Source organism: Alligator mississippiensis, chromosome 4 (genome assembly GCF_030867095.1).
Source record: "Alligator mississippiensis isolate rAllMis1 chromosome 4, rAllMis1, whole genome shotgun sequence".
NCBI classification, from domain to species: Eukaryota; Metazoa; Chordata; order Crocodylia; family Alligatoridae; genus Alligator; species Alligator mississippiensis.
In genome coordinates this window covers 161,280,360-161,350,163 of record NC_081827.1, presented here as the reverse complement: position 1 = coordinate 161,350,163, position 69,804 = coordinate 161,280,360, and the positions used below count along the sequence as shown (strand labels likewise).

General features: G+C 52.1%; 2 protein-coding genes across 2 annotated transcripts; one reads left to right on the top strand and one right to left on the bottom strand.

The window, feature by feature from the left end:
- Positions 1-28,734: 28,734 nt before the first annotated feature.
- Positions 28,735-37,287, bottom strand: LOC109286283 (cilia- and flagella-associated protein 45). The gene is made up of 11 exons (XM_059726899.1): positions 37,130-37,287; positions 36,202-36,340; positions 35,608-35,769; positions 34,648-34,826; positions 34,218-34,401; positions 33,339-33,425; positions 32,485-32,589; positions 31,707-31,885; positions 31,259-31,460; positions 30,702-30,815; positions 28,735-30,280 (listed from the first exon to the last, which is right to left on the bottom strand). Exons 1-11 carry the CDS (start codon positions 37,249-37,251, stop codon positions 30,080-30,082), a joined length of 1,674 nt encoding a protein of 557 aa, XP_059582882.1. The 5' UTR covers positions 37,252-37,287; the 3' UTR covers positions 28,735-30,079.
- Positions 37,288-47,411: 10,124 nt separating this feature from the next.
- LOC102557905 (myosin light chain kinase, smooth muscle) lies at positions 47,412-66,585 on the top strand. Its single transcript, XM_014596266.3, has 13 exons — positions 47,412-47,588; positions 49,358-49,404; positions 51,862-51,929; positions 52,046-52,340; positions 53,329-53,425; positions 53,995-54,198; positions 54,599-54,816; positions 55,552-55,675; positions 55,762-55,914; positions 56,555-56,675; positions 57,286-57,382; positions 64,260-64,400; positions 65,815-66,585. Exons 4-13 carry the CDS (start codon positions 52,325-52,327, stop codon positions 66,039-66,041), a joined length of 1,398 nt encoding a protein of 465 aa, XP_014451752.1. The 5' UTR covers positions 47,412-47,588; positions 49,358-49,404; positions 51,862-51,929; positions 52,046-52,324; the 3' UTR covers positions 66,042-66,585.
- The last annotated feature ends 3,219 nt before the right edge of the window (positions 66,586-69,804 follow it).

Below are 69,804 nucleotides of genomic sequence, written 5' to 3'. Positions count from 1 at the left end.
CAGGGCACGTCTGCCTTCAGTGTGAACCCAGAGAGGGCTGGATCCTGCAGTGGGATGTGCTGGCATAAATCCAGAGAAACATCTTTGAAAGCAGAGGGTTTGCACTGTTGGCAAAGCTAGACCTTAATGAATCTCAGAGGTTTTTGTGTCTGTACTGCACGCTTATGACACTGCACCGAGGAACATGTTGTGTTGATTGATTTATTTATTTTACCTGCTCTTTTTCATGATCTGGACTGGAAGAGCCAGAGCCCCAGGGCTTGCCTGATCTAGTGAGCGACAGAGTGAGATTTCCTTTGGATGGGAATGGGAATGGGCTAAAGTGTCAGTCAGGAATACCCCCTGGAGCTTGCAGCAAAAACATGAGCTGTCTGCATGGAAATTATTTGCCATCTTGGTATTAATTGAAGAGGTTCAGGAAAACGCTGCCCAAGTAAAACGGGGATCTGAACACAGCAACTGATCCAGGACTTCAACATCCCCTTGGCCTTTCAGGCTGGGGCAGAGGAAGCTCATTTTCCTGAACACATTCCTTAGCATAGAGACGGTCTTGATAGAGGGTGGGGAGGGGAGGTGGGGAGAGCCTGTGCAGACAGCATTACACAGAGGGAACTGTGCTTGCTGTTTGCAAGGCCTGTTGGGGGCTGGGAAGGCTGAACAAGCCCAGCCTGTCTGTTTACACAGAGGACGATATGTTTTCAAAAGAGTGAGCTGCAGATCTGGTTGGAAAAAAAGTGTGAGAAGTGGGGATCACTGCTCTTGGCAGCGCTGGCACAAGCCACTCCAGGAGAGAGAAGGGTGGTGGGGAGGGAGAGGGGGAGACACTCAGAGGGGAAGAATTTAACCCCACTTCTTGCCCAGTCTGCTGGCTTGCTTGGCTACCAAAGCTCTGCAGGCTGGTGCCAGCAGTTGTCTTTCACTTAGACCTGATGGATCATTAAAGCCCTGCCCACTAGAGGGATCTTGCTCTCAGCATTACAATTTTTTCAAGGCTGCCTAAGGACACCAGTTCCTATTGCAATCAAGTAAATATTGTGCTGGGACAAAGCTTCCTCCTCTTTGATCCCTCCCATGGGGGAAGTAGGGCTTGCAGCCCAAAAATGAGGAGGAGTTCATAAAGACATTGGGATCAACCGAGTTCAGGAAGTAGTAGAGAGAGCAGGGGTGGAACAGGTGAGAGGGAAGCTACCAGGAGGAGCCCTGAGCTAAGGACTGAAATCCTTGGTAGAGCCCCTGTCCACGGGTACAGCAAGAAGCAGGCCCAGCTGGTAGGGCATTGCATTAGTGACATGCTTTAGTCCTGGCTTGGAATGGGGAGCTGTCTCTGGCAGTCCACTCTCTGTGGTCCATTCAGTTCAGAGCCTCTCTGCTGGTCTGTTTTGTGCTGTGGACCTGTGTCTACCAGCCCCTGGAATGAGAATCACCATTGCCTCCCAAAGCTTTTGGATTTATGTCGTACTGGGGTACTAGTAACTCCCTTTGATCAGATTCATCACAGTCCCTTGGACAGGGGGATAGCTCCTTTTCCTGTCACTAGTTCCTGAGTCCACCCAAGAGGACTTCACCAGTCAGTCCCAGAAGTGAAGTAAAGGTGAGGATGACCTGGTGCCATGCTTAAGACCTGGGATCCCAGCATGCTCAGACCTGGTGGCTTGGAGAGCCCCCAAGACATCTGCACCTCTTCATTTCTGGGGTTGATGTGGGGAGCTCATTTTCTCCCTAGCATGACCAAGCATGCTGCTGCTGTGATATAGACATGCCCACTGGCTACTGGGTACTAGGTTCATTTCTTGACATGACTCTTAGAAGCAGGGCATTCTGGGATATTTCAGAAAAAACATTCTGGGCTATCTCTGGATTTCCAGGGAAGCCTGGAGAGAGAAAGCCCAGCTCCCATAATGTTCTGGGGAGCAGCTGTAGTGCTCATGGTGCCAGCATTGCATTAACAAGGCATTTAATCTGAACCTGGTGTGAGCCGTTAGCAAGACAGGCTGTGCTGGAGCTCCGAGAAGCCGTGGCAAGTCATCCAGTATAAGGTGACAGGCCAGAGATAAAAACATGGGCCAGCGCTCTAAGTTTTTTATATGTGCACATGGACAACTGGTGCGCTGCAGAAAGGACCCCCTCCACCAGGTGGGGATCTCGTGGTGGTTAGTGCATCAAATTTCCCTAGGCTGTTTCCAGCTTGCTTGGCTATTTGTCTCCCTGGGCTTCAGCCCTGGATTCTGATGTCCCTGGCTGGGTCCTAGCAGAGGCAGGCAAAACTGCCCTAAGTCATGATTAGCATTAGTGCAGCACTCCCTATTGCAAGTTAGCAGCTTTGTGCGCCCATGCTCAACATCTACCCCACTTTAGTTGAAATCAGGGTAAATCCACAGTGGGTTCTACATGAGACGCAACTGCACAGTAGCCTAATAATAATTCTGCACAGTAGTGTGTCAAAGCATGGACAGTGCTAATATGCTACTGCGCAGTATTATTAGGCTACTGTGCAGTAGTGTCACTAAAAATGTGTTTGCCGGTGCTCCTGCACAGTAATTCTGGTTACTGTGCATTTATTTAGTACTTGATTATACAAGTACTAAATTAAACACATAGAAACTACTGCGCATTAATGAACGTGTAGATGCGGCCACTGTGGAGCAGGCCTTTGAATCTCAGGGTAATGAGGGCAAAGCAGAGCTTCTGTGTTCAAATCCTTCAGTCTTCATCACTGACTGAGGCCTACAAAACACATTATTTTGTTATTGTCCCCTTTTTGAATACTAATATTTCCTCTCTTACTGGGAGCAGCAGGAACCTGTGGCCTTGCAGATCAGCTTTCCAGTGGCAGAGAAGCCTGTGACATAGCATCTCAATATGTTCTTGCTTATTTATCCATGTACTCAAGTCCTGCGAAAGAGATGGCCATAAACAGCATTCAGGTAATCCTCTCCTCCAGAAATCACAGCCCAACACCCCTGGAGTTGCCCTTTCCCAAAAATTGCTTCTAATATAGAGAATAAAGTGGAGAGTACTCTGCCGTCTACCAGAGCTTCTCTCAAAGGACAGAGGAATGTTCTTTGAAAATTATCCAGCATGGTAACTTGGGCAGACCCACTGGAACACCCTGCACTACTACATTTATGTTTAAATCACAATGCTGCCAAATACTCAATATTACTAAATGTTTGGGGTTCCCATTATAGAAGATTTTTTTTATTATTTTTTTTTTGGATTTCAGCTCCAGAAAGTACCTCTTGACAGGGTCAGTTGCCTCTGAATCAGTCTTGCCTCTGACAGCCATTTCCTATGGGCGCTGATAGATGGCTTAGGCAGGCCACGGGGCTGTAAGGATGAAATAAGGAGCAATTTCTTTCATTCTTATCCTGTTCTCAAAAGCAGGGAAGAATGTCACCTGCCTGTGAGTGTTACTTATATGTCACAGTTGCAGGGCTGGTTAGACCCAATTATAACCTGACTAACTTGACGTGAATTGGCACATTTCGGAGACCTCACTTTGTCCTTGTTCCTGTGAATGTGTTTGGCCTCTTGATGGCATCATTTGGAATAATAACCAGGGCCCAGGTCCTCCATTGGTGGAAGTCTGTGGCAGTCAGTGGAGCCCCAGTGATCAAAGGCAGCTGAAGGCTTATGCCCCTGTTTATAACTTTATATTACTGCTCATTTTATTCCTGAGCACCAAGCACACTAAGGGGCAAATAGAACTGCGCTGATCTCATATATGGAATTCATGCTTCCCATTAGTGAAACAAAGCCACCTTGGAGGTGAAACCCAGCTGTTCATTCGTTGCTGGCAACAACGCAAACACTTTCAGACTTTAAGCAAGGACTGCTCACAAGCAGGGAAGATTGCTTTGTTAGCTGAAAAGGATGGAGCCAGCAGAGTTTAAGAAAAGAGGCTTGTTCTGCATAGCATGGCATGGGGGTCACAATTACATCATCGTGCTACAGACCCCTCTGTTAGTTTCTCAGGGCCTTTCTAAAGTTGACTCAAAGTCAGCTGGGTCACAATTGAGCCAGGACCAGGCACACAGTTTGGTCTAGTGTTAACTCAGGTGAGCCTCTCTTTTTGGAGGTCTCCCAGACAAGTGTTAGGCACAATCAGCACTGCTTGCAAGCTGTGACAGTATCACACCTGAGGCTGATCTGCTGAAGCTGGGAATGCAAACCAGTGCCAAGGTCACCTATAGCAGGGAATTTCCTGATGGACAGACACCTGCTCAGACTGGCAATCGCTATTAGTTTGGATAGCTTACTGGGTGAGTGGCAATTGCCTCATTCTGCCCTACAACCCCAGCTGGGTGCAGGTAGCTTGGGGAGGAGACTCCCATCTTGGTTTGTCCTGAGGTATGGGCTTTATGAACAAGTTACCATTAAGCTAGGGTGTGATTTTATAGCTTATCGGTTACTCTGTGATAATTGCTCAGGTACCTGCTCTTCTCCACTTATACCTGAATGAACGTGAAATAAGCTGTTTTGATAACTTGTTCCTATGCCCGTACCTGTAAAGGGCTGTCCCCTCAATGGATGCTAGCCTCACTGAAAAGCAGCTGGAGTTACAGAGCTTAGGGATGAAGCTATAGATGCAGTCCTGTTGTCCTTCTGGTATCTGTTAGTGCCAGACTGAGGGAGCCTGGGATACTGTACCTTATCTACACTGCTGCATGCTTCCCCACCGCTCCCTGACCTGGAGGAACCTGTCTAGAAGGGAAGGGGGTGATGAAATCTCTTTGGCTCACTTAAACTTATTCCTCTGCTAACTCTCCTAATGCCAGAGTTGCCTGTCTCTGAGGAGTGGGAGAGAAGCTCTCACATAGCCCCCACTGGATACCAGCCTGCCTATCTCTAGATTGGGTGCCCTTACAATGGCAGGCTGCTTCCCTGAGCCATTCAAGCCAGCTGCTTTGATGCTGCTGCCTTCCCTACTCCAGTCCCAGGGCCCAGAGAAGGTTTTGTCTGGACTGCAGCCTCTCCATTTCTCTGAGGAACAAGGTGCCTCTGCCCCCACAACTGCCCTCGCTTTCTGCAGGCTTTTGAGTTGATAACGCAGCAAAGTTACTCAGTAACTGGCTAGTCCTTGAGGTGGAGGTTCCAGAGCCAAAGGAAAAGGACTGGCTTTCACACTTGAGCTCTCTCTCCTTTGTATAGAAATCCTGGGCCTGGTGCCCAGTTGCCTGGCACCTTGCATTGTCATTTACACCACTACACAGTTCCTGTGAGGTGCTGCCAGATGGGAGTGATTCTGATGGGAGTGCTACCCTTTAGACTATGCAAGGTGTGGGGACTGCACAGTGCCTGGCCGTCAGGGTCCAGACAGTCCAACCTTTGCCAGCTCTGCCTTAAGTCTTTGCCTGGAGCGTGGGGTAGTTACATCATTTTGCCCCCAGTGAAAGTCCACCCAGCACTTGGACCAAATGCTTTCCTGTCCTTCAGGAGAAGTTGGCAAATGTTTTTGGTTTGTTTTTTTTCCCCCCAGTCATCATTCTTTAATGCAGCTGCTGCCTCTGCCCTTCCAAGCTCTCTTGTCTAACCAGGGGCAGGAAGAACCAGCTCCATCTCACGTGATTTCCAGCCTCATTCTCTAGTCTCTGGAATTTCAGCTAAGCCCTCAGACCTTTTGGTGCTTTGGGAAGCCCCAGACCTTGGTGGGGTGAGGGGACTCCAGTCAGGAAAAATGGGCCCAGGTTCTGTTAAAACAGCTACTAGGCTTCCTTTTAGACTTCAGCTAGGAACTTGCTAGTCTTGAGGGGTGGGAGGGGAGATATGAGGAGGAGGTTTTCAGCCCAGGAGGTTTTACTTACCTGGCAGGGGAGATACCCTTCTTCTTGACCTTGAATGGCTTGGTGTAGTTAGAGTGTGACGGTCTGTCTCTTGCGCTGCAGGCAAGCAGACCCCTGCAAGGATCTACAAATGCCTCCAAATGCAAGAATCTCAGCTATACAGTTTACAGTGATGGGGTATTGCTCTTGGGCTTTCCCTCTAGCTTGCTTCTTTAGCCTTTTGGTTAAGGGCAAATGAGACTAGGGGGCATATGAACTCCAAGGCTTCTGGGTTTTGGGCTTGCACGCAGGATGCCTGCTGTGGATTTGGGAGTATCTGAAGCCCCAGGCTGAAGAGTCTGGGAGGGAGGATACTTGCCAGTGGTAGCACCACACAGACTTGAACAATTGAGCTATGCTCAGTCAATAGAATTTGGAACTGATTGAGCTGATTTGGCCTGAGACATGAAATAAAAAAAAAGAAAAAATTAAGAAAAAGCGTCATGTATCCTGGGGATCTGAATTCATGCCGAGACTGAGCCAGTTATTCTAACCCAACAAACAGAGAAGCCAGAGTGAGCTAAAGCAAAGCTAAAATTATGCTGCTTCTGCACCTCTGTCCTCCCAGGCTGTCCCAAGCTCTGCCAAGCACACTGTGTAAGTTAGTCTCCTTGTGGCTGCTCTAACGTATCCTGTATCTCCCAGCCCTCTGGGCTCTAGAAAGCAGGAAACACCTGCAGGACACTTGCACTAGTTCTGGTCCTCTGGGCAAGGAGGATACTCAGGGGGCTGGTTTGGGTCCTCTGGGCTCTAGAAAGCAGGAAACACCTGCAGGGCACTTGCACTAGTTCTGGTCCTCTAGGCAAGGAGGATACTCAGGGGGCTGGTTTGGGTCCCTTTTAGGGCCCTTTTCTTCAAGAGAAAACTAGAGGACATAAAGGCATCTGGTTTTATATCAATAAAGGACAGAGGACAACTGGACTGTCCTCTATGATGGCCACCCTACTGAGTGGGGAGGAAGGCACTGAAGCTCAGCTGAGCTGGTTATTCCAAGGCCAGCACCAGAGCTGACTCAGAAGCAGGGCTTGACTGAATTGCCAAGGTGCTCCCTTCCAGGGGCTGTATCTCTGCAAGGCGGAGGTGGGGGGGAGATCAGCTCCTCCCCACAAGCTTAGCTTTCCCACAGCTGGAGCCTTATGTCCCAGGATGGAAGTCCTGGAGCTGCTGGTGATATGTCTGCCTGGTCCCTGTGTTAGAAAGGCAAGGGCAGGCTTTGGGGAATCTGAAGGAGGGCCTGTAATGCCTAGGGTTTCTGAGATCTGACTTCATAGGCCTCCCTTGTGGCCTATCCTCAGGTCAGAGACACTTTGCCAGTGGGCAGAAGATGGGAGTTGAGGATACTCTCGAGCCCTTCAGCTTCCTACTGATGGAGGGGACTTGAGTCAGGGAAGAAGCAGAACTGCAGTCTTATGCCCGTGAACGCCGTGTGCCCCCGCCAACTGGGGGGGGGGGGCACAGCGAGCTCCTGCAGGTGGCCGCAGCACTGGCGGCAGTGGGGGGGGGAGCGGCGACTGCCCGCAGGTGCTGCTGGCAGTGTGGGCAGTGCCTTTTCGCAGGGGGTGCACCGCCACGCTCTGGATGCACATGCATCCACGTGCACCCCCTATGCGTCGCCAGTCCTTATGCCCTTTGGTCCTTCCCCCAGCAGGTCCAGGTGCTGGCCTGTTTCAGAGGTGCCTTGTCAATTGGCAGAGGCCCTGCCCTTCTTGTCCTCAGAACCATCACCCATTAGCAGCCCAGTCCCCAGGGAAAGGTCACCACTGCAGTATTTTGACAGTCCTAGAGGGGGCAGGAGCATTGGAAGTAGGGTGAGTCTCTGCAGGGTGTGTGTTACCACCCCAGCCCCAGCACAACTGGCTGTGAGGAAGGGCAGGTATATAGAGGGATGGGCTCCTGACATGTGGTGAGAAGGAATGAGAAGAATGAATGGCCCCTTCCCTTGGCAGGCCTTTGAGTCATCTCAGTTGACTTTATTGACCCAAGTAAATGGCTCCTCCTCTCAGCCTTGGCAGAGCCTACTCAGGCCTGGGACAGTGAGCTGGCACGATGCTGTCAGAAGCATCAGCCACATTTCTGTGGCCACAAGGAGCAGAAAGATCCAGGTGAACTCAGATTTGTTTGTCCCCCTGAAACTAATCCCTTTTCTTCCTGGCTTCTCCTGATACAAGGACCCAAGAGCAAGAGCTGGGATTTCAAAGGCAGCACAGGCATGATAGAACATCCTTGTGACAGAGTGCAACACATGGGTGGGACTCCTCTCTGCAGCACAGGGTCCAGGAACATCCACAGCTCCTCACAGAAAAGTAGCATGTGCTGGTTGTTAATCCTGTTTCAGGGTGCACAAGGATCTGCGGGGGCTGGAGTCTTCCTTCTTCCACAGACAAAACGTTGCTGGACTTGTCAGCTGGATCTTGAATGGTGAGAAAAAACTCCGATCCCATCCACAACCCTGGGACAGACCCATTCCAGAGCCAGGCAAGCCCAAATCGTTGGGCTGGTCAGCAGTTGGGGATATCAGTTGAGCATAGATGGTCACAGGGTTGCTAGCCCCTTTCTTGTCTCAGCTGAAGTCTACGATTTCAACAACAATTAATGCTGAAATTGCCTTTGAAAACTTCAAGCCAAGTCTCCCCTCTCCATGCACTGGCAGGGGCAGGCTTTGCCCTGCCTCAGGGGGGCACCCTGCCACTCATCCTTTTGTCCTGACGAGGAGGGGTCACTGCAGCCAATGGGAGGCAGAGTAGGGCCTGGCAGGTCATGGATCAATGCATTACTGAACAGCCTTTGGTTATAAATATCCCAGCAAAGCAGTGACTAACGCTCTCTTCCTTTCCTCCATCCTCTTCTTACTCTCTCTCACTTTCTTTCTTTTATTCCTCTCCCCCCCCCGTTCACTTTCCCCTCTCTGCACTGGAGTGGAAGTTGCTGTTTCTCCCTCCATGCAGTTCCTAGATGAAAGCAGCTCCTTGGAAGCAGCCTTGTTTTGCCTCCATTCCCCTCTGCTGGCTGGTTTCAGATCCCACACTCTGCAGAGATCCCCAGAGGGCTCATTACTCATCTCATTACACTGGCTCTGCTCCTTTCTCCCCACACCCCCTACCTTCCTTCTTCCCTCCTTTCCTAGTCTGCAAAGGCATCAGGATCCATTGAAAACAGACTGCCAAGCAGAGGTGTCACCCCAAGGGCCAGCCTCACCATCCCCACCTCTGGGAGGGCCAGGCCACTGTTGATCCTCTGCCCACTGTGAGTCTCCATTCCTCACAAATCAACAACACAACCAGGGAAATACAAGGTGGTGCTCAAGGCCCCTGATGATGGATGATGGAGACAATAGAGCCTTGCTCCTGGAGGCTGCCACTTCCAACCCAGCCAAGGGTGGTGAGGGGTGATGATGTTCCTATTCAATGGCCCCTACCCCAGCTCAAGTTCATGCTGACAATATGCACTGCAAGGCCAGCATTTCCAAGTGCTTGTCCCCTGGAGGCAGGGACAGGCTTCCCAAAGGGTTCTGTCCACTGGGAACATGTTTCATGCTGAACCCTTCAGCAAATCTAGGCCCTGTTGTGGGTTCTCAGTGGCCCCTCTAGGCACCTGCTCCCAGCACCTGCACTAGATCACAGGGCCTTGGGCCATAGACTGGTGGTGAAAGGAGCTGCCACTGGCTCCTTGGTAGTCTGAGCACCGTGAGCTAGTGACTACAGTCAGGAGTTGAACCATGGTGGTGCTGGGAGACTTAGAGGGGCCGGCGGGCCAGGCATCGGTGTGGGGGCAAGTTGCTGTGTTGGCCGTTGTGGGGTGCTATGTCAGAAACAGGCAAAAGAACAAATTTAGAAAATTCCTGGATTTTCAAAACTACAAAGGTGGGGACATTTTTTCTTGCTGTAAAGATGGGGGAGGGGAATGGGGGGGATGAGAAAGTGTTGATGTTTTCAACATCTGCAACCAAATCAACATTGCAAAATGGGAAAGGCAGGTTCCTTTGCCCTGCACCTCCCAACTGCCTTACACAGTGCCCTGCCTGTGAGAAGAGAGGGGCAGGGCAGAGACTCCCCTTTTGGAAGGGAGGGAGGCAGCTAGAAATTCTCCTGGGAATCCTAGCCCTTCCCTCCAGTAGGAAACATGGTGGCATTTGACCCATGGGGTGTGAGTACAGGTAACGTGGTGAATATCCTGTTCACTCCCAGCAATGGATGAGGCCCTGTTGCACAGAGTACAGAAGATTAGACTCTAATCTTGTTTGTACAAGCAGATCTGTGGTGTCACTGTGCAGGCCCAGTGTCATTTCGTGAGTAGTCACCAGGCTGATGGATCAGCGTCTGTCCTGTGCAGGGGGGAATTGTAGGGAGATCTCTCGCTCTCAGGACAGGGTGGGCAGGTCTGGAGGCAGGCTGGCTGTGGAAGGCAAGGGGCTTTCTGCTTTTCCTCCTCCCTCTTACTCTGATAAAGGCAGTTGCTGCATGGCAGCTTCCTCAGGGGGAGGGTGGGCAGGACTGATCAGCTGTCTGCTCTGCAAACACTTAAGTGGAGGCAGCAGCAGGTGAGTCCTGAAGGCTGCTGCTGCTGCTGCTGCTGCCGCCAAGGGGCTGAGCAGGGAGCCTGGGGCTCTGGGTTCACCTGCCTTGTCTGACTGCCAACAAGTCAGTCACTCCCTTCTCCCTGTGCCAGTTCCTGTCCTGCAAAATAAAATAGGGTGGCCACCCCCTGCCTTTGTCAGCTCGGACTCAGGCAGGGCCTGTCTCTCACCCTAGGCACGTGCAGCACCAGGTCCAAAGGTAGCCTGGGAGCCCAGGGCCTTGCTGTGGTGGTGTTATGGGTGACGGGCTGGCAGAGGCGAGAACTGGGGCTTGTTAAATGGAAGTAGATTTGCACCACAAAGATGAGTGGGTGTGTACACACATATATGCCGGCATACATACACACATACTCTACCTATAAGGTGCAAATCTGTCCTCCCTACTCCCTGAACCCAAAGGAGCCAAACCCCCCAGGGAGAGCACGTGACTCTATGCCCAGCTACGAGCGTGGGGCTGGAGCAGTGGACCGGTGCGCCTCGGGGGAGGGGCTTGGGCGGAGTGGGCGTGTCTGGGGCCGGCCTTGCTAGTGAGCCAGCACGCATGCGCATGTGAACAGGGACCAGGGAGAGGCTCAGCGGCGCTGGCCCTTTAAGGGCCGGGGCTCTGTGGGCTCAGGGGTTGTCTCGCCGCTATTACGTGTGTGCCTGCGTAACAGGGATGGGGTCGCCCTTAAGGTGGCCCGGAGCCCAGTTAAGGTGGACTGGCTGTGCGAGCATGCGCAGACTTGGGGGTGGTGCTGGGCTCTGCACCGGGGGTGCTGCCCCTTGGCAGGGGCGGGGCGGGGCGGGGCGGGCTGGTGCACGGGGCAGGGGGAGCCGCCCACGTGAGGGTGAAGGGGCTGGTGGTCCTGGTAGCTCCGTGCCTGCCCTAGCCCGCTGGGAGCTGCCCCAGAGGGCACCCTTGCCTCCTTCCTGACAGCCTGGGCTCGGGTCTGAACTGGGCAGCTTCCAGGGCAACGATCACTTCCCTTGTATGTCTGTACCTCTGCTCCATTATGCTTCAGGGGTAGGGCCCTGATTTCAGTTCATTAACAGTAATGCCCCCCCACCCTGTTAACCTTCAGTAAACTGTTTAAACATGAAGAAGCACTTAGGAATTAAGTACTTAAGCTGAAACTCGTTTGATTTCCTGTTTGTGTTTGGGTGCTTAATAAATATATCAAAGGAACACAATGGGGTGCAGCCACTAGGGCTCTAGCAGCCACAGGCTTGATGCACGGAGCCAGAAGGGCCCGCCACATGCCATGACAAGAGTGTGTGAGGTGTAACAGGGTGCCTTGGGCCCAGGTAGGGAGCTCCAGGGGCCAGTGTTGCTCTCCTTGGCTCCTGAGAGTGCCGTCCTGGGAGCTGGCACCACACTGCCACGTTTCATCAGGTCCCTTTGTGCTCCCTCAGCCCGTTTGGTTTCCCAAGCCTGCCACCAAACCTCAGCACCCTCCCAGAACTTCCCCAGCCCCGGGGCTACCAGAGAGAGTGGGGAACCCAGTCTACAGAAGAGGAGAGCGATGCTTTCCTAGCCCCTTGGAAGGGTCAGGATGGAGAGCATCAGCCCCCTGCTCAACAGGGGAGGAGGAAGTGGAGTCATTTGTGACTGGGGACGGATTGGGATTTTGAGCCAGCTCCCCAGAGGCAGGAGGCCAGCTTCTCTTCTGGCCTAGAGCCAAATCAGAATCAGCTCACTTGGATGTGGGACTCTGCCTCCCCTGTGCTATTTGGGGCAGAGGTGGGTGTGTTTGCACATCATCTTCCATGACAGGGTGTTACAGCTGAGTAAAGGCCCCTGGGTTCACTGGAGGGGCACAGGCTCTGCACTCTGCTGCCCTGTGGCCAATGTCAGGGGCATTGGGAACACCTGGCTGCACTCCCCGTTGCCAGCCCAGCATGTGGGCGGTGCACAGTGTCAGGGAAACTTCTGCTGGCCCAGGGGATGGCAGAGCTCCCTGGGGGACTGTGCCGTGATAGCTGGGCCACCTGGCAGCACCTGGCCACAAATAAAAGCTCTCCTAGGGAAGGAGCAAAGCCCCTCCTAGGATCTGCTTTAAAACCAGAAGCTGGTGCCCAATGCCTGTGATCCTGCAGCTGATGGTCTGTTTTTGCGCCACCTGCAGGCCCCGGGGGGAGATGCTGGGGAGATGGCCAGCCCCAGGAAAAATAACCTGACCCAACCCCCCAACCCGTTTGTTGACAAGATTGTCCCCAAGTCAGCTCAAGGGGGGGCTATACTCAAATAAAGGAAACGGAGATGCACAAACACATGCTTGGGCCCTGCTTATTTAACAACCGTGAGCTGGAGGGTTTGGGTGCACGGTGCTGACAGGAGCTCTGCTGCACAACGAGAGTGGCTGTGCACCCGCAAGGCATCCGCTGGAGCTGCTTGCGGGGAGAGTCTTTTCCTGAGCATAAGCCCCAGGAAATGGTACTGCTGCCTGGTGATTAGCGCAGGCCTGGACTTTCCCTGCTCTGTATAAAGGCAGGCAAGGGGTCAGGGGATAGGCAAGGCAGAGAAGGAAAGCTGCTTTCATAAGGATTGTAAGAAGGCACCGCCTATCGTTTTGTTCTGTGCTTGTCCAGCACCTAGCACGGTGGGATTTTCCTAACTGCTATGGTAATCTAATAGGCACAAGAATAATGATGCTCCCTAGGTAGGGTACTATTTGGCCAGCCCAAGACCTCAGCTAAGCAGTACTATTGGATGTGGCGTGTTGCTCAGAGCAGGAGTCAAGATTCCTGAGTTCTGTATCCAGCTCTGGGAAGGGAGTGTGGCCTGGTGGGTAGGCCAGCCTCTGGGGACCATGACTCTTGCGTTCTGTTCGCGGCCCTGTAAATGGCTTGCAGCTATCTTTTGTTCAGCTGGGACTGCTCCAATCTTGTGAGCTGGTTCCAAGCTCCAGTTTTGCCCCAGGTTCAGGACAGGTTATAGGTGCACAGCCCATGGAGAAGTTTTCACTAGGGTCCAGCCCAGAACTTTGTGATTGAAATAAGATTCCAGTGAGTCTGGAGAGTCTCTCAGGAGCTTCTCTACATAGGAAAGCTTATGGTATTTCAGATACAACTGTGAAGCTAATATGCATAAGTTAAAATGCATAAAACCCTGAAGTGGACACTCCTTCAGAAATAAAGGGGCCTTAGCACTATCTAGTGATCTATACCAGTGGTTTTAAATCTTTTTGGACTCAAGCACCCCTCCGTAACTTCTGTGAACTGAGTGGTACCCAATTTCAAAAACTAATTGATATATTTATTGCCGTGCTGATCTCCTTATTTATCTCCTTACTTAACTTATCTGCTTATCTCCTCACACATCGTAGCACCCTTCAGGTCAGAACTGGTGGTACCCCAGGTGCCCTGGCACCCTGGTTGAGAATCACTGAATTATACTGTGGACAGCAGCTGCTACGCAGGGTCAGCCATGGACTGCATGCTGGCACTCAGAAATTACAGACCAAACCCCAGTACCTGGTTCCCAGAAAGCAAGTGGGCCAAGAACTGATTCCAGCAGACAGGATCAAGGAAAAGTGAACTAGTTTGCAGATTTCAACCCCCCCCCCCCCCAAAAAAAAAAAAAAAAAAAAAGGAAAAAGGAAAAAAAGGCTGCATTTCAAACTAGTACCAGTACAGCATTACAGTAGAATATATGCTAAATATAAACCAGCACTGTGCTCTTGTTGCAAAAAAGGCCAACAGCCTACTGGGTTGTATTAACAGGAGTATCACTTGCAAATCAAGGGAACTGATTCTTCTGCTTTTTCAGCACTGGTGAGGCCTCACCTGGAGTAGTGTGTCCAGTTTTGGGCCCCACACTTCAAGAAGGATGTGGACAGATTGGAAAGAGTCCAGTACAAAGTGACAAAAATGATTAGGAAAGCATGACTTATAAGGAAAGGCTGAAAGAACTAGGGTTATTTAGTCTGGAGAAGAGAAGACTGAGGGAAGATTTGATGACAGTCTTCAAATTCCTGAAGGGCAATTACAGAGAGGATGGAGATGGGGTTTTCTCTGTGGCCATGGGAGACAGGATTAGGAGCAATGGCCTAAGATTCCAGTATAAAAAATTCAGGTTGGAGATTAGGAGGAACTTTCTTACTAGGATGGTGGTCAAGCATTGGAACAGGCTACTTAGAGAAATTGTGAAGTCTCCATCCTTGGAAATTTTCAAGAACAGGTTGAACAGACACTTGGCTGGTATGATTTAGTCAGAGACAGTCCTGCCTTGAGCAGGAGGCTTGTGAAGTCCCTTGCAGCCCTACTGTCCTATGACTCTATTTCTGTAAATGAGAAAAAACAACCTGGCTGACTGTGCCCTAATGCACCTCATCACTCCTACCATGGTGGGCAGCACTTTGACTGATAAATCACACCATGAACTAGAGGGCTGCTAGTGTCTAATATAGCCCCCAAAGATACATCTATGCTGCAAGGGAAGGTATGCTAGTAACATGGGTAGGCCCAGTCTTGTTAGGTTTAATTTAGCTAACACATAACACCAAAGACTTCAGTGTACAGACTCTGTTGGGCACCCTGACTTGTACTTGGCTACTGATTTTTGCAGAAGTCTATGCTATCACTGCAGCTGTTACTTGAGTTGTGTCAATACCGGTATATCTCAGACAAGAGCCAGTACGGGTAGACCTGTTTCATTCTGCTCTGTTGGCTTATCCCAAATCCGAGCAGAAGAGAGGCTGGACTACTCTTTGTGCAGTGATCAGTAATGTATAGCAAGAGAAACTGTGTTTTCCTGGGGGATCCCAATCTGGGAAGTGCTGGCTGGAGGTTTCATGTCGCCACAAACAAAACATTCTTGGAGTTTCCAAAATTAGACGATAGTTTTCTCAAGCACAAAAATATATAGTTCCTTATGTGGGACAGTTCAACGTTAGATCTCATCCTGGCAGATGAAGATGAATTGACCATTGACTAAAAATTAATGGTTGCCTAGGCATTGGTGATAATGATCTAATCATTTTGTAAAGCACAAACACAATATAAGTTTAACCAGCAAATACACTACTTGACATTTTAAAAGGGCCAATTTCCCAAAGCTGAAAACAATTATGAGGAAAACTGACTGAGAGAAGAAAGTTAAGCAAAACAATATGAATGACATTTGGAAGTTGCTTTAAAAAACCAAACTTTCCTGGATGCCAAAAATCCCCACTAGTCCACAATTACAAAAGAATGTGTTCTTGGTTAAGAAACTGATTCTGGTTAAGAAGAGAAGGGAAAGCAGCAACAAAAAAAATAGAAAAGGAGAAATGAGATAGTAGTGATGATAAATTAACAATCATCAGTTGTTGATAATTTATAATGGAAGCTAAAGCTGTCAATGAAAAATCTGAAATAGTAAGAAGGGACAATAAAAGGGATTTTTTACAGATGTTTGGACAATGATACAGCAATAGCACAGTTCTATTATTAATTAGGGATGTTCCACTTATTAATAATGAAGCAAAAAAGGCTAAAGCATTCAAGGGATATTTCTGTTATGTATTTGGAAAGATTTGGAAAGATACTGTTGTATCTACGGTACTAAGGAAATGCTGTCTATTCCAACAGTAACTTGGCAGGATTTTAAATGGCAGTTACTAAAAATTGCAGAACTGGGTGGACTTATGCCCAGGAGTTTTCAAGAGTTGGCCAAGGAGTTCCCTTAGCCAATTAGGTTGATATGTAGCAAATTTTGTAATGCCAGGGGAAGTATTAGAAAAAGGTCGTATTGTGCCAAAATGTAAAGAGTAAATTGTAGCTATGGGTTGGATCGATGCCCAGCTGGGCATTAATTCTAGGTAAAATCATGGAAAGGGTGACACAAGATGAGGCAATAAAGAACTGAAAAATAAGAGTATAATTAATACCAGATGGTATGGTTTCATGTCAAACAAATATGATATTTTCTGATGATAGCACAAGTTTGGTGGATACAGATAAGTGTTGAAATGATATATTCCAAATTCTGCAAGATATTTGATTTAGTCCAGCATATTACTCTGATTAAAAATTAGCATTAACAAAATAAATGGATTGCTGATAAAGTTAAACAGATTAAAAACTGACAAATCTCAAGCAAATAATTGTAAATGAAGAGTTATCATGCTTTGGGGACATTTTCCTGTAAGTGGAACAGCCCATTGCTGTCCAACATCTTTATCAATGATCTAGAAGAAAATATAAAGTCATTGCTGGTAACATTTCTAGATGACAGGAGCAGGCAATGTGGAGAAGGATGATAGAGAGATGTCATTTTTACAGAGCAGTCAGGATAACATGGTAAGCTGGAATCTCTTGAATAGCATGCCTTTTAAACAAGACCCTGCCTCTAAAAATGAAGACGGGAGGTCACACTGCAGGACCTGGTTTTGAGAAGGGACTTTACAGCCATTGTGGAAATCAATTGAACTTGAGCTCTCAGTGCGATTCTGTGGCTAAAAGAACCACTATGACTCACATGTATCACCAGAACTGATTATAAAGGGTGATGGTGACTACCACTGAATTTATTGCATTGGGGGCACATCTACACATGCAGTTATGGCACCTGAATAAACTGTGGAGCTTATTGCTGCAGAGTTAATTGCTCCCAGGTGCACCATTTGAACGTGGGCCCAGAAGCAATTAATTCCATAGCAATAAGCTCCACAGTTTTTTCAGGCATAGCAGGTGGAGCAGTACCTTCTGGTACAGGGATTTAGGAGCCAGACTGGGGCTGTTCCCTCTGTCTTAGTGTGCCATGGAGTGGCTGGCTGGAGCACAAGAGAGCTTCAGCATGGGGCTAGCCAGCAGGTAGCCTCCACAATGAAGCAGTCCAGTGCCCAGACAGTCAAATCAGTGGCTTCATGTGCTTTACTGTGGAGTTTTTTACTCTACAGCAAGATGGTACTTGTATTTACAAATACTATCCTGCTAAGGAATAAATTAGTTTACTCCAGCCTAATAGGGGCTCATGCTAGATGCTGAGACATTACTGTGCAGCTAATTAGTCAACTGCATAGTAAATGTCTCCTGTAGATGCCCCGGGGAGATCATTCCTAGATCCTGGTGCTGCTGCTAAAACACGGGGACGAACTGGAAGCAGGGCAGCTCCAGGCTCCAAGTCTAACTGGAGGTCTGGAAATTCCCCCATCCATCCATCCATTTGCTGTCTCTTGTCTTGTTTTTAAACTGTGAGCTTTTGGGGGGCAGGAACCACCTTTTTGTTCTGGGTTGGTGGAAGACCTGACACCACAGGCTGCTGGTCTAGAGCAGGCTCCATGCTACAGTAAGATTACACTAATGAATCATTAATAAGCAATAACAGCAAACCAGACCTACAGTAGTACTGAATAGAAATACTACTGGCACAGTCAGCAGTTGGTTTTAAATTTTGGGTGGATCAGGAATCAAAGCAGGGTGCAACCGCACCACTGCAATGCCCTCACCGCCCATCCACCAGTGCTACAAGCTAATCACCACTTTGCTTTCTGCTGGATGAACTAAATACATGGCACCTCTCCAGTCTTCCCCTGTAGGTCTGGTTTGCTGAATATTCAGGCAGTGCTGAGGGACTCAGTTGACTTCAGGGCTCATTGTAATCCTTCTAAACTCTTCATTCCATAGATGTTAATGATCCGTTCTCCTTTTTAATGCTGTTGATGTTCCACCAATCAACTTATCCTTCTCCTGCAATTTTGCTTTCTGTTAGCTACTCCTGGTAATACAGATCCTATTTCACAGCTCTGCAGGCTGTTTTTAATTCTAGCTAAAAACATTAGCTCAGGTGTGGGAATAACTTTCAGTGAAATATTGAGTGCACTATCAAGAGATACACTTTACTTCTAATGACTACAGGACTAATGAAACAACAACTTTTGATTATTTTTGCCTAGTTTGTTGTGTTTTTAATACATGATAAAAATAAAGTAAATTAATTCACATCCCAATAAAGATATACTTGTTTTTGCTTTGATCTTAAACTGAATAACATAGCCATAAGCCCCTAGCATATTAGTAAAGCTTCTAGTTTCTCTAGTAGAGCTTCTGGAGAAAAATATGTGTTGTATTATATGTGATGATGCAGGTCACCCTCTACACTCCCCATTTCAAAATCCTAGATCTGCCATGGCCCCTAGTACCTACAGGGGGGAAAGATTTCTTGTCGAAGAAGGTTCTTCAGTTCAGCAGATGAAGTCACAGCAAGTTCTAGCCTCTGGAAGCAGAAGTTAAGCAACTTCACGCCACAGATAAGGCATGCGTTCCTAGTAGCGAGAATGACTAAGCATGGCAAGAGCTCACCTAAGATGCTGGATATGTCAGTTAAGGTCAAATGTTTTCTAACAAATGCTCTGTAGTCTCTCCAGATCATCTGTCAGTGATAGGTTTGACCCAGGAAGTGCCAGCTGAAATTCAGCTTGTTTTGCAGAAGATCAGACTGCAGGATTGTAACAGTCCTTATTGGCTTTAAACTCTATGACTCCATGAATAAATTATAAATATTATAAACTGTGAGTGCAAAGCAGAATATCACCACTGCAGCTACAGACATTGGAATTCACCTGGATCATCTGTGTGTCATGAGCCCTATACTGCCTGCAGCTAAAGGAGTGTTCTCGTAGCTCAAGGGCTGGGTGCCTGGGGGTGTGCAGAAGTAGGGGCTCCATCTCTAGGCTGTGGTGTGTAGAACTGTGGTGCTATAAAAGCCACCAGGGATTTGTTACAATACCAGTAGGTAAGCATTTTCCAGAGGGTGTGTGATGCCTCCCTGCATTTGAGGAACACTCAGGAGCTGCCTGCATTGCCAGTGTAACTGTAAGAAGCACCTAAGTTTATGGTCTAAAAATTGCTTCCTAGGCCTTTCCACTGGGATTGTCCCTTGCATGCTGCAGGCAGGAATTCCAGGCTCTGAGAGCTGACCTGAAATGTTTTGGGGAGGCTGTCTCGTGATGCTGAAGCACAGCAGTGTAGCTGTTGTGCCACAGTGATATAGATCTTTGGAGGAGGTTTTGGAGGGGAGGACTACAAGGTATCCTCCTGATGGTCATAAGCGTACTACAAACTAGCTGGGAAGAAATCTTCCTAAGCTGTAACACATAGGCAAAGTTATCCAGCAGTTAGAGCAGCAGCTGGGTGCCAGGATTCCTAAGTTCTCATCCCTAAATTCAGCTATGAGCATTGTCTGGTACAGTGGTTCTCAACCTTTTTCAGATACAAGGCACCCCTTACAAAGTGCCAGCTCTTAGCTTGTACTTGTTTTTTGACTACAGAAAAATAATAGAGCAATAGGCAGACAAGGTTCCTTGTCTGCCCATGTCCTTAGACCACATGGCTATAACCTATAGCCCTAGAGCAATAGTTGTTCTGTTGTAAAGAACTCAGAGAGCACAGTAGATCAGAATGTTTTACTACTTATTCCTGTTTGAAATCTCTGGGTTTATCTTATGAATCACATTGGCACTGGTAGGTGTGAAAACATTGCATAGCACCCTACAACACCCTTGAAAGGGTTTCAAGGCACCCCATGGTGCCATGGGACCCTGGTTGAGAATCACTGGTCTAGGGACTAAAGTCAGAGGAGAAGGAAGTCTGGACTCCTATCTTGGTGAATGTAGTTCCTGCCATGAAGTCAGGCCTGCTGGACTCTATTCCAAGCTCCTGAGGTGTGCCTTTGGCGTAAGAAGCTGCATTTTCTGTGCCTCAGTTTCCATGTCTGTAAAATGGGTGTATGTAATACCCATTTCACAGTGGGCCTTTGAAGCATAAGTGTGAAAGCACTTTGAGACTCAGAGGGAAGGCTCTGAAGAGGTGCAGAGTTTCAGGATGGAAGAACTAAGATCTTGGAGGTGGCATCAGCATCTGAGCAGGGAGTGTTTTGCATTTCCAAAGGGACTCTCTGGGCTTCAGGCATGAAAATTCCCTTCTACAATGGCCTCCTCCTCAGATGTTTTACCAGTTGGTTCATTGGTTTTAGCATTGAGACAATGGTGACATCTGGCGGCCACTTAACTTGACTACAAGCACATATCCACATTCCTCCTCTGGGTGGAGGGAACGGCAACTGACAGCTACTGGATTAAGAATTGGCTTTGACTTGAGCAGCTTCATACAGCTCCTCCCCCCTCCAGCACTGCTTCATCATGGTGACAGCTGCAAGAGCATTTGTCTTGCCCTGGCAAAGAAAAGCAGAGACTGGTGCTGTGATGTTTTCAGGGCACCTAAATAGTACCTAACATTTACATTTTCACCCACCACTGAAATAGAGCCCCCCCTGGCAAACAGGTGCTTAAAAGCCCAATGCCAATGTTACCCAGGAAAGCCCCTCCCCCACCTACCCCAGCCCTGAAATTCACCGCTCCCCTCCAGGGGATAGGGCAGCTGTTTAATAACCACAGGGCAAGAGTCATCCCTCCTGTACTGAAATGCTGCTGTCTGGGGTGGAGCACAGCAGTTGCTTAAGAGCACACTGCTAGGCTAGGGTAGGAGTCTTGTCCCAATATAAACCTACAAAGAAAACCTAGGGGAAGAAAACAGAATTGTCACATCAGGGTCTTGATTAGGGTGCTCTGTGAAATGTGCTTGCGGTTGTCTGATGACTGGGAAGGATGGAGGATCTTCATGCTGCTGCACAGTGTTGGGCCATTAGTGTCCCCTCCTGAACAACTCTTCCTGTGGCACCTTGCTTCTAGCCCAGCTCCTAGCCTGATGGTGTAACTCTGGGCTATCCAGCTTCTAAACATCTAGGGGCCACACTTTGCATGGGCTATGCCAGCAGGGACTTCATTAGGGTGAAGCATGGGCACTGCCCTGCCCTCTAGGTAGCAAAACCTGAGGGAGGGAGAGGCAGCCTTGACACCCCAGCTGCAGTAGCAGCTGGAGCAATAGGGGAGTAGTGGCCAGGTAGAAGCCCAGGAGCCACACACTAACTCCATGCAGGCCACACGCAGCCCGCGAGCTGCTAGTTGGACAGCCTTGGTGTACGATGTAGCCACTGAATGTAGATGGTTGTCACCCTAGCTGCTATCCTGAATAACAGGACAGAAGTCCACCCCAGTTGGCAGCGGGCTGGGTTCTTTTTCTTTAGCCCACACAGTAGAGTGCTGTGTGTGTGATTCAGGAGGAGTTTGGGGCTATTCTGCTTGTCCCTTTAGCAATAAATGTTTAGGAAAAACAACTTGTCTTATAAATGGGTTTCTGACGGGCTCATCTGGGATGGCAGCTCTGGCCTCAGTCCCTGCTGAATCTAGCAGCTTGTTAAGCAAGCTCCTTTCTGAGCTATTGGAAGGTTGGCTTTTAAAAGGGTACCTGCTGTTTAATGAAGGCAGTTCAAAATGTAGTGAGGCTTTGTTTCCATCAGCAAGGAGAGTCTGCAGTGAATATGAGTCTTCCAACCCCAGCAGGGCAGCCGAGAGCTCTTTACCTGCAGCTGCAGCAGCTTCTGCTTTTAGCTTTGGAAAACCCAGATTGTGAAGGAACATTTTAGCTGTGTGTGTGTGTGTCACACATGAGCTGCCAGGGCTCAGAGAAGACCAGCATAGATTCAGCACTGTGCTCAGCAGACTGTAGCTGGTGGAGCATGAAAAAACTCCTGCCCGGTCCATCATGCTCTTTATGGTGAGGTATGGCTACATTTAACACTTCCTAATGTTAGAAAGCAAGGGATCAAAGGGAGCAGCTCAGAGGCAGTGTGCTAGCTAGGAATAGGGGTGGGGGTGGGGATGGGAAGAGGTGATGATCTTTCAGCCTAGGACCTTTCTCCAGGCTGTGTCCCATAATTTGCTCATTCAATAGGTAGGTCTGATTCTGGACTTTGGCCCACTGTACTGTGATACTTTAGTTTTTGACCCTGTGTATGCAATTCACAGGCTGCAAGGCATAGACAAGCTTTCCCCAGCATTTGACTGATTAAAGCAAATGTTGGGCTCATGGGGCCACCCAGCACCCCATAAACCTATTGCCCAGTCAGGGCTTCAGTCTATCAGGCATGTGAGCTGAAACGGTGTTACAGCAGAAGGCCAGAACACCAACCTCCATTCAGTACAGGAAGGCCTCTGCATTGCCTTGGGAGTTTCATGCTGACATTGGTTGACCAAACAGAAGGCAGTAGTTTTGCACCTTAGAAACTAACTAAATCAGAGCTACCTAAGCTTTTGTAAGCAGCAGCTTGCTTCATCAGATGCTTGCTGATTGACCAGCCAATTGTCCCACTAAGGAGCTGTTTAAGCAGATTCCTTGGCTGGCCTGGTTATCAGGGTGGTTTGCACACCAGTCCCTTTGCTACATAAGGTTCTTCCCTCCTATATGTTGCCAAGTCTTGTGTGTGCTATGGAAGGCCCTGCACTTGGGCTTTAAGACCAGGCTGATCCAGTAGTGAGGATCACCCCCACGCTGTGTTTTTCTCCACCTGCTCTGCCTGTATGAATGGGTGCTGTCATGACTTGTTTATTAAAATATCTGCGTATGAATTACTGGTGCTTTAGAACAAGTTATTAGTGGAACTGCAATAGAAAGTGTGACGTGAGAAACACACTGAATTTACAGCTGCCTCGGGTTGAGTTACTGAGATTTTAATCTAAGAACCAGACTTTCTCACAATAGGTAACATCTCTGGCCCTGGGCCTGTCAGGAGCACAGTCATTCCCTGCAAGGAAGCACCAGAGATGGGGCCCACAACACACAGGCAGAAGGCCAGGGGGAGTCCTGATTGACCTCTCCATTGCTGTTAGCCCACTGTGATCATGGCAGGACTCAACTCACCCTGCTCCCTAGAGCTGGTCAGAAATGTTTTTTGGCCTCTGGAAAAAAAATGACATTAATGAAAGAGAGGCTGAAACCTCTGGTAACCTATCTTTTTAATAACAAGTCAAACCTGTGTCTGTAGCCTGCTCAGCTCAACCAGGATGCATACGCTGTTGTTCCCATGGACAAGAGCCAAGAGCTCATGGGTACCAAGGAGAGTAGGGTTGCTCTGGAAAACTCTCCTTTAATGTCTCAGGCCAGTATTTCAAAGCCTTCTAGAGGAGTTTGGTGCCCAGCCGCCATTGACTAGCCATTGAAAGTCCCCATTGAAAGTCTCTTTATGGGTGTGTGCCTTGCATTCTTTGATTCCATTTGTGTGTGTTTAAAGATCACTATCAACCCAGTGACTCCCCACCCAGCTCCCTTCATGTGGCTTTGCCATCCCACAGGTAGGAGGAAGGGGAGTGGGTTGCTTTTATTTACCTGGGAGCTGAATCACAAAGCTTGACTGAACTGCTGCCCCTCCCAGCAGGCTCTTTCCCAAGCTGAGCACTGTCTTGACTCTGTCCAGCTGCCTCCTGGACCCTAGTGTCCCTGCCACCAAGGTTGCCTGGCAAGACCTGAGGTTGTCAGTTCGCACCTTGCCTCTAGAAGCAGAAGAGCTTGAGCTGAGAATGCCTGAGCTCTTAACTAGCACATGAGAGCCATCTTGCTGGGCTTACACCCAGCTTTGGGATACAAAAGCCCCAAAGATCCCATCCTAGTCCCGCTCACAGAGACAGGAACATGCTAAGAGAGTGCTGCTGGGCCTTGCAATGATATCTGCTGTGTTGCCCAGCAGTGGGGCTGGGACAGGAACCCACCCAGGCAAGAAATGATAGGAGATCTCCCAGGGCAGATGCCAGTCAGAGGCCAGGAAGCCCATGGGTGGTAACATAATATTCCCTGCACTGAACCAGCAGGTGTAGGAGAATTTAGGTGGGATTGTTAAAAGAACCCAAAGCAATTAGACACAGGCGCAACTGTAGCATTGATAGTAATACAGAGTACGGACGGTATCAAGGGAGGAGCAAGCAGTGTGACTGCCCCTGGCACTGAAGCAAAGGGGTGCCAACAGGTGCTGCCCAGCCAGGATGGGGTGTGGGATGGAACTGCGAGCAGCTCATTCGAGGGGGCACGGAGATGGGGGAGCGGCTCCCACTGCTTCATGCACCCCCAGGGAAGCATGGGTGGGGTCATGTGACCCCTGGATCTGTGCACGGGCCGAAGACAGGCAGCCGCTGCGGGCTTACCCTGGGTGCCAAACTTCCTTGCTACAGACAGCACTGTTAATACACATGGACAAACAAACCCCACAGTTACACAGTGATTCTCCCTGGCATACAGCAGGAGAAAGCTGAGGCACAGAGAGGGGCCTAGACTTACCCACCAGAGCACAAGGGCAGAACAGACTGACCCAAAACATCCAAAAACAAAAGTTGTTCCCCACAATGAAACCATGGAAAAATACTACTGGGGGGGCCAAACAAAATGGCCCATTTTGCTTTGCTTTTTAAGATCAAAATGTGGGTATGTTTTGAAACAAAAAATTGCTTGGAAATGAAAAATCCAAATATTTTCCAAAAGCATTCTTTACCAGGTTTCTGGGTTTTGGGGTGTGAGGAGCTTAGTGGAATTGGCAATGGAGAGAATCACTTTGGTGAATGGAAATGCATGTTTCTTGGTGAATGCAACAGTAGACTGAAGAACTCCCCCCAGCTCCCAGCAGGAGCCCAAGCCCAGTCCTACTCCTGCTCAGAACCTCCCTGTGCTGAGCTCCTGCGCTTGGTAGTGATGGGGTCGCCTCTCTGGGTGCTGCTGCAGCCTGTGGTCCCTGAGCATGTCCCCTTGCCTCAGATCCATGGAACAAGCCGAATGCAGGCTTCCTCCTGCTGCTTGCCCAGAGGACCTCTGGCGTCCCAGGGAAGGGCTTGGTTAGCTGGGGTCTGTCGGAGCAGGAATACCTGCAAGAAACAGGGGCCTGGCAGCCAGAGGAGTCCTCAGGAGAGGGAGCTGCAGGGAGAGCCCTCACTTTGAGTTCAGGCACGGGAAAGCAATAGTTTTTTGTTCTCCCCTTTCAGGTTAATCTTTGTGTCAACTCTTACCCCTTTTGTTTTTGTGCTGACCTTAACCCTTGGTTGCCTGTTCTGGTCACTTGCCAGCACATTTTTCATAGGTCTATGTCTTAATTTCCTGGCCAGGGAGATATCCCACAGGCAGCTGTTGTGTAGTCCTCATTGCTGAGATAAAGCCAAGGGGTGGAGGAGGCTGGGGCACACCCTGCCCAGCCAGCCCCTGTCCCTGAATGGAGCCTGGATCCACCCACTCGGAGAGACCCTGCCTGCAGCCAGGGGTGCAGCCACAGGAAGGAGCGAGGAAGAGAGAGCTTGGCCGGCAGGATCCAGCCCCACACACGGCGCTGCCCCCCTGAAATGCGGCCACCTCGGGGGGGGAGGAATTGAATGCAGTGCCTTTTGCAGGGGTCTCCCCACTTCAGCCCATGAATTTGGAGAAAGGGCACAAAGGCTCTGCCAGCCCGTGCCACTCTCCAGGCCAGCTTCAGGCTGGGCATGACAGGCAGAGGAAAGCTTTGGTCAGGCCAAAATCCTGTAGCAGGGCCCTTGGCATGGGCCATCGCCTTGTCCCAATGCCCTGGAAGGTATCTGCAATGTCCTGGGAAAGGGAATCCTCCATCCCAGGGCAATGAGGCTGAAGCTGGTTCCTTATTCCCAGTTTCTTATTCCTGGTCCTCTTTCAAAGCTAATCTATACCCAATAAAATTGTACATATGAATTAGTCAATATGCATAGCTAATGAATTAATTTCTCTTTACAGTGTGTAATCTTTTCTAATTTAATAAAAGCCATAGCACTTCTGGCTGTGTGTCTGTCTGTCTGTAATGCTCCAGGCCAACAGTGTATGCACTGCTTGGAGCCTTACTGACAGACACACAGGCCCGAGGCGGAGGCGGTGGGGGCCAGGGTGTGTTCCACCACCCAGCGGCAAGGGGAGGGGAAGAGAGGGGAGGGACGGGACATGGCGCACGGCCGTGTGGGGGCATGGCGCGTGGCAGGGCCTGGTGTGGGGCCGCAGGGAGCGGGTGTGGTGTGTGCAAGCAGCACCCACCAGCTGCAGCATGTAGCCATGGGGCAAGGCACGCCCCCGCACGGCACCCTGTGGCTGCACCCCCACTCCCTGTGAGGCTATCACCCATCAGCTGTGGCCATGAGGCATGCAGGGCACAGGGGCGTGTGGTGCATGGGAGCATGGGGAGCTGGTGTGGGGGGCATGCGGGCAGCGCCCACCAGCTGCAGCATGTGACCGTGGGGTGCAGTGCACTCCCATGCCCACTCCCTGCGCGGCACCCTGCAGCTGCACCCACACCCTCCCCGCAGGGAGTAACTGCCAGCTGTGGCTGTGGGGTGCACTGGGTGAGGGTGGGGCGGCACAGCCATAGTGTGCCATGCAGGGAGCTGGCACAGGAGGCAGGAAGGGGGTTGCAGCAGCCTGCTGCCACTGCCAGAGGATGGGAGGGTGGGTGATGGGGGACTGGGGCTGAGGTTTCACTGGGCTGATCCCAGCTGAGTGGTGGTGGGGGGGCTGCAGGGCCATGGGAACCCAGTGGCTCCTCTAGTGCCAGGGGCAGGCGGCTCCCACCACTGTGTGCACTATGGGAGAGCTTCCAGGCTCTGATGGCCCCTGGACATGGCCCGGCTGAGGCCCCAGTCATGGTGAATGCACCCTGTCCAGGCTGAGGAGCCCAGGGGGCACATGGGCCCCAGTCTATGCAGTGGGCAGGGGCGGCTACAGCTGCAGCCTCTGCTCCACCTCTGCTCCCTGCTTGCTGCCCCTGCTTTGACAGCGGTGCGGCAACATGTGAGTCCTGCCGCGGGGTGGGCCAGGCAGCAAGGCACGTGTGTGTGGTGTGGTGCTGGGGCTGGGGGGTGGTGTGGGGCTGGGAGTGGGTGCGTGGCTGGGTGTGCATGGTATGCAGTGTGTGTGTGTGTGCGTGTGGAGTGTGGCTGGCTGGGTGGGTGGGTGTGTGGCATGTGGTTGGTTGGGTGGGTGTGTATGTATGTGGCGTGTGGCTGGGTGGGTGGTGTGTACATGTCTGTGGCACGTGGCTGGGTAGGTGGGTGAGTGTGGCTGGGTGGGTGTGGTTGGCATGGTGCTGGGTGCCGGTGTGGCATGTCGTTGGGTGGGTGTGGCATGTGGCTGGGTGTGGCATGTGACTAGGTGGGTGTGGTGTGTGGCTGGATGTGTGTGTGTGGCGTGTGGCATGTGGGTGGTGTGTGGCTGGGTGTTTGTGGCTGGGTGTGTGTAGGGGGATGCACGAGGCCAAACACAGAGCTAAAAAGTTGTCCAGATCATGTTGCTTGTTAAAAAAAAAAAGATCCCCTTTGCTGCTGCTGCTGCTGCTGCCATCCTTGCCTGCCAAGAGGCTTGTTAGCTAGAGGGTGGGATGTCAGGTGGGGAGCAGACCAGCATCACAGCAGGAGCAGGGCAGTGCCCCGTGTGGCCCTGACCCCGCAGCCTGTCCTAGTGCAGCTGGGGCTGGAGGTGAAGCAGGAAGGGCACGTGTGAGGCCCCCGTCATGGTGAATGTGGCCCTGGCCAGGCTGGGGAGCCCAGGGAGCACGTGGCTCCCAGCCTACAGGGGTGGCTGCAGCTGCAGCCTCCGCTTCACATCTGCTCCCTGCCTCACTGCCCCTGCTTTGACAGTGGTGCGGCGTCATGTGAGTCCTGCCATGGGGTGGGCCAGGCAGCAAGGCACATGTGTGTGGCATGGGGCTGGGGGTGGATGTGTGTGTGGTGTGTGGCTGGCAGGGTGGGTGTGGCTGGGTGTGTGTAGGGGGATGCACGAGGCCAGACATGGAGCTAAAGAGTTGTCCAGATCCTGTTTCTTGTTTTTTTTTTTAAAAAAAAGATCCCCTTTGCTGTTGCTGTCGCCATCCCTGCCTGCCAAGAGGCTTGTTAGCTAGAGGGTGGGATGTCAGGTGGGGAGCAGACCAGCATCACAGCAGGAGCAGGGCAGTGCCCCATGTGGCCCTGACCCCGGAGCCTGTCCTGGTGCAGCTGGGGCTGGAGGTGAAGCAGGGAGGACGTGTGAGCAGAGAGGGCTGGTGCTAGCCAGGGCAGCCATGCTCGGGCCTGCTTTTATGTGCTGGGCTGGGCACTTCCCACTGCGGGGCAAGTGGGGCGGTGAGAGAGCGGCCCCTGACTGTGAGCATGTGCCCAGCCTGTGCCCCTCTCTGGGAATCAGGCCCCAGGGCTCAGTGCCCGAGCACCAAGAGGGCTGAGCTCTGCACTGGGGCATAGCTCTGGCCCTTGGAAATAACCCCCCTGGGCCTTGCCCAGCAGGCACCCGAGAGTGTGGCGGAGCCAGGACACAGGACTGTGTGTGCCCACGGAGAGGCAGGCCTGCTTTGGTCACCCCCGCTCCTGGGGAGCACGAGAGGCCCAGACCCCACAGCCCATCCCTCGGGGCCCATGGTGCAGGGCTGAGACGCACAGGTCCCAGCTGGATCCACTCTGCCGGCCAGGCTGGCTCAGGTGAGTGACAGCAATGGACACAGCCAGCTCCAATAACAGCATTATTTATTATGTCTAAACCTAAAATATTTACAGGGGGGAAGCCGGAGGAGGCCACACGTGAAAGGCCCTGTGGAAGTCCCCAGGGCAAGCGAGTCAGTGAATGGGCCCCTTGGGGCCTGGCTTGAACGCCTTGTGCTCCACGCCAACATGGTAAATCTCAGGCAGGCCAGTGACTTTGGTAACAGGAAAAAAAAAATAGTCTGCTCCAGGGCCACCTGCCATGGGGTCTCCAGCTGTGCCAGGGCCCGGAGCCAGCCCCGAGGGGCCCAGCAGCACATCTGGCACCTCAGCCCCACGGGAGCAGGGCTGACTAGTAAGAACAGGCAATGGCTGAATCCAGCTGGAGGGACTCTGGTCTGGCTTTGCTCCCACAGGGAGATCCAGCCACTGGGGAGCACGGGAGCGCATATCTGGCACCTCAGCCCCACAGGAGCAGTGCTGATTGGTAACAACAGGCAATGGCTGAGTCCAGCTGGAGGGACTCTTGTTTTGCTTTGCTCCCACAGGGAGATCCATCCGCTGGGGAGCACGGGAGCGCGCAGGGCAGGAGGAGGCTTAGACCGGGCGACAGGAAGGGCAGCTCAGGGCAGCACGTGGCAAAGTGACCTCCTCCCCGCACTCCTGTGGCCAGACCTGCTGCAGCAGGCTTGTCCTGAGCTAGCAGCCTGGGCCCCAGCCCCGCTCCTGTACCACCCGGCAAGTCTCAGGGGCTCAGCCTGCCCCAGGACAGGGTGAAGAGGGAGGGAAGGAAGAGACAGCACAAGTTGTGCCGGATGCTGGTGGGCATCATCCTGAGACCAGCACCACTCCCAGCTCCCATGGTCCATCCCTGTGCAGCCCCCACCTTCACTGCAGCTCCTCCATCCTTTTCTTCTTCAGCTCACCAATGCGGTCTGCATGCCACTGTATCTCCTTTTGTAAGTGCTTCTCATCCTCGAAGCAGGCGGCCTGCTCCTGCACCAGCTGCGCCTGGTGCTCCTGCATCTGGCATTGCACCGCTTCACCATACTCCGCTCGCTTCGCTTCCCTCTCCTCTCGCTCCACCCTCGGGGAGACACCAGCACCGGTAACAAAGTCCAGCCCAGCCCTGTGCACAGGCAGTGCCTGTCCTCCCCACAGCAGGCTGGCAGGGCCTGACCTTCTTGCCAGGGGATGCTCTGTCCCCTCCCACAGACACAGGGTCCTATGTCTGCCCCAGCTGGGTCATCTCCACTGCAGCTCCTGCCACCCAGGCTTGGCAGGAGCTGCACTGGGCAGGCCTGATTCAGCCCAGCCTGGTGCCGCTGTAGGTACACACTCTCCACTGCCTGGGACCCCGCTGTTGCTCAGGGGCTGGACCATGCCTTGCCTTACCTGAAAAACTCTTCAAAATGGCTGCGGTCCCGCTTCGCCTGCATCAGCAGCTTGTGGGCCATATACTCCATGCGGCTCTGCTGCAGCATGACCTGGAGCTCCATTATCTTCATCAATTTTTCATTTTTTGCCAGCAAGTCCCTATGCCACCACTCCTGCTCCTTGGCCTCCTGCTTCCACATGGCCCAGAGCATGTCCTGCAGGGAGGGAAGCCCTGACTGCATTGCCCAGGCAGCAAGGAGCCAGGCTGAGATGCTGCCCCTGCTCCCCCAGGGAGCCAGCCCCGGCCCTTGGACTGGCTTTGCCTGGCTCCTCTCCTGCCTGTGTAGAGCTGACTGGGCCCTCCTCCCGGCCTGCTCCAGGTGCGGTGTTGGCTGCCACGACAAAGCTGGAATGACCCAGGCGAGCTGTGCAGCCTTGCCTGATGCCTTGGAGAGCTAATGTCCTCTCACCTGGGCCTGGGCCGCCGCATGTCAACCTGCGTCCTACTCAGCCTGCCCTGCCACAGTGCCATGGGGAAGCATTCGCCACCCCTCCCCCGGCATGCATGGGGGTGAGGCCCTCCTGCTCTGATGGGTCCCAGGAGGGAGAGAGGGCAGGGGCAGCTGTGAGCGTTACCTTGTCAGTCTGGAGGTCCTGGGTCCTCTCCTGCAGGCCCCTCAGCTGGGCCATCTCCACCTGCTTCTCATGATAGGCGTCCTCCTGCAGCGCCTCAAACTCTGCTTCCTGTGCCTGCCGTAGCACAGCCCCAGGTCTATGAGCCACTGACCCACCCCATGCATCAGCAAACACAGGCAGAGCCATCATAGCGTTGCCCGTGTGTGTGTGTGTGTGTGTGTGTGCGCGCGTGCGCGCCAGGTTACTTGTGTGTGCAGCATTCTCACACAGGCAGCGTCATGTGTATGCAACCATGTGCAGCATTAACATGCATGTGCAGTGCTCACATGGTGATGCACACAGAGCATTCGCACACGTTGTCACACACACACATGCAGTGCTCCTGCATGGAGCACTGCATCACATACATGTGCAGTGCCACACATGGAGCACTTGCACATGATATGAGCTGCCTGAACCCATCAGCACATGGGGCTCTCGAGTGCTCTCCTCTAGGCCAAGCAATGCTGAGACCAGAGCGGGTCATTCCACCACTCAGGCTCCGCAGGCCCCTGTACCTGTCCCTGGAGGCGTATCATTGTCTGTTTCTGGTAGTCCAGGATGCACTGGTCATACAGCCTTCCTTGCTCCAGTTTCTGCTTCTTGTATTTCAGCATATTCCTGAGTATAGAGAAACTCTCCTCGAGGGCATCCCTTTCTTTTTGACGTCTCTTCCTCTCCTCCATGTTATTCTTTCCTTGCTTCTTGATCTGGCTCCCCCTGGGTGAGACACAAGAACTGTCTCAAGTGCTCCCTGCTGGCCCCAGGCTCCTTGCCAGCAGGACCCCTGCAAGGCCAGCTGGGCTGGGAGGTCTGCTCCCAGGCTGCCATCCCGTGGCTAAGCAGGGGAGGCTGAGCCTGGGGGTGCTCCTGTCTCAGCGTTCATGTGAGGTGCTGCATGTGGGAAGTGCCCACGTTTGCGGCAGCCGCTGCCTGGCTGTGCTGGGGCAGAGCCTTCCTGCTTACCGGATCACCTCTGGCTGCCTCTCCTGCTCCAGCTCTTCCTGCATCTGCATGGCGTTCTGGCACTTCACTTCCATATTCTGGTCCAGGCACATCTCCTCCTGTTTGGGGTCTATCTCCACCTGCTTCATCTCTGAAAACTGGGCATCCTGGGCAGCGTGGCACGTGGCATCCACAGCCAACTGCAAGGCAGAGCACCAGGCTGGTCTGCGCCACACAGCACCAGCAGCAGGGGAGAGAGACCCTGATGTGGGGCACAGAGTGGGGAAGAGACACAGGGCCACGGGGGCTCTAGTGGGGAGCAGGGCCTAGACCTATTCCTGGCTCTGCCACTGACTGTGTGTGTGCCCTTGCACATCTCCAGTGGGCGCAGAAGGGAGCACAGGGCTCAGGGGCCGGCAAAAACACTAGGAGCTTGGCCAGGTGGTGGGCCGTCCCAATCCAGCTGGGACTGGAGTGACTGTAGCTCTCCCTGGCGAGTGACCCTTCTGCAGTGGGCTGGAAGGTCCCAGAGCCCAGTTTCTGGCAGGGTGTCCTGATCGTCCCATCCCCACAGAGACCCTTGCAGACAGCCAAAGTACTGAGCTGAGACAGCCCCCAGCTCCCCTCCATGCTGCAGTCCCTCCATGGCAATGCTTCACGTGCTGTCCTCAGTCTAGGTCCCAGGGAAGCAGGCGCAGCGTGGCCTTGCCTTTCGGGGAAGAGGACTTGGGGGCAAAGGGGCAGCAGTGGGAGAGGGACTGGAGAGAGGGCAGCTGGAGAGCCTGCACCCATGGCCCACCTTCTCCATGTCCTTGATCTTGTCACCCTCCATGTGCATCCTGCTGGCCCGCTGGACTTCAGGATTAGTTTGTTCCTGCACCTCCTCCTGGTCGCTCTGCTTGTCCTAATGTAGAATCAGATTCTCTGAGGCCTGCCTGTGCTAGGCCACAGTGGCGTAGAGGGGAGAAGCAGGCTGCTAGCAGCCCCTGACAGGCGGGGAGCCAGGCTGGGCTCGTGTCAGAGCCTGCACTTCAAAGAGCTGCCACCAGCCCCTGGGCCCTTAGCACCCTGTCACGCTGGCCAGGGCTGCCTGCACTTTGGGGTGGGCCTGCCCAGGGCAGCTGCTGGATGCAGCCCTGCTCTGAGCCAGAAGCCTGAATCATGCTCCTCCGACAGGCACCGTCTATGTGGGCCACGCTTGGCACAGCAACCCAGGATATGTGTGGCCCTACAGGATGCCTATCATGAGGTACCCATGCCAGGCATGGACAGGGATCCCGACCCTTGGGCTGCTTTTTTCTGGCTCCACTCCTGTCTGTATAGAGCCAGCTGGGCTCTCCTCCCCTCCTGCTCCAGGTGCGGTGCTGGATACCATAGCAAAGCTGGAAGGACCCAGGCGAGCTGTGCAGCCTTGCTTGATGCCTTAGAGAGTTAATGTCCTCTCACCTGAGCCAGAGCTGCTGCTTGACAACCCACATCCTGCTTAGTCCGGGCCTCCAGCTGGGGCTTGGTCTGCCCTGCCGCAGTGCCATGGGGAAGCATCCCCCACTCCTCCCCGGGGGTGCATGGGGGTGAGGCCCTCTCACGCTGGTGGGTCCCCAGCTGCCAGACAGGCCGGGAGGGAGTGAGGGTAGGGGCAGCTGCATGCATTACCTTGTCAGCCTGGAGGTCCTGGGTCCTCTCCTGCAGGCCCCTCAGCTGGACCATCTCTTGCTGTGCCTCCAACCCTGCTTCCTGCACCTGCCACAGCACAGCCCCAGTTCCATGAGCCACTGACCCCCTCCACTCCAGCACTAGCAGCAGCACCAGCACCAGCACTAGCAAACATGGGCAGAGTCATCATAGCATCACACATGTGTGTGTGTGTGTGTGTGTGCGTGCGTGTGTGCGCGTGCGCGCCGGATCACTCATGTGTGCAGCATTCTCACACAGGCAGTGTCATTTGCATACAACCACGTGCAGCATTAACATGCATGTGCAGTGCTCACACAGTGGTGCACACACAGAGCATACGCACATGTTGTCACACACACACATGCAGTGCTCCTGCATGGAGCATTGTGTCACACACATGTGCAGTGCCACACACGGAGCATTTGCACATGGTGTGAGCTGCCTGCACCCATCAGCACACGGGGCTCTCTAGTAGGCCGGTGCAAAGTGGCTAGTATTTGCTTCGGATTCGGCTGATTCAGAGGACAGCGATTCGATTCAGAGATTCAAATCACTGTCCTGATTTGATGCAGCTGAATCTCTGAATCAACCAGGCCAGACCCATCCCCTGTCCCTCTTCTAGCCCGGCAATGGCTGCCCCACCGGCCCCAGGTCCCGGCACTTTGGGAAAAAAAAGCCCCGGTTCAGCAGGTGCTACTGGGCAGGGGGCAATCCCTGCTGCCCCCCACGCAGTGGGGGGCTCTGTCTGAGTGCTCTCCTCTAGGCCCAGTGATGCTGAGACTAAAGCGGGTCGTTCCAGCCACCACTCGGGCTCTGCAGGCCCCAGCCCTTCCAGTTCCCTTGCCCCTGGACCCGTACCATTTTCTGCTTCTGGCAGTGAAGGATGTGCTGGTCAACCAGCCCCCCCTGCTCCAGCTTCTGCTCCTTGGATTTCATCGTTTTCTTGTTAATGCAGCTATCCTCTGCCAGGCGTTCCCTTTCTTTTTTCTGTCTCTTCCTCTCCTTATTACTCTTTTTTCGCTCCTTGATCTGGAGCCTCTCCCTGGGTAAGACACAAGAATTGTCACACGTGCACCCCACTGGCCCCAGGCTCCTCGCCAACAGGACCCCCTGCAAGGCCAGCTGGGCTGGGAGACCTGCTCTAAGGCTGCCATCCAGCGAACAAGCAGGGGAGGCTAAGCCTGGGGGTGCCCTTGACTCGGCCTGCATGCAAAGTGCTGCATGTGGAAGTGCCCACATTTGAGGCAGCCCATGCCTGGCTGTGGCAGGGCAGGGACTTCTCGCTCACCTGATCAACTCCTGCTCCCTCGTCTGCTTTAGCTCTTCTCGCACATTCACAGCTTTCTGGTACTCCTCTTCCATACTCTGGTCCAGGCACTTCTCCTCCTGTTTGATCTCTTTCTCCATCTGCTTCTTCTTTAAGTTCTGGGCGTCCAGGACAACATGGTACCTGGCATCCACAATCATCTGCAGGGCAGAGCACCGGGCTGGTCTGCGCCACACTCAGTGACAGCAGCAGGAGAGAGAGACCCCAATGTGGGGCACAGAGCAAGGAAGAGACACAGGGCTACGGAGGCTCTAGTGGGGAACAGGGCCCAGACCTATTCCTGGTGCTGCCACTGACTGTGTGTGCGCCCTTGGGGGAGTCCCTTACCCTGTCTCTGTCCCGATCCAGATAGGACTGGAGTGACTATAGCTCTCTCTGGCGAGCAGGGCCATCCCCCGGGGTGGGGGGGCGACTGCCCCAGGCCCTGCACTTTGAGGGGCCCAGTGGGGCCAGGCGGAGTGGCACTGCGATTCTGTGCTGCTGCTGGCTTCACATCTGGCCACTCAGCACCCCCCTGCTGCCAGCTTCCTCGCATCCGGGGGCGGGGCCCCGCATAGGCTAATTTGTTCTGGGGCCCTCACCATGCTCGGGTCATCTCTGCTGGCGAGTGACCCCTCTGCAATGGGCTGGGAGGTCCCAGAGCCCAGTTCCTGGCAGGGTGTCATGCTTGTCCCATCCCCACAGGATCCCTTGCAGAGAGCCAAAGCACTGGGCTAAGGAGAGTCAGCCCCCAGCTCCCCTCCACGCCACAGTCCCTCCATGGCAGTGCTTCACAAGCCATTCTCAGTCTAGGTCTCAGGGAAGCAGGCGCAGCACAGCCTTGCCTTTTGCAGAAGAGGACTTGGAGACTGGGGGCAAAGGGGCAGCAGGGGGAGAAGGGCAGGAGAGAGGGCAGCTGGAGAGCCTGTGCCCATGGCCCACCTTCTCCTTAACCTTAATCTCGTCCTCTTCCTCCTCCAGGTGCATCCTGTTGCCCTGCTGTACATGGGGGCTGGTTTGTTCCTGTGCCTCATCCTGGTCGCTTTGCTTGCTGTGTTGTGGAATCAGCTTCTCCGAGGCCTGTCTGCGCAGGGCCATAGCAGCCTGGAGGGGAGAAGCAGTATGCTAGCAGCCCCTGGCAGGCGCAGAGCCAGGCTGGGCCAGTGTCAGTGCCCACGCTTGATGGAGCTGTCACCAGCCCGTGCCCTGGGCCCATAATACCCTGTTACGCTGGCCAGGGCCTGCCTGGATTCTGGGGTGGGCCTGCCTGGGGCAACTGCAGGAGGCAGCCCTGCCCCAAGCCAGATGCCTGAATAATGCTCCTCTGGTAGGCACTGTCTGCATGGGCCATGCTCGGGACAGCAGCCTGCGACACGTGGCCCTGCAGCATGCTTACCACAGGGAGCCCATACCGGGCATGGACAGGGGTTCCCCTGCCCACACAGTCAGTCCTGGCAGAAGGCCACCCTGTCCCACAGCACCAGGGACCCTGCCTCAAAACTGGCTAGCACAGGGGAAGCAAAAAGAGGCACCTACCGTCTTGGCTTTCCTCTCAGCTTTGAATGCTGCTGCATTGGTCTGGCGCTCCTCCCTACTTAGGGCCAGATCTTTAAAACATTGATAATCAGCTCTGCTGAGTTTCAGTGCACGCTGTGGGAATCTGTCCGCAGGAGGTCTGGGGACGGGCAAGAGGGGCACCGAGAGAGTTGGCATCAGGGGCATAGAGTTTCTCTTCCCTGAACCAGGTGCCAGGGGAACAAAAGGGGTCAGAGCAGCAGTGGCAGTGATAGGGGCTGTGGTGGCATTCGCAAGATCTGGGAGCCCAGCCAGAGAAATGCGGGGCCCAATCTGCAGGAGGGCCAAGCACCTCTGATCCACAGCAACTTCACTTGGACCCAGGGCTGCTCAGCACCTCTGGAGATTGGCTCCAAGAGTCTGGGGTGGGTCTGGGGTGATGCAGCACTTGGGGGCCACAACCCCTCATAGGAACGGGCCCGTGCCTCATGTCACCCCCACACAAAGTAACCAGGCAGGAGGTAGACAGGGCAGCTGTTCCCAAGGGAAAAGGAACAGGGCCAACAGCTTGTGGCAGGAAGGGAGGACCCTACGTGTGGTGGGATCAACAGGGAGATGCCTCTGGTGTTAGATGAATGAGGAGGGCCCACAGATTATGTCCAAGGGTTTGTGCTGCTCCCGCCCTGCTAGTATCTCCCACTGGGTGAGGGGTTATGGGGTAGGGGCATGCGGTGCTTCCCTGCTGGCTCTGCAGAAGAGCCATTCCTTTGGTACAAACTGGGTCATGGGAGCTGCTTCCCCACCCAACTCCAGGGCCGTCCCAGACAGGCATTTCTGGGTTGCTTAGTCCCCTTCCAGGGGGTCAATGTAAGCGGCACCACAGCCCTTCTGCAGGGCAGCCACAGACCACAGGACCCCTGACAGCGCATCCAAGCACTTGCTGCCTTACACTAGTTCGCTGACACAATAGTCCTTGGTTTCAGTCAGGGTGTTGGTCTTCAGCTTACAGGGCTGGTCAATGGGTGGGAACCGTTCATGAGCCTCGCGCACATCATATGGCATTGTGGCCATATATGCAGGCCGTGACTGCTGCAGGTCCTGCAAGAAAAAAAGGAAGGGGTCTCTTTCTTTTCCGGGTTTCCTCTGGGTCCAGAGGGCAGACAGGGGTCGAGAGCAGGTGCAGGGCATGGCTCTGCCAGTCCCTCACAGCCACTCACCTGCCTCTTGCCCTTGGGCACCTGGCCTGTCCTGCTGTTACAGCCTAATTGGGGCAGGGGCTCCAGTGGGGCCTGTGTCCAGGCCTCTCTTTCCCTGGCCTTGGGCTGGCCCAGAGGAAGCAGAGGAAGCAGCTTCCCCCGCGGCCCTGCTGGTTCCTGCAGCTGGGAGAGCTGGGGGAGCTGGAGGAGGAGGAGAGATGCTCAGCAGAAGTCCCCCTGCCACCTCTCCCCAGCGCCCAGCCACCAGGTTCCTGCCCCCACCCCTCGGCCTGGCAATGGGAAGCAGCAGCCCTGGTCCCGGGAGCTCTCCTGTGCCCAGGCACAGCGGGAGGACTCTGGCTATTCACACCCCATCACCTACCACGAGTGGGGAGCTTGAGGGGCCACGTACCCACTGAGGTTTGGGTCCTGAGACCAGCACGCGTGGCTTAGCCGGGCTAGCAGGGCTTGGCAATGGCATCCTTACACCTCAAGGCTCTGGAAAGGGCCCAGGTGCCCCGAGTGGTCACATGGGGCCTACCCCCTACTCTATTTCCTTATCCTATATATCTATATAATATGCAAGGTATCTCTATCTAACTATGATCTAAACAATGTCTATCTAATTAATATCTACTATGCTAACTGCCTATATCTGCTCTGCTAACTCTCTACTGAATCGAAAACTACATAATGCCACAAGCCACGCTGGTGAGTCGCCTGGCTGAGCTGAGCCTGACCAGGCGGAACCCGGCGCTGGTATTTATACCCTGCTCCCCCCGGTCTCCACGGTGATGGAATGACACAGTGTGACATCACAAAGCTGTGTCCGGTGCTGTACCTGGCAGTTGGAGATGGGCCCTGGGCTGGATCCTGCCCCCCCCCTCGGCCTCTGCTGGGCCCGCGGTGTCCAAGCAGCATCTGATTCTGCCCCAAACCATTCATGCCAAGGGGGTCCTTCGCCTCCTCTCCATCTGGCGCAGCCCCGGCTCCTGCTACACAAGGCCAGGGAGGAGCTGGTTAAAATGCACTCAGGAGCCCCCAGGAAGAGGCCCAATTCCCACAGCAAAGGAAGCCATGGCAACATCAGAGACACAGAATCATAGAAAAGGAGGGTGGGGAGGGACCTCAGGAGGCCACATCTAGTCCAACCCCTGCTCCAAGCAGGACCCGCCCCAACTACATCATCCCAGCCAAGGCTTTGTCGAGCCAGATCTTAAACACCTCCAAGGATGGAGAGTCCACCACCTCTCTGGATAGCTTGTTCCAGTGCTTCACCACCCTCCCAGTGAGAAAGTTCATCTAATATCCAACCTCAATTTCTCTTGCTGCAACTTGAGCCCGTTGCTCCTTGTTCTGTCACCTGCCACCACTGAGAACAGGCCAGCTCCACCCTCTTTGCAAGCCCTCCTAAGGGAGTCGAAGGCTGCTATCAAATCCCACCTTGTCTTCTCTTCTCTAGACCAAATAAGACCAGCTCCCTCAGCCTCTCCTCATAAGTCATGTCCCCCAGTTCCCCCAACCATTTTTGTTGCCCTCCACTGGGCTCTCTCCAACTTGTCCACATCCTTTCTGTAGTGGAGGCCCAAAACTGGACACAGGACTCCAGATGTGGCCTCCCCAGTGCTGATCTGTGCGGTTAATGCACCACCTGGGAAACAGGGTTGCATTTTGGGTGTTGAAATGCACTGGTCCCTGGAAAACAAGGTTCCTTGTGTACATCCGATATCTTCTTTTAAACCAACTAAAATGCACTTTTCTGTTACACTCCTGTATGTCATTAGATGTGACTTTATTTTTTTAGGTCTGGAAGGGACCTCTGAAGATCATCGAGTCCAGCCCCCCGCCCGAAGGGCAGGAAGTCAGCTGGGGTCATAGGATCCCAGCAAGATAAGCATCCAATTTTCTCTTGAAGGTGTTCAATGTAGGCGCTTGAACCACCTCCGATGGCAAGCTAGTTCAGACCTTGGGGGCTCGGACAGTAAAGAAATTCTTCCTTATGTCCAGCCTGAAACGGTCTTGCAGCAGTTTATAACCGTTCGACCTCATCATCCCTTGGGGCGCTCTGGTGAACAAACGTTCCCCCAGATACTGGTAAGCACCCCTGATAAACTTATAGGTGGCCATCAGATCACCCCTGAGCCTGTGCTTTTCCAGGCTGAAGAGCCCCATAGCTCTCAGCCTGTCGTCATAAGGTCTGTTTTCCTGACCTCTGATCATGCGCTTGGCTCCCCCCGGCACTTTCTCAAGCTTCTCCACATCCTTTTTGAACTGTGGGGCCCAAAACTGGATGCAGTACTCCAGCTGCGGCCTCACCAAGGTTGAGTACAAGGGGAGAATGATGTCCCGGGATTTGCTTGAGAAGTATCTAGGGATGCAAGCCAGTGTTTTGGTCGCTTTACTAGCCACAGCATTGCATTGCAGGCTCATGTTCATCTTGTGGTCAGTGATGACCCCCAAGTCTCTTTCTTCCGTAGTGCTAGCCAGTGTAGCACTCCCGATCCTATAAGGATGCTGCAGGTTTTTCCTCCCAAGGTGGAGAACCTTGCATTTTTCAGTGTTAAACACCATCAGGTTCTTGCTTGCCCATTTTCTGAGCCTGTCCAGGTCAGCTTGGATCACCCTCCTGTCTTCAGGTGTGGACGCTTTGCCCCAAAGTTTCGTGTCATCGGTAAACTTGGCCAGTCCACTTCTGACTCCAATGTCCACATCATTAATGAAGATGTTGAACAATATGGGCCCAAGGACAGAGCCTTGGGGGACCCCACTGGTCACAGGGCACCATGACGATTGACTTCCATCAATTATCACCCTCTCAGTCTGACCATGGAGCCAATTTTCCAGCCAGCGGATCATGGTGGACCCAAGGCCACAACTGGCCAGTTTTGCCAAGAGGTGATCATGGGATACCAGATTGAAGGCTTTTTTTAAGTCAAGATATATGACATCAATCTCTTCTCCCTTATCCAGGTGATAGGTCACCTGGTCGTAAAAGGAAATGAGATTGGTCAGGCAAGACCTACCTGCAACAAACCCATGCTGGCTATCCCTCAGGATGTTGGTGTCAGCCAGTCCATTAAGGATGGCCTCTTTAATAAACTTTCCTAAGACCTTCCCCGGCATAGAGGTCAGGCTGATGGGCCTATAGTTTGCTGGATCCACTTTCCTCCCTTTCTTGAAGATAGGCACCACATTGGCCTTCTTTCAGTCATCGGGCACTGCACCAGAGCCCCAGGAGTTCCAAAAGCTCTGTTCCAGAGGCTGGGCTATGATGCTAGCCAGCTCCTTGCGTACCCTGGGGTGTAGATTGTCAGGGCCGGCTGACTTGAAGGTATCCAGCCTCTTAAGGTGTTCCTTCATGAGGTCAGCATTGATGGAGGGCAGGGAATCTCCCTCACCCAAGCCTCTCTGCCCCATAGTGGGCATGGGTGTCCCATGGGACTGATGAAAGACTGACGCAAAGTACCTATTTAATAGGTTGGCTTTTTCCTGGGTGTCAGTTGACTTGATTACACTGAGATTCAAGAAGACCTTTTAAGCCTCTGGGATCAGCAGTGCCAAGCACATTCTTCACAGGGACCAGTTGAAGCGCACGCCACAAGGGACCGATTTGTGTCTGTGTGAAGTGAATTTGGTGGGTGACAATATTGCAACAAGCAAGTGTCACTGAGACCAAATCCCCACCCCATTTATTATAATCCTATTTTCTCTCCCATTTTACTGCTGTTCGTGAGTAAAGGGGGTAATTTTCTTGCGTGCTTTCCCAACTAATCCCAAATCCTGTCACTTTGTAACTCTATCACCTGTGATTTTATGGTTTGTTCGACTGTGTCACTTGTGCAGGGCCTGATGTATCATGCAGATGTGCAGCTGTGTCCACCCCAGACATGGCTGCACAGCAGGGCTAGAGGAACAGCACTGCGCCCTGCTTTGCCTTGGACCAACTGAGATAAATTGGGTACATCTGGGCCCTTTCAGTGCCTCAGTTTCCCCTGCTACTCACTGTGTATTTAGACTGACAGGGTCATGACCATCTCCCACTGTGAGTTTGGACAGCACCAAGCACCTTGGAGGTCGGATTTTAAATTGGCCCTATAAGGAATGAAGAACACGTTATTTTCCTGCCATTTTCTGTCCCGCACTGAATATACAGCTGTGACTTGTGCCACCAGGAACACCTCCATTTGATCTCTGGCTTCTCAGAAATTATGTTTTGTTTCACAGTGGCACAAAACCAGAGTAGACCTATTTGATGACTTTGGGCCTTGGGCTTTTAGCCCACTAATTTACCGTGGCTGCCACTGTTGGGCAGCAGTGGGAAAAAACAGTAGAGTGACATAGAAACCCAGGACGGCTCCTCTTTGTCCTTTCCCATGACATGACGAAAAGCTGCTTGAACCACGGTCTGTAGCTGCAACTCTGCCTCGGTTTCCCCTCTGACTCATTTCTATTTAGACAGTGATTCTCAACCAAGGGACTGAGGCACCTAGGGGTGCCCGTCTGGTGATCTTCAGGGACCATCCACACACCTTGTTAGTCTTAGGACCAGTTTTGTTCAATGTCTTTATCAGCAACCTGGAAGATGGGATGGAGTGCACCCTCAGCAAGTTTGCAAATGACACCAAGCTGGGGGGGAGTAGTAGATATGATGGAGGGTAGGACTAGGATTCAGAGTGACCTCAGCACATTGGAGGATTGGGCCAATGTTGCCCTAACACCTAACAAGGTTTGTAGGTGGCCTCTGCAGCACCCCGAATGGCACCCCAGGGTGCCTCAGTCCCTTCCTTGAATATCACCGGTCTAAATAGATATGAGTCAGGGGGAAACTGAGGCAGAGCTGCAGCCAGAGACTGGTTCAAGCAGCTTTGTATCATTAGGTGCAAAGTTTTTTTTTTGCCATTAGGAGCTTTGCTCCTTAGGTCCAGTGCTGCTCACTGCATCCTTGATCACAGGTTTGCGCTAGAGAAGGCGTAAACATGATAATAGTGAGAGTTACATGAGTCTGCACCCAAGTTAAATTAGATGACCTTGCCCCTGCAGCCTGTGCTTTTGACTAGCTACAATCTCCTCTTGCCTTATGATAGCAACACTTCCTGCTTGCTTATCTCCTGGGTCTTGTTTAGCTGGCTAATTGCTAGCTGTTACCAAGCACTTCCTAGAATAGCAGATGCACCTGACTGTGATCATCAGTGCTTATCGCAAGGCATCGAATTATATTATCGGTATTCTCCAAAAACTTGTGTAAGCCACGTCATTTGAAAAGGGGCTGGAGAGACAAGTGGGTTGTTTCTCACTGCATTTTTAGGTGAAAGTGAGACTCCAAGGGTCCATCCTGTCAAATGTAACTGCAGCTGGTCTGCAAGCAGGTTTGTGTAATGACACTAAGGCATGTGGATCTCGGCATCCAATTGCTAAGAGATCAGGCACCACTGCTTTGGATCAAGCCGTGCTAAAATCTGGGCCCCGTCTTCTGTGACAGCCCAGATTTCACTGGGGTTGTACCACGAGCAAGTGAACAGGTTGTACAGGGAAAGGGATGAGGGAAAGCATTTTTCAGAGGCTGTGTTTCAGAGGCTGCAGGGCACTGATGATACTCTTGCTCTGGATTTGGCATGAGAATTGGAGTCTGGGATTTGTCCTGTTTGTGTAGCCACAATTTACAAGGGCACTAGTATATAATACAATAGCCATAATTGACAAGGGGACAAAAACACAGGAGGCTGCAATCAGCTCCTTCATGCCTCTGGGTGAATGAGGATCTGCCCCTAGGGCCAACAAAGCCTGAAAAGCCACTTGTGCTATAATCTGCAGCATGGCTGTGGTCTTCAGGAACCGTAGCTGAGCTGGGAGTTCACAGCTGGCCTGATGCTGTGGCTCTGGAGAGGAAGCCCCTGGACAGGCTCTGCTTGCTTCTTGGGCTGCATTGCCCTACACACTCTAGCCTTGCAGCTTTCAGGGGGCGTTTAAGCTCCTGGAGTCCTGCTGTTTTGGGGAACTCATAGGGTTCCCTCCTGCAGGGTAGGGAAAAGCTTGGAGACCTTGTCCCATCTGTGGTCCAGGTGAACGGAAAGGACCCTAGGGTTTACCATTAGAATAAACCCACCCCCACAGGCTGCACTCAGAGATCCGACTTCGGGTGTCAATGTTGCAGGGTGGTCACACTGCCGACAACTGAATCATGGAGCCTGATGTCGCTGTGCTGCAAGGGACATCTGGTCCCTGCCAGGAACAGGGCAGGGGTGAGGACCCGTAGTCACGCTTCCAGGTAAACTCTTCAGTTGCAGCTCAAGAAGCCACTTTGGCCTCCTCCTAGTCCCGGTGGACACCACTTAGAGCAGCCTCAGGGTATGTGTGTGTGCACGCACAGGTATGCGTGCATGTGTACATGGATTTACTTGTATGTGCACCTCATGTGCATGTATATCTGCATCATGTACTTGTGTGTGCATGCATGTACTTTACATGTGTAGATATCTGTGTGTGTGTGCAAACTCCCATGTCCCCATGGGAAGCAGGAATGGACATAACACAATGCATTCAGAACAGTCCCTTGCCCTCAGACAGCCATGAGAAGGTAAATGCTCCTGGTTTTACTCAGTGCCAGGTTCCCTGTGGTTTCCAGAGCAAAGTGAACACGTTATACAGGGAAAAGGCATGGGGGTAACTGAGTGCATCTAGATCTTCTGGGGGCATCGGGGTTCATAAATTCATAGAATGTTAGGGGCTGGCGGGGACCTCGCAAGATCATCGGGTCCAGCCCCCCTGCGCTAGGCAGGAAAGACAATTGAAGTTCAGACAACCCCAGTGAGGTGGTTGGACTCACCCCCTGCATGCCTTCCTTACCTCAGTGATATTCCCCCACTCCCAGGCACATGCCTAGGAGACCCAGCAGTGCAGGGCTTAATCAGTCCATCACTAATAATACTGCAATGGTGTCAGAGGAAGAAACACAGACCACTAGGAGCTGGGTCTCTTGGGGTGGGGGATTGAAGGGAATAGGGAGGGTCTGGACTCCCAGCTTCACTCTCCCCAGAAAGCCAGCTGTGTGGACAATGCACCCCCACTCCATGGGCATTATCCATGTGGCAGCCCTGTCTGTGGGCACTCTGCCCATGGACACAGGCTTTGCTCCCCCTCCGACTGGTTTACCCCTCACCACTCCCATGAAATATTTAATTTAAATTCAAAGCAATTAAATAACCCATCCCCAAAGGTCACACCAAGTTCCAGCCCACGCCCACAGCAATCAAAACCTCTGAAGACCCCCCACATTCACCCACTCATGCCCTCTCCCCCATGCCAGAGGCATTCTGCAGCCTGTGGAAGGTTTGCAGGCACCTGGCAGCCCAAGTGGGGAAGTTCGGCATCTACAAACCTTCCAGGATCTCAGTCTAAGAACCACTCCTGAGTCCGAGATCCTCCCACACCGTTCTGCGAGCAGCGAGGCAGCTGTTCCGGGCCCCAGGCCTGCACCAGCTGGAGCCCAAGGGGAATCACCACCGCTTGCCAGCAGTATCAGGCTTATGACACACAGTAGGACAGCACAGATTTCCATGCAGTAGAGGACAACGAGACACACGGCACTGTCACATCGTGGTCTGGCTGGGACCAGCCTGGATGCCAGCAACACAGCACCTGGGCCCACACAGCCCCCAGCTCCCTGAGCACCACAGCAGGCACAGCTGGAACAGCTCCTGCCACCCTGGGGGATCTGGAGGGCCAGATGAGCTTGCAGCTGGACGGCGTGTGCCCACCACTGGCTCTCAGTTGGAAGCAGGGCATGGCGGTATGTTATTGTAGGGTTTCTCCTCCCAACACTGCTGATCTTCATAGGAGCTGGGCAGGGGCCAGGTGGTGGAGGTAGGCATGCCCAAGTGCCTATGCCTTTCCCCCAGCTGTCCCCGGCACCCCCTCCATGAGGCCTGGGCTGGCATTGAGGCGGTTGTTGTTGGTGTCAATGGCCTGGGAGATCTTGTCCATGAACACTGTGCCTCCAGAGGCTGAGGGGGCACAGTGACTGCCCGCAGGAGGTGGTGGAGGTGTGGTGGTGGTGGTGAGTGGGGACTGCCTGCTGGCAGCTGCAGTGATGTTGGCGGTGAGGGCAGGCCGAGCGGGGACCACCCGTAGGTGGCTGCAGCGGTGTGGGTGGGGGCGGGGAGTGGCAAGTGCCAAGCAGTGACTGCCCACAGACACTGCTGGCAGTGTCAGTGGCAGGGCAAAGGGGGGGAGGGGGGCGGGCTGGTGAGCAGTGACTGCCCGCAGATGCCACCAGCAGCATCGGCAGCAGCCAATCTCAGGGATGATACAGCCAATCTCAGGGGATGCATGTGCACCTGTGTGCACCTGCTACGTATTGCCAATGGAAAGCTGCCAGCACAAACTCCCTCCCCTCCTTGCACACTGCTTCAGGGTGATGGTGGAATGCCACCCACAGACATGGGGCTGGATGGGTCTCTGTGCTTCTCTGCTTCCCCTGCCTTTTTCTGTAGCTCATTCCCTGTACAGTCCTTTGCTAGGTAAATAATCCATGCCTCTCAGGGAGGGCTTCTTGGAAGTCTTGACCTTGTGCTCTAAAGGTGTCCCTGATGACTTGAGCTCCCATGGTGATTCACCTCTTTGGTGGAGACCCATTGACTTGCCCAGTGGCCTGTCCAGTTTCCGGGCTAGCAGAGCACAGCAGGGTGCAATGAGACAGTGTCTGCTGTGCAAATGAACCTTGGGATGCACAAGACTACACCTTCCCTTGCTTGCTCAGTCTTTATGTAAGCATCTGTGTCAGCTTCTGGGCAGCCCACAGCCACCCCTCCAGCCTAATTCCCTCCTCTGGGAGGCAGGGACTCCATTTCTACTGTCCTCCACCCAGCCCTTCCCAGGCAGCTCAGCTGTGCTTGTGAGGCAGGGGAGGGGGTTGAACTCTACCTGGCCAACCCCCAGGCAGAGCTGAGCTGAACTCCTGCAACTGAGGAAGGTGAGGAGGGAGGACCCACTTTGCAACAGGGCACACATGCCCCTGAATATGTATTTCACTGCATAAATGCCTCAGGTAAGTCACACCTGAGTCATGAGCCTCTGGGAAGCTGCTGCAGAAGCCAGTGAGAACGTAGAGCAGCGGTTCCCAAACTATGGGTCACAATCCCAAATGGGGTTGCAACATCAGTGGATGAGGTTGTGGGAGTTGGGGGCGAGAGGCCATGCTGAGGAAATGGGGCCATAAAAGGGGTCATGCTAAGGAAAAGTTCAGGAAACACTGACCTAGAGTGAACCCTGCTCCTATGGTGTGGAGGCTACTATCCCAGGAGAGGGAGGCAGGCCTACTGCAGAGATCCAGCAAGGTGGTGGGGGGCCCACAGACAGGGTCTGAGCAAGAGATCTAGAGTGATGCACCAGCAAGAGCATCCTGAGGACCTACCTCACACACAGAGCTTCCAGTTCCCATTAGCTGAATGAAGATCAACTCCATGCAGTGGTGGGGCTCACTTGCTGGTCCCCAGGATTCACTGCTTGCAGGTGGGGAAGCAGTGTTTATCATTAGGCCCAGCTGAGATGCTTTAGCTCCCCTGGGTGCCTGTGTGAGATGATCCTGTTCTATTTCATAGGAATTGGACTTGGCCCTACTTGGTGCCAAACAGTGCCTGGCAAGAAGGTTACATGTGCTCAGTCCAGGGGCACTGCTGCTGTGATTTCAATCTGTGACCCAGCACCTGACTGAGAGCCCTGTGGGGTCTTTGGGAAGACTCCCATTCCCTTCTGTGGTCCTGGCACCTGGGCTAGACTTTGTGCTAATAATCCTCTGTGTGTGCAACAGATGTTAACAGCCCAGACTGTGCACCCACCTGGCAGGCAGGGGGAAGACACTTGCTTTACCTTGTTGATGAGGCTGATTGGAGACAGAAATGTGCCTCCTCCAAGGTCATAAGGTGAATCAGTGACAGACTTGGGGTAGTGCTTAGGCTCTGCCACTCCCTGCCTCTTGAGGGGTGGCAGGGACTGCTCCACAGCCTGGCTCAGCTGCAAGAGAGAAGGGGAGTTTGATTGCCCTAATTAAACCCTAGTGACTTTTGTCTTTGTTAGGGAGCTGGAGGGTGGAGTTGAGTAGTGAGCGAGCGAGTTCCTGGCTGTGCGGAGGGTGGAACTGGTTTATCTGTACAGAGCCAGGGGTGTTTCCCAGGCCGGCTCAGCAGAAGGTCAGTCGGATTTTACAGCAGGAGTAGGGTGAGACTGTTTTGGGCTCTTTTCTGGGGGTTCCAGGGTGCTTTGCAAGGGTGGGCAGGCAGTGCCAGTTCCCTGTTCAGAAGCAGGTGCCAGGGTTCAGGAGGCTGGGTTTTCCCCAAAGTCACAGAGCTGGTGGCAGCACTGCTGAGATTTGAACCTCTGTCCCCTGATGGGCAGTGTGTTGCTCTCCCTGCTTGGACCTGTGGTCCCTGGGTTGCCTTTCAGCTAGGTAGGAGGGAGCTGGGGCTGGAGCTGGCTGGGAGTTGTCTCTGGGTTCCAGATCTTTGGCAGAGCTGATCAGCTTTGCTCTCTCCTGCTGCGTGCTGCCCTTTGCCTCAATGCAAAGCAATGCAAATAGTCCCCACACTGATATGGATTTTGTGCTGTGGGAAAGGGTTGCTCACCCCTGTTCCAGCTGGATTGAAGGAGACCAGGCTGGTATGTAGCACAGAAAACTGGGCAAACCTCTTCTCAAGCAAAGCGACAGGGCTGGTTAGTCTTACAGAGGTGCTGAGAGTCTGCTTGACTGCCTAAAGCAGTGGCTCTCAACCTTTATAGACTGGAAGCATCCCTCAGAAAATGCTGGCTCTTAGTTTCCTTTGTTTTTTGACTCAAAAAAGTACTAGAGCAAGTATTATGTTACAAAGAATTTGGAAGACCACAACAGGTCAGAATGTTTTAACACTATGGATTCCTGTTTGAAACTTCTGGGTGTATCTCGTGAATCATGTTTGTACAACTACCAGCGCTAACATTGTGAGGCACCTTTGAAAGGATCTCAACACACCCCAGGAGGCCGTGGCACCCTATCTGAGAATTGCTGGCTTAAAGGTTTTCTCTTCTAACAATAATTTAACAGTCAATGGCAAGTCTCTACAAAGATCTCAGAGTCCATTGCTAGGGAGGTCATTATCATCCTTTTCTTCTAGAGATGGGGAAAATTGAGGCATAGAAGAGCAGTGACTTGCTCTGCCAGTAATGTAGGACCAGAAATAGAAACCAGGTCCTCTGAGTCTTAATTTAGCAGCCTGTCCCTAAAGCCATCTACCTGGCATGCTGCAGCTGTGCCCACACAACTCACAATACTCTAAAAGTCCTGGAATCAGCGTAGCTCCTTCCCACCAAATGCAGCACAGGCATGGAGGTTTCCCTCCCAAAACATGAGTGTGGGATTGGGAACAAGAAGGCAAGGATTTATCTTTTGGGCTGAAAGACAGTCCTGCTTCTCCTTGGATTGCTCCAGGCCATGCCCCACACTTCCTGCTGTCCTGATGGTTGGTCTTTTATTCATCAAATGCCATTTCCCCAAAAAGACAGCTGCTGAAGTCCAGTAAATTCTCATTTCTGAACTGGGCCCACCCATGGTATTGACATAGCTTCCCTTCATTGATAACCTGGGTCCTGGGGGTTCTTCTGCCAGTCTTGCCTCTGCGGTGCACTGATGACAGGCTGGCTGAATCTGGAAGCACAGCTGGGGCTTGGAGGAGTGGGGTTTGCTCCCTGGTTTTGCCATAAGCCCCCTGTGTGACCTTAGGTAAGGCACAATCACCCTGTTCTATGCTTCCCCCCTCCCAGCACTGCAGCTACTTCTGGCATTGACACAAATTTGGGCTTGCTTGCAACATTTTGGAACCTAGATGGAGGATTGTGACTCTCTGGAGAGGCTTCACACAGCCTTGAGGGATCTAGTTGGAAGAGGGGTGTGCGTGGGGGGGGGGGAGGTGGTCTCCTTTGGAGGGGACTCAAACTAAAGTCTCTGTTCATTGCAGGTGAGTGCCTGAGAGTGCTGGCCCCCACGTCACTTGTGGAGGTGAAGGTAGGAGGATGGGCACAGCTGCACTGCAGCATCATGCAAACCCCCCTTATTGCAGCCTCCTGGATGAGAGAAAAGAAGCAGTGGAGCTGCTCTCCAGCATCACCACTAGCTTCCTTGGGACCAGGAGGCTGTTGTGCTCTGGGTCTGGGAAGTCAACATAGGGGCAGATTTTACAGCTGACATCCCAGATGCAAAATTTGGCTCCATGTGGCATGAGCCCGTCCTGTGAAACCTGCAGAGGGCTGGGGTGCTATGAGACCTTACTTAAGGCACTGTCCATTTCTGCCTCTGAGCTTCCTGCTGAGAGCAGAGCAGGACCTTTCTGCAGAAGGTGGGATGGGCGCACACCCTGCATTGTTCTGTTAGCTCTGTGAGCACTCCTGGCTTGGAAGGTGACTGGGGGAGGAGGAAGGGGTACCAGGATCATCTCTGAATTACTGGGTCCAGCACATGAGAGACATGGTCAGACTAACCCAGTATGTAGACCTCCACTCTTGGCCATCCATCTGCAACCGAGCATTTGGTTCTGTGAGTGGCACTGGTGCTATGAGCTGGGACACCTGAGCACCAAGACTTGGTCTTTCCTCTATGTGTCTGACAGATCACCAGTGCTTCCAGAATCTCTCTAAAAACCACAGAGACAGGCAGCACAAACTGTCCATCTGGGACATGTGCATGGCTGATGCTAGCGGCTACATGCTGATGGTGCAGGACACAACTGGCAGTGAACACTAGGGCTGTGCGAAGCAGCTAGTATTCACTTTGGATTCGGCCGATTCGGGGGACAACGATTCGATTCGGTGATCCAAATCACTGTCTTGATTCGATTCAGCCAAATCTGATTCAGAGATTTGGCAGCAGCCAAATCTGGGCATCAGCCAAGCCGGGCCCATCCCCCACCCCACTCCCAGCCCAGCAGTGGCTGCCCTGCCTGCCCCAGCTCCCAGCACTTGGGGAAAAAATAGCCTTGGCTCAGCAGGTGCTGCTTGGTGGGGGGCGATCCCTGCTGCCCCATGCTGCGTGGGGAGCTCTGCACAAGCCCCCCCCCCTTCCTCAGCCCCTCACGGGAGCCCCACACGGGCCAGCTCTGAAGAAAACCTGAAGAAACCCCGGGACTCCCTGCTCTTGACGGGGCTGTTCCCTGCTGGCCTGCACCACGTGGGGGGCTCTGCAGGAGTCCGCAAAGCCCCAAGGCTGCACCAGGAGCGGTGAGTCCCAGGGCTTTTCTCAGCTTTTTTTTTCTTAAAGGGCCAGAGCCCCGGCAGGCAGGGCAGCCGTGGGGGACCCTGGGGAGCAGGGGTGGGGGGTGTCAAGGGAGCTCGTGCAGAGCCCCCCCATGCAGTGTGGGGCAGTGGGGATCGCTCCCCACCCGGCAGCACCTGGTAAGCACCCAGGCCTTTTTTTAAAGTATCGAGCTGGGGCGGGCTGGGGCAGCCATAGGGGGGCTGGGGGAGTGGTCAGGGGAAGGGGGGCTGGCAGGGGTCCCCCCATGGTCCCCTCCTCCCTCCCCCACCCCAGTACTTATCAGCTCAGAGTGGCTGCAGCTCCCTGCTGCATCCACTGGGGACTGCCCAAATCATCAACCTTGTTCAAATCTTTGCTGAAGATTCAGAGAGCTTTGAATCGATTCGGACCTTTAAATTGGTCCCCTGATTCGATTCGGATTTGGAGATTCGGCCACCGAATCAGGCCAAATCTCCTCCAAATTGAATCACCACCTGAAGCTTCGCACAGCCCTAGTAGACAAAGCACTAGACAAATACATGCTGCTCACCTGGGTGTGCAGCTTAAGCCCAACTGGCAGGGAGAAGCCCCTGAGAAATGTTCCTAAGGGTCCCCTTCACTTGTCTTGCCCTAGTTCGTTCAGCCCCTTGAATGAGTTGAGGTTGGGTTTTGGGTAAAGCCCAGGTCGCAGCAACTGAGCCTCAAGGGCTGTGCTGAGCTGGCTTCTTGGATACTCCAGATGATTGGATCCAGCTGGCAGGGTGTCCTGGGGCCTCAAGTGCTCCTGCAGGGAAAGAAGACAGGTGGTCAGGGCTGGACACAGGCATGGGCAAGCCAGGCGGCCTCCCAGGACCCTGACAGAAAGGGGCCCCAAACATGGTAACTTTTAAATTATTATCATCATTATCTCTGGTGAAGGGGGGCCCAATACTAAAAGTTCGCCTGGGGCTGCCAGGAGTCTGGGTATAGCGCTTCGATTCTGGAGGACTGCATCTCCCCTGAGGGCCTGGGGCGGTTCCCCGGAGCTTGGTGTTGCTATTCATGCCTGTGCCCAGTGACCTGTTCCAAGCTGGCAGTGTGTAGCGCCCCCATTGGCATGACTGCAGGTGTGGACATCTGGTGCTGGGCAGTTCCATCACTTGTGCAAGGTCCTTTTTATAGATGAGCAGTAAGGGAGCCAGCCCTGATTTAACGGGGAGTTCTTGTCTATGTTTTACCACTTGCCTCCACCAGCCCAAGCCGCAAGGTGTGAATGAGCAACTCCCATGTACAAGAGAGCCTGGTCTCCTGGGTGGCATGAGGTGAGAGATGTCAGCTATTAACACTTGGTTTCTCCTGGCCTTCACCTGTCCATGTTCTGTCTCCCTGGCCCCATACTTCTGTCTAGTAACACCTTTCCTTCCCCTGTGCATTTCAGACTGTCCCCAGCCATCCTCTGGGACACCCTACATCTCTGCCCTGCAAGCCAAGTCACTTGCCCTGTCCTGATCTGGCCTTTGTTACAACGGAGGCAGCACAGTCCAGGCATACGTGATGGAGGCCGAGTGAGTCGGGGGGTCAGAGTGGTGCACGCTGTCGCTGACCGAGTCCTGCCTCGGTACTTTCTATCAGGTGTGGGGCTGCCTGGAGACCCCAGGGTCCTACTGCCACCAACGCTTACGGGATCGGTGCCCCCAGCGAGGAGTTGGAAGCCGTGATGTCTCAAGCAGAAGGTAGTGGTTGATCACGATCAGCTAAGTCAGCTTTTGGCTGGGTGGGACAGTCTGCTCCTAAATGGAAGTGAGTTTGTTGGAGCCTTTGAGCACAGGTGATGCCTTTAGTGAGTGGGGACTGTTGACTGTCCATGTGATGGGAGGCAGAGTCACGTGCAGACCAGGGCCCCAATCCCATCAGGGTAGGCAGGATCAGTCTTAGTGTTTTAGAAGAACAGAATAGAAACAAATTTCCAACTCATCAATTTGGTTCATTAACTTCTAATTCCATTTCCCTCTTCCTTATTAATGCAGTCCCTGGACTGTCTCAGTGCCTCTCTTTGTTCAGACTCATTCCAGTCTCTCTCTTTGTCTCCTTTTCATACTGTTCTTAAAGAACCCTGACTGTCATAAGTTATTGTAGCTTTTTATGGACTTTCTCCCAGAGTTGTCCCCCTCCCCCCAACCTGCTTCCTCTCCAGCTCTCAACCCAACTCCCCTATTTCCTTCACTTTGACATAACACCTACAACTAGAGCACTGACTTCTCACAGCCCCTTTCTGGGTCTTTTCCAGTCTCCTGGGTTCCCCCTCTGTACTACTGGATAGCTCTGGCCAAAGCTTTAAACCACTTGACCCTGGCTGGATCTTGGGACCTCTGCTCCATTCTCTTCCCATTTGACTTTTGGAGATTTGTTTGTATGTCCAGATACCACAGCAGTACTTGGCTAGTGCAGGAGAAAGGGAACTCTGTTAGAAACAAAATCTGACCCAGCTAGACCTTCAACCTGAGCCAAGTATGGAACCAAGAGCAAATACAACAGGTAAGGAGAATAGGTTCTGCAATCTCCTCTGGTAATTGTATTGCTGGAGAGATGCTTCAGACAGCTTGGCTCCCTTGGCAGTACCTTTAACAGGGTACATTACTCCACTGATTCCTGGAAATGTCTGTGGGCTATAACTTGTGCTGGATCACCCGTGATGGCTACCCCGTGTGTGTCTTCCCACAGGTGAAAACAAAGTGGAGGATTTTGAATGTTGTCATGTTACCATAAACAACAAGGAGGATGTTTCTGACTTCTACTTGCAGCTCGAAAAGCTTGGAGCGTAAGTCAATAGCCAACCTCTCTGCAAAGTTGTGACTGACTATGCCTGGAAGTGTCCTGCTACTCTGCTAGGGCTCTTGCGCTACAGATGCTTTGGAGAAGAGGGGGATTTCCTTACTCATGTGTGTGTAGTATAGTGCATGCTTTTGTACCTACTCATGAGCAGCCTAAGCTGAGAGTGGGAGCTGGAGAGAATCACAGGGTCTGCTGGTATCCAGCAGCCTCCATAGAAGACCCCTCTGTATTCATTGTAGCCCAGTCCTGTCTGTCATCCACTTAAATGTGTGCTGCCTTCCTCTTAAGTATTAAGCCTGAACCATTGCAGCTAGTTCTTTTAGGAGCTGGTAGTGATCTCTTCCTGCTGACTACATTAGTAGTGCTCTTAAATCCTGCTTACTTTAAATATTGGGGCTGCTGGACTGTATCTGGGAGCTGGCCTGGGATGCCCCAGCCTCCCTGATGAAACCAGACCAGCTGTCTGGGTGTGCAAGATGCCCTGCTTAGCAGGAAGCCATGCCCAGTGCTCTCCCTCCCTTCTTGCCTTGTTCCCTTCTGCTTTCTCTTCCTTAGTGGAAAGTTTGGAATGGTTTACAAGCTTCAGGAGAAGGCCACTGGGAAGATCTGGGCAGGGAAGTACTTCCGAACACGGACGACCAAGGAGAAGCAGGCGGCCTGCAAGGAGGTGGAGCTGATGAACCTGCTACATCACCCCAGACTGGTGCAGTGCCTCGCAGCCTTCCAGAGCCGGGCTGAGCTGGTGATGGTGATGGAATAGTGAGTGAGGGCCAAGGAGGACTGGATTAGAGCAGCCCCAGACTAACCATTTGCTGCCCTGTGTGGGGGTGGGAGGATATTACACACTATTGTTTGCTCTTATGGGAGCACCTCAAAGAGGGGAGTATTGGTGCCTAGGTGAACAGCATCCAGCACTTATCAGGTAGACAGAGGGGTTTCCAACCCACTTGGGTTTGGTCTGGACTTAAGCAGAAGCACCCAGCTGGCCTTCTGAGTTGCAGTCTGACCCCAGGGTGCTGAGTCCATAGCTCTCCCCTATGTCCCCTACTTTTGGCTTCTTGTCAGGGCAGCTGGGGGTTGGGCCAGTGCTGCCTTGGATGCAGGAGTGAATTCATCAGGGAGTGATGCTCCATGACTCCCTCTCCTTGCTCCCTGGCAGCATCGCGGGTGGGGAGCTGTTTGAAAGGATCTTGGATGATGACTTTGAGCACACAGAGCCCACCAGTGTCCAGTACATGAGGCAGATCCTGGAGGGGATCCAATATGTCCACCATCAGAGCATCGTCCACCTGGACCTCAAACCTGAGAACATCGTGTGCGTTGGCAGGAGCAGCCATTGGGTCAAAATCATTGATTTTGGCCTGGCACGGAAACTGGGTGGGTGAGAGGAGCCCCACTGGGAGGAGTTCATCCTGTGGGGATGGGAGGTCCCCCCTCACTAATGCTGGAGCTAACACTAATGCCCCTGCCACAGCTTATGGGACAGAGGTCCCAAGTCAGTTAAAACAGCCCTGCAATGTGCTTAACCTTCAGTATGGTCTTGTGTTCATCCCTGTTCAGCAGAGCATGTGCATCAGCCAGTGCTTCAGTGGAGCCAGAAAACGGATGTCTCTACTGCTAACTGCAGCATGTGAGGAGTTGGGAAAGGGCTAAAGCAATAGCCAGCTTAAACCCCTGCCCTGGCTGGTCTGGGAGTTTCCGTTGTGGACATCCCACTGGGTCTGGCTCTGCAGAGTGTGATGTACCTGCTGTAGCAGCAGTTGCTTGGGGCCTCTGAATCTGTATGTAGAGAAGCCAAGTGTTTGCCCGGCTATGACTAGTGGATTGGGTACGTTGAGCCTGTTCTTCTGGCCTTGGCCCAGTCTGGACAATTTGCTGTCTAGCTCTGGGTGGGAGTTAAAGCTGATGTTAAGGTGTTCACCATCTAGTATAATGGAGCTCTGATCTTGAGTGTGGCCTCCAGATATTGCTGCCCTACAAATAGCAGGGTTGCCAAAGGGGATTCCAGAGAGATGGGTGCAGTGGGGAGGTCTGCTGGCCCTTTGCTTTTGCTAGTGCCTTCATGAGTAGAGGTGCCATGTCATCCCCATTGCTCCCATCTTGTCCCTTCAGATCCAAACAGTCCTGTCAAGGTGCTACATGGGACCCCAGAGTTCATGGCCCCAGAAGTGGTTTCCTTTGAGTCTGTGGGATTCACTACAGACATGTGGAGCATTGGCGTGATCTGCTACATCCTGTGAGTGGCCTTCCCATCAGCAGCCTTCAGAGGGGAGGTGTAGGTCTTATCTGAGTGAATAATGACCTCTTCTCTTGCTCTCCCAGGCTGAGTGGGGACTCCCCCTTCCAGGGGAGCAGTGACATGGAGACGCTGAACAACATCACAGCTGCCCAGTGGGAGTTTGATGAGGAGACCTTCTCAGAGATCTCTGAACAGGCCAAGGAGTTTATCAGCCAGCTGCTGCAGAAAGATAGCCAGTAAGGAGGGCCAGTTCTGTGGGAGGGAAGCCTGACTGAGCCTTATAGGGTTGCAGAGAAAGGCAGAGTGCTGGGAGTAAAGGCAGTCATTCAAGCAGTTGTTGAGGGCATTGGATGGAGCTCTCTGGGGAGCATTAAATGTGGAGCCTAAAGGCTGTGACTCCACAGTGGGGAGCTTCTTCTGAAGTTCCATCCTGTCTGAAGAAGGTGAGACAGTCAGGTGGGGATGCTGGTGCAGGACATGCAGAAGGGTGTGGGGAGGTGGCTGAAAGCCTGGGTGGAGGGCACGAGTCTCAGGAGTTTGCAGGGGCATGATCCTGGATGATAAAGGTATTCCTTGGGGAGGTTCTGGGGAAGCAGTATGCCTTTGGGGGTGGGACAGAAGCTGTGGGTATGAAGTGGCAGGCATTGCCATCTCCTTATCCTCCATTTACTACCTCCCCAAGCTAAAGCTAAGCAGTTCTGCTTTCTATGCCTGGAGCCAGCCAGAGGGAGGCTTGCTAGACCTGCAGGCTATAAACCTATGCCTGGAACCTGCTGCTCCAGTCACTCCCACTCCTGCCCCCAACATGAGTGATAGTCAGTGCTGGCCATGCTGAGCTATGGGACTGGATTAACCAGCCACTCTGTTCACCCCCAGCTGCCGCCTCTCCAGCGACAAGGCCCTGGCACACCCCTGGCTGAAGCAAATAGCACCGAGTGCCACAAAGACACTGTCCAAGGAGAGGATGAAGCAGTTCCTGGCCCGCCAGAAGTGGCAGGTATGACTGGGACCTGCTCCTGATGCCTGTCTGAGAGCCTGTGCCTTGCCTGACACAGTGGGTCCTCTTCCCACTCCTCCCACTCCTGAGGTCCAGGTTTTTTAGTTTTATAAGGAAATTTTTCATGTTCCAAGCCAAATCAAGTCCAAATCCATGAGTCAGTCCAGAACCATATGTGGCCCTACAACTGGCAAACATCTTCCATCCCCACCAGGGGCTTCAGATGTTTCCAACGTCTTTTGGCAGGCATCCTATGTGCAGGCTTGGGCCTGGAGGCTTGGGGTTCAGATGCCCTCAAGTTTTGCCTGCCCTCAGCCATATGGCCTCAGGAGCAAGCTAGGGAGGAGCCTCCCATTTCCATAAAGTGGGCTTTAAGCCCCACCACCTTGGGGGGTACGAGGTCCTGTGGCTGAGAAGAAGCTTCAAAAGATCTCCCAGTGCCATGAAATGCGGCAAGGAAGCCAGGCAGCTGTTCCCTACTGAGCTGTTCTCTACTGGGTTGAGGTGTCTCCCAGCCTCCAGTGCTGTGGCCCAGCCAGGGGTGCGGTACTGCTTGTGCTTAGGATTTCTTCTCTAGAAATCTTTGCTGCCTCTTTTCTTTTCCCTCCAGAAAACAGGCAAAGCTGTGCTGGCATTGAAGAGACTCTCCCTGCTGTCCCACAGGCTGGATTGCAAAGTGACTGACCCTGATGCCCAGGACAAAGGAGGTAATGGCCCAGGCTATTAACCTGTGTTTAATCCTGACCAAAACCTACCAGGCCAGGGCCTTTGGCCACACTTTTTTCCATCAGGTCCTAAGGTCAATGCAATATCAACTGAAGAGCACTGTGGTGACAGACTTTTATGTCTTGCTGTTCCCCTTTGCAAGAGACCTGTTGCAGACCTGTCTGGATGTTTTGCAAAGTGTAGCACTTTTTTCCCCCTTCTACTTAGCTTAGCATCACAATGCTTGGAGGCCCTTGATGGAGGGATCATTAAAGACAAGTCTACATCTGGCCATTGCATGGCTGGCTAGAGCAGGGAGCAAGTGCTTTAGCAGTTCTTGCTTGTCAGGCATCTAGTTTTGATGGAGAGCCTGGACAGGTTCTGGACCATCTTGGCAACAGAGGCTGATGTCCTGTCTGGAAAGGGAAGATGAGGAGTTGTGTAGTTGTCCACAGCTTCACTTGCCAAGTTTTATATCATAAGACCAAAAGGGACCAACTTTTTGCTCTCTTAGGGAGGAGATGCTTTTGATCTACAGCATCTTCAAGAGCATCACATTCCATTTTTAAATCTCACAATTAAATATGTGGGCCAGTACAGTACTCCTTTTTCATAAACTCATAGGTTACAGGTCAGATAAGTGTGACCATTTAGTCTGATCTTTCATGTTAGCTATAGGAAATCTCTGAATCCATTCAATTTGAGCTAGATTGCAACTTGTAGAGAATTAGCCAATCATGATTTAGAAATTGTCCATGGCATCTATTCATCAGCAAGTGACAGTGGATATAGCAGCTATTCTACTGACTGGTGGTACATTTTTCTCTTGTGGCTGTAGAGACCAATGTTAGAGATGAATGTTAGATGTGCAGGCCCTGCCACAGTGGTCACAGGTGTACATGGCATTAAGGGCTACTGGACTGAAGGAAACAGCCTGTCAGTAATGTTTCTGTTGTAATTCAAGTAACCATTTCTTGTCATGATGTTGGACTCCATGATTGAGAAGAGAGTGCCACTTTGTTCTGTCTCCTCCTAAGGCCTCCCAAAGGGATTCAGTTCCTAAAGGCTTTTGGTTTGATTCCAAAAGCATTCATGTCCTGCTTTCAGACGTCTTCTGAAGTGCAGTTTTGGGCACCCTACTTTTCTGTCTCCACCTGCAATTTGCCCATATAGGATGTCCTTCGGGATGTGGCCATCTTCCATCCTGCAAAGATGGCCAAGCCAGCGTAGGTGCCACTGTTTGAGTGATGCAGTGGTGGTTGGCAGGTTAGCTTTGGTGATGAACTCTGTGTTGGTGATTTCTGTCTTGCCATTTGATGTCAAGGATGTGTCATAAGCAGTGTAGGCGGAAGCTGTTTAGCTTTTTTTCTTGATATGTATATGTTGACCATGACTCACTGCTTTACATAAGGACACTGAGGATGCAGGCTTTGTACATAAGCAGCTTAGTTTTGATTTGTGAGTTTTGCATTGTTCTAGACTTGTTTGGAGAGCTTACTGAAAGTGGTAGCAGCTTTTCCAATGTGCACATTTACCTCTTCATCCAGTGATAAATTGTTGCTCAGTGTGGATCCAAGGTAGCAGACCTTGTTCACTGCCTTGAGAGCTGTGTTGCAAAGGCTGATAGATGGGGACTGGCAAACTCCCTGTCCTAGGACCAGTCTTCTTGATGGTTAGGGCAGACATCCTCCAAGCATGGGAGAAGCAATTCATGCATATTTGTAGTTGGCCTTCTTCATGAGTGGTGAGTCAACAAAAAAGTGTTCCCTAATAAGTATGTGCTTCACTTTTTTGTCTCGGCTTTTAGGTGGGATAGATTGTAGAGTTTGCCATCTGATCTTGCGTGAGGATATATGCCCTCCTTCAAGCTTTCAAAAGTGTAGTGCAGCAGAAGATCCCAAAAAGTGTCGGTGTCAGAACATGACCCTGCTTCGCTCCATTCTTCATCTCAAACCTGTCAGAGGTTGATCCATTAAACTGAACTGTGGCCTGCATGTTTTCATGGAAGGAGCATATCATGCTGAGTAATGTCAGGGGGCACCCAATCTTTACCAGGACCTTGAACAAACCTGCTTTGCTGACAGTGTCAAAGGCTTTCATCAGGTCAACAAATGCTATGTACAGTGGCTTATTTTGTTCTCTGCATTTTTCTTGGCATAAGGAGAATATCATATCCACTGTTGATCTCCCCTCTCTGAATTCCAGGTAGACACAGCCAGCAAGTTGTTGCAAGTGTTTCAGGATGACTCTGGCAAAAGCCTTGCCTGTGATGCTAAGGAGAGAGATGCCCCTATAGTTATTGCAGTCACCCTTGTCTCCCTTGTTCTTGTAGAGAGTGGTGTTAGCGTCATGCATGTCCTGGGGTACTTGACCTCTCTTCCAGCAGCACACTAAGAGTTGATGAAGATATGGCAGCAGACTAGCCATCCTGCACTTGAGAACGTCAGCTGGGATGCCATCCTCCCCTAGTGCTTTTCTGCTTGCTAGAGAGTCGATGGCCTTGCTAAGTTCTTCAGCTGTAGGTTCTCTGTGTAGCTGTGCCAGTACACTTAGAGTTAGAAGCTGATCCAGTGTCTTTTCTGAAATGTCTGTTTTATGGGAGTAAAGCTCAAAGTAGTATTCAACCCAGCGTGACATCTGCTTATTGTTGTCAGTGATTTTTACTTTGCCACCTTGAGACTTGAAGGGGGTGACTTTAGTGACAGTTGGACCAAGAGACATACAAAAAACTTGAACTCTTGGTTCCAAAATGATACCTTTTATTAGATCAACTGGAAAATGTCAAGAAAATTGTCTTTTTCTGCAAGCTCTCAGGATCAAAGTCCCTTCGTTAGGCTCTGGGAAAAGTGTAGATGGTACAAGTTGGACCAAGGGCTTTCTTCAGGCCATTATATATAAATTGCAAGTTTCCTGTGGCTGAGGCAAACTGTATCTCTTGGTATAGGTTAGCCCAGTACTGGTTTGAGCAGTATCTGGCTGTTTTCTGTACCATTGTCCTGCCATGCTTCAGCTTCGCCTTGGAACTTTCTGTTGGATTCTGGTTGTGTTTCAGGTAGGCTATGTTCTTGGCTTAAGCAAGTGGTAGCATCTCTTCTGAGTGTGCCTCAAACCAGTCTTTATTTGACAGTTTATTTTTTCCCAAATACTCCTGTGGCTGTTTCTTCGATGACTGCTCTTGGTCCACTCAAAGTTCCTTCAGCATTTGCAGCTGTTGCTTTTGTAGACATAGCTAGCTCAAAGGTCCTTTGAAAGTTGAGGCACTTGCTTTGGACTTTTGTGCTGTGTATGATAATTCTTGATTGACTTTTATGGTTGGCTCTATGCAGTGTTTTTGGTATCATTTTCACTTTGTGACAGTAAGGGAGTGGTCTGTATCATAATCTGCCATGTGTTAAGTGTGGGTGTGTAGTACACTGGGCAAGTCTTTCCTCCTGGTAATCACAAGGTCTGATTGATACCAGTGGCCAGATTGTGGGCGTCTCTGTGATACTTCTTCATGCTTTTCCTTATCCTGCAAAGTAAGTGTTAGTGATACGCAGGTGGTTTAAGGTGCAGAGTTCAAGATATTGTCCATTTTCATTCATTTTCCTAACATCATAATGTCCCAGGCAGGTTGGCCAGGAGTCGTGATCTGCACTTACTTGAGCATTAAAGCCCCGTAGGAGGAGAAGCCTCTTGCTGGACGGTAGGTGCTCAATGACTTGGTGTAGAGCATCATAGAAGTTACCTTTATCATTTGAACATGCCTGCAAAGTTGGTTCATAGGCACTAATGGTGTTAACCATCAGTTGACTGTAGTCAGAGTGAGATGACATGACCTGATGTTCCAGTGGGGTTCTCAGTGGTTTTGACCAACCTGTTGCAAACTGCGAATCCTACCTCATGTAGGCAAGTATTTTCTGCATTCCCACCTTCCAAGGAAAAGTTGTAGCTGGCCTCATGAATGGAGCCAGAGTTGGCCAATCTTGTCTCCTACAAGGCTGCAATGTTGATGTTAAGTTTTTAAAGCTCTCAATCAATCAGTGTGGTCTTTGGGACATTGTCTGTCATTTGTAAATTGTCATTCATGCCAAGACGTGTGGTCCTGACATCAGCTTCCCAGCCAGAAGGTTTTAAGGTTTCTTTTCATGTTGCCTGGTACTTGGTTTGCCATCTATTTTTTTTACTTTTGGTTTAGCCCTACACACCAAATGAGGCAGGCAGACCATAGTGGGTCAGCACCTTACTGGCTGGGGGGCTGCCCAGCTTAAGGTGGACAGTAGCTGACCAGTGGAACACAATTGATTCCTCCCACTGATGAAGGTGACTGATGGTACTCAACTCTACACCAGTTGTGTTGAGCTTATAACCTGTGACTGCCCCTTCTGTGTTGTGCTCGTGCAAGTAGCAAAGATGGAGTATCCCCTCCATTCAGTTTTGGCTGCAATGGCCTGGGCAGTTTTTATATGGAGATGCTTTAGTTGCCCATGTATCAATGTCCCCTCTTGGCCTAGCTGTTTGATCCAAAATGAAAGGCAGAAGTCAATATATTTGGAGCCAGCTTGGCTGCAGGAGCTGCTGGTATGAAGAAGATCTTCAATCCATCCACCTTTCAGGGCTCCACTTCTAGACTGGTTGCCAACCAAGGTCGGAAAGCCCAGTCCACCCTGCCATGGCATCTTCCTTTTGGTGGCATTTCCTCCACCAGGGATAAGAACTACCAGCATCCTAGGTTGTTCCACCACCCAAAACCATTTGCACCATAGAGGTTGTTAGGCTATTTCCCACCACCCAGCTTTTGTCATTGACAGCTGCAGGTAGTACCATCTACTGTCATAATGGTAGCAGACCTGGCCTGGTCTGACCTGACTGTTTACAGATTGTCCCGTCATCTGAGAATCTGCTACGCCCATAGGTAGGCTGTTACAATGGTGAATTATTTTTGCTGTTAAACTTCCATTATCAAACTTCTGTTCTAGGTACTTACAGACCAGTCGGATCACCCCTTAATTTTCTCCTTGTTTGGCTGAATAGATCAAGATCCTTGAGTTACTGTAGAACAGCTTTCCCAATATACCTCCTGGTTCTTCACTGAATCCTCTCTAATTGAACAATATCCTTCTTGAATTGGGGACAAGTGAATTGGACATGACATACCAGTAGTAGCTTCGTCAATTCCGCGTACAAGCATCACAGAACTTACCTGATCATGCTTGGGTTTGGTTTTTTTTCATCCCTCCCATTAATATGCAAAGATCATATTAGCCTTTGGGGCTGCAGTATTGCACTAGAAGGTTATGTTCAGTTGATCAGCACAGTGACCCTCATGTCCTTTTCACAGTGCCCTCCCCCCATTCCCATCTTGTAGGACTGGTGTTCTCTAATTCTAGATTATAACCTTTTATATGACCTTACTGAAATACTTACTGTTAATTTTGGTAAGCTGGGTGCCAGTGGTTCCAGTCCTTCTATATCTGACTGTCCCAGGGGAGCGGGGGCACCGGGAGACCCCCGCGGCGACCAAGGGATCTGCTTACCTCCTGCAGGGCCGGAAGACCCGGAGAGACTCCACCCGCCGGCGCTGCCGGCGCGGGCCATCAGCCGGGCGCTTATCCCGGCTGAGCGGCGGGGGCGGGGCACGCCGGCCGGGATGAACAAAAGGCGGCCCTGCTGACGCAGCACGGCGGCTGGAGGGAGAGAGCAGGAGCGCGGAGCTCCAACGTGCAGGGGATCAGCCGCCACCCGCGGAGTGCGGGACGCCGCCGGGTAGAAGCGGAGCAGGCTGCGAGCAGCGCAGTGGAGAGCCCAGAGGGGCAGAGACGGGGGGAGAAGTCAGCCCCAGAGGCGGGGCAGCAGCTGGCGGGGAACTCGCCACCCGAGGCAGCGAGAGGCGTAGCAGCTACCCCGGGAGCGGGGCCAGCTGTAGCCGGTGTTGCGGAGCAGGCTGCGAGCAGCGCAGCGGAGAGCCCAGAGGGGCAGAGACAGAGGGAGAAGTCACCCCCAGAGGCGGGGCAGCAGCCAGCGAGGAACCCAACACCCGAGGCAGCGTGAGGCGTAGCAGCTACCCTGAGAGCAGGTCCAGCTGTAGCCGGTATTGCGGAGCCGCCGGAGCGGGTAACGGCGGCCGAGACTATTGGGGGAGGCAGAGAGGACGGCTGCCTCCCAAGGAAGGAGGGATCAGGGCAGCACTCTCCAGCTGGGTGAGGCATACCCGGCCCGAAGACAGCCTGTAGGGGCTAGGGTGCCCGAGCCGAGAGAGAGGACGAGACGAGGATGGGGGAAGAGGCCAGGACAGGAAGACCTGAGGTGGCATATGGCCGGGGTGTAGGGGAGGACGGAGCCCCGAGAGTACCTGCGAAGAGGCGTGCCGGCACCCGGGGATACCCCGAGGGAAGACCCCCCACTGAGAGAGTCATCAAAGTCGTGGCAGGCGAGTTCTGGGGTCCCCCTTAATACCAGCCGGGGTAAACCCTGGGGCACACCAACGAAGCTCGGGGGCACACGATCCCGAGCCCGGGCTAAGGCGGCGCGCGAGCTCCTAATCAACCGGAGGCAGGTACACTGACCTATCCCCTTCACTATTTGACATGGTCCAGTCTTTGTGTCACTTGTTAGCTTGATCAGTGATGATTTTTAAGTTGTCTTCTAGATCACAGATAAAAATGTTTTAAGCAGAGGAGGGCCAAGAACTGATCACTGAGGAGCCCTACTAGAAATGTGGATGCAGTGATGAAACTCAACTTAGTTGCATTTTGAGACCTCTCATTTGACCAGTGCTTAATGTGCCCTGTGATGAATTTTTATTCTGTTTTGGAAAAATGTGTCTGCAGTAAAATCCTAATTTTTGCATACTGAAATATTGCTGCTTTTTCCCCCCACCCTACTCTTCCCCCTCCCCAGAGCTGGACCACAGCCAAGAGAAAGGGGAGGTCTTTGCCTTCCAGAAGCCACAGGTCAAACAGGAGCCCCACTTCTTGGAGTCGCTGCAGGACCTGGTGGAGGTGGAAGGCAGCAGTGCCTGCCTCCGGTGTCACATTGAAAGTAAGTTCCCTTGAGACCCTGCAAGGCTTTCTGTTGGCCATTGGGGGAGGAGGAGTGGGGATGCAGGCATGGCTTGACCTTGCCTTGTTCTATTCATGCTGGAGTGACCTTGGCAAGCTGGTCTGTAGGAGGCAGCTGCTTCTGGATACAAGAGGTGGCTGTACAGCAAGGGCCTAAACTGTTCTTATTCCATGCATGGCAACAGGTGGAGTTTTGTGTAGATTTGAAAGCCAAGTACCCAGTCACGCACTCTCCCTCTGCAGCCAGTAGCCCTACCAGCACTGGCCCTTAACACCTAAAGGTCCCTATCACGTGGAGAGACAGCCGAGCTACCTTGGGGCTCCAGGAAGGGGTGCTGGTGGCCAGTAGGTGGCACTCTTGCTGCACTGAAGTGAGCCCTTGCCTGGTGTTGTATGTGCTGTTACTCCTGCATGGGGATCAGGGGACTAAGGACTCTTCTACACCTTACAGGTATCGCACAATTAACTGGTTAATTGCACAGTTGCCTCGATCAGCTACATGTGCAAAGTACTTGCCATGACATAAAGCTCCAACCAGCTATAAAGCTAGACATCAAAAATGTGTACTGATTTTATAACTGGTTACTATTGAGCTTTAATTTGCGCATATAGCAAGGTCTCCCCTAGGTCTGGGAGCCCCGTCAGCCACAGGGGTGCACCATGCCCAGACAGGGCTGGGAGTTCTGAAACTATGGGGACTCTCAGCCCTACCTGGATCCTGGCAGCACACCTCCTGGTACTGGGACCCAGCTCCTGGTACCAGGATCATGGCTGCAATCTCCTAGTCCCCGGGGTGGGAGATCACAGCTGCAGCCATCTTCCAGCCTCAGGGGCTTCCATGCACCCCCAAGGCTGGAAGATTGCAGCAGCTGTGGTCTCCCAGCCTGGAGGGTGCATGGAAACCTCTGGAACTGGGAGATGGTGTCTGTAGTGGTCTCCCAGCCCTGGGGACGCATGAAACTTAGGGGTTGGGAGATCACAGCAGCTGCATCTCCCAACTGAGGGGGTGCATAGAGCACTCCTGTAGCTCAGAGCCCTTCAACTGAGGGGGCTCCAAGCTGCAGGAGCTTGGTTCTTGTTGCTGCAGTGGGAGCCCAGGATTTAGCTCCCCCTGCACCCACAATAAGGCACAACGGGATCTAATGCATGATCCCACAATTGCACCTCCTGTCATATACATGTTGCATGGCAGGAAGTGTGATTATGTGGATGGCACATTAGATCCCATTGCAACTTTTACCTACAGGTGTAGAGGGGCCCTAAGTCCAATCCTGGACATAATGTATTCATGTGGCCCTTCACCCACTGCACAGGTGTCCCGTGTAAGGTCAGAGAAACCTCCTGGGGGATGTGGCCAGTCTCTGGCTTGTCAATTCTCCCTTCTTCCTTTGCAGGTTTCCCTGACCCAGAAGTGACATGGCTGCGGGGTGATGTTCCTATCCAGGAGTCCCCTCATCTGTATGTTGCATATGAGGAGAACGGGAGCTGCTCCCTAACCATCTTGGAGCTCACTGTGGAGGATGCGGGACAGTACGTGTGCAGGGCTGTCAATGATGTGGGGGAGGCAGAATGCAGTGCCAGGCTGACTGTGTGCCCCCAGCAGAAAGTCACATATGTGTAGAGCGAGCGATGGTGGAGGAGGAGAACTGTTTGGGAGCAGCCGACTAAGGGGATCATTCTCTTGCATCTGTCCGTTGTGGCCCACAGGGGACACTGTGCTTCCCATTAGGCTCCGTCCCTTCTCAGTCTTGATTTCATGGCATTGCTGATAGTGGGGTGTGGAAGTGGCTGCCCTCTGCTTCCTGCTGTGCCAGGATGCAGGAGGACAGATAGGGGGGCCTGACCCTGCACCCCTGAAACCAGCAAAGCCTCTGCTCTGCCCATTTCATGGTGCCTGGATTGAGCCCAAAGTGCCTAAGCCAAACTGCTACCTGCTGCCCACTCTCCTCTCATGCCTCAGCTGCAAAGTAGGAGGGATGAGCAAATGCGCCTCTCTTCTGCATCCACTCCCCATGTACCAAGGCAAGAGGGAGGGCTGTGGTGTAGGACCCACCCCAGTGGTAGTAACAGCCCTGTCTGTACCAACTTACATGCCAATATCCTGTCTCTGGACAGCACATGTATTGTGACATCAATAAAGTACTGCATGGTGTTCTTCCTTGGAATGGGTTTATTTTTCCCTAAATGTTTTTCAAGGAGTCGAAAGTCACCGCTGCCTCCACTGGAGGATTCCCTCTCTTATGTTCACATATATTTCCCCAGCCTGTGTGCATTTGGTGGAGGGAGGGGGAAGGATTTCTCTCCACACCTCGAATGGTAAGATCCTTTTTAACACAAGCCCTACCAAATGGGCTTGTATTTGCCTACCTGTGAGCCTAAGCTCAGCTCTGTTGCTTTTGGGAGGGGCCAAACTGACTTCCACCAGGGCAGCTCTGATCTTTTGCATCTGCCCTCCCTCCTCAGAGTATCCTGCTCTGCTTTGCTTTTCAGTCTGGTAGCTTGCTGTTTTTTTCCTACCTGCTCTTTATATGTGCCTATTCTTTATTGGAGTTTCCAGCCATAGAGTGAGTTAGACCTTGGACAGAGCAACTGTTTGGGCTCTTCCAGGAACAACAGTACAGCCTGGAAATGCAGGAGCAAGGGCAGGGGGTTTTAAAGGAGCCAGTGATAATGGTAACAACTGAGGCTGCTGAGTTATTCCAGATGGCTCATTTCACTCAAAGTAAAATGAGTGACACAAGTGGGTGCAAAACCAGGGGCTGCAAAAAATGATCCCTCAAGTGAGAGAGCAGAGAGTTTTGCTTAGCTCACCCCTTATGGACTGCAGGGTAGGCCACTGCCTAGCTGGAGAGGATTAAATGTTGTTCAGTCCGTCAGCACAGGGAGCCAGGATGCAGAGTTGGGGGAGCTCCCTGCATACCTCGACCACCCACTGTACGAAGCGAGGCCTGCTGTGCCCATACAGGGGACTGCACAGATTAGTACTTAAACACGGAGCAACAAGGAAGCAGGGACTCTTCAGCAATGATTCTACACAGGACCCCACACCAGGTCAGGATCTGAGAGTGCAGTTCAGCCCTATATGAACCACTTCCTTGAACTGGGTCATATTTTTTTTTACTTAGACCACTTTTTCCAGTGGAAAGTACAGAGTTGCATGAATGTGTGAATTTTTTGTTTGGAAAACAACTGAAAAAACCCCAGGCAGGCATGGTGAACATGACTGGTTTGACTTTGTAATGAAATGTTTAGTTGTTTTGGAGTTTGAAACAACCTTTGCATTTCAAATTTTGAGCTTTTTAAAATTTTATTTGTCAAAGCAACAGCAAAGAAAAAACTGAAGTGAAATGTTTTGGTTTTCATAAAAAGAATTTAATTGAGCCCTGCCCCCCAGTGAAAACATCTTTTATTCTATACCAGAATAATGTTGTTAGGCTCTTCTTCTTCCCCTCCCTACCACCACTTTCACAATTTTTAAATTTCCCATTGAACCTAAACTCTCCTGGGTTTTTTTTTATCCTGTTTTACATAGAGTGTTTCAGCTCAACACTTCTCATTACAGGACTGCACAGCTGGCCATATACAACTGATGTTAGCGGAGTTATTCTAGACTGGCACTAAGGTAGCTGAGGTTAATCTAGAACCCATTCAATTGTAGGAGGTTCTTCAAATATGGCTAAACTATGAGGCTAACACAATCCCATTTTATGCTGCTTGTATTCAGATATGAGGCAGATTGGATTTAGCATGAGATCTGACCTGTGTTCTTTTGGTCATGTTCATTTATGGTACATGTATTGTAATCCTCTCCTGTGTATATACAAGACTTGTTCTAGAAGGGATGGAATTGTACCCTGGTCCTATTCACCATGCCACCATCTTATTCCCATATGGACAACTGTGATGCCATCCCATATCAGAAAATCAGATATTTAGAAATCAGATGCATTTTGTTTCTAGCTGCTCCTATTTATAGCCTACATGCAATGTTGTTCCCCAGTGCAGTACTTGCTTGCAGCACAGGGTCTGTGGCTTATTCCTAGCTTAGTACAGATATTCTTTGTCTTATGCTGTGATATGGGAATGAATTTACTGGACTGTCTCTCACAATTCTCATGCTAACTATGACCCACTGAGCGATACCTGGGGAGACTCCAGTCTCGTACAGGACACGTAGGTAAGTGGAGCCCTCTTCTGGCTTTGTTTTGAAAGAAGGCAGAGAAGAGCTTCTCAGCTGTTCTCATTATTAGCTATGGATGACTACCTACTGGCCCAGCAGGGGGAAGCAGGTTCACACTACACCTTCCTTTCTTTAACCTGGGGCCCTGCCTGCTGTATTATTGAGCTCATTCAGAGCTATGTTAAGGATGCTCTGACCATGGTAGGCATGGCCAGAAGCAGTTCAGCACCATGTTTCATTCTGCATAGGAGGAGAAGGATGTGCTGAAAGGATTGGGGGCAGCAAGTTGAAGCATGCACCAAGGGTTGATTCTTCCACCCCTTCCCATCTAACTGAAGAGCTAAGATTATTTATATTACTGTCAATTCAGTAGTGACACTAGATTAACCCCAGTGTAATGTAGATCAGAATCTGACTCCCTGTTGTCCAAGCATGTCACCAGCCTGGAGCAGCTCGAGGCCCTGTCTGGTATAGGGTGTCATTGTGCAGCAGTCAAAGATCAGATGACCCTGCCCCTGGCTCACCCAATTCACTAAGGTCAGCCTGAGCCCTGGAGAAGGTTTCTGTTCCTTCGAACCCCAAAACTCCACAGTGCTTTGAATATGCATGAAAAAGGGCCTGAGGGGGCTCCTAAGGCTAGATGCACAAAAAGAGTGGGGTACCTACTTCCACTTCAGGTACTACTGACCCATTCAAGCCCTTGCTCAACTGCTGCCTTACCCTAAAGTCTATTAGGCATCTCTACTACCATGGGTGAACCTGCATAAAGCTGCCCAAACCCTGCTTCCAGAGCCCAAGGCCATGTCTAACACCACTGTTGGATTCTAAATGTTCCTACATCTCCCTTGCTTGCAGGGCCTTGACCGGGGAGGTATTCCCAGAGCACATATCTATTCTATGAAGGGCTTCTGATGGTGGCTTAGTGCCTAGAGAGTTTTCAGACTACAACATCTGCAGTAACTGGAATCGTTTGTACTGACACAACCTCTGTCTTGTCACCCTGTGGTACCTGCCTGCTGGTACCTTCTTTTCTTTGCTGTCTTCTGCCATAACATCCTGTTGATCATGAGTCAGCTTTTCTGAGGCTCTTGCACAATGAGGCATTTCTTAAATTGCATTCATGATTTGTAAAACAGTGCTGTTTGAAATCCCACATGGGGATGATCTCCTCTGTCTACACAGACTCCAACAGAAATGACAACAG

Bases quoted from the DNA above. Each gene is read 5' to 3' on its own strand.
- LOC109286283 (XM_059726899.1), bottom strand. From the start codon at position 37,251: ATGGCCACAATGCCATATGATGTGCGCGAGGCTCATGAACGGTTCCCA. The intron at 30,816-31,258 runs GTACAGGGGCCT...GTGCTACGGCAG, and splicing joins TGATACGCCTCCAGGGACAG to GCACAGGAAGCAGAGTTTGA. The intron at 30,281-30,701 runs GTAACGCTCACA...CCCTCCCTGCAG, and splicing joins AGGACCTCCAGACTGACAAG to GACATGCTCTGGGCCATGTG.
- LOC102557905 (XM_014596266.3), top strand. The intron at 53,426-53,994 runs GTAAGTCAATAG...TCTCTTCCTTAG, and splicing joins CAGCTCGAAAAGCTTGGAGC to TGGAAAGTTTGGAATGGTTT. The intron at 54,199-54,598 runs GTGAGTGAGGGC...GCTCCCTGGCAG, and splicing joins CTGGTGATGGTGATGGAATA to CATCGCGGGTGGGGAGCTGT.